The 70,495-nt window shown below is 44.4% G+C and overlaps 1 long non-coding RNA gene across 4 annotated transcripts; it reads left to right on the forward strand.

Moving 5' to 3' along the window:
* Positions 1-1,357: 1,357 nt before the first annotated feature.
* Positions 1,358-50,118, forward strand: LOC125400706 (uncharacterized). 4 transcript variants are annotated; one of them, XR_007232062.3, is made up of 6 exons: positions 1,358-1,504; positions 46,716-46,797; positions 46,898-47,029; positions 47,272-47,343; positions 47,797-47,909; positions 48,156-50,118. It is a non-coding gene; the product is annotated as an uncharacterized LOC125400706 (long non-coding RNA). The 4 variants fall into 4 exon arrangements; XR_007232059.3 differs by having other exon boundaries at positions 47,272-47,909; XR_007232060.3 differs by lacking the exon at positions 47,272-47,343.
* The last annotated feature ends 20,377 nt before the right edge of the window (positions 50,119-70,495 follow it).

A 70,495-nucleotide genomic window follows, 5' to 3' on the forward strand; every position in this document is an offset into this window, starting at 1 on the left:
AGCCCCAGGGAAGGAGAGTTTTAGGTAAATAAGAACTCTTGGCAATGGGGTAATGGAATGTCTGCTTCTTTGGGAGAGGGAGTGGAAATGCTACTCTTGTGGAGTGCCTGTGTGAGAAGAACCAGAGCCTAGGCCCCAGTCTAACCTCCCTTATCCAAAGGACAAGTGGCCAAGAATGGGAGGGGGGGGACAAGGATGGGGTCATTGAGGAGGAATAGAGACCCAGACCTTAGGAACATTGGAATGAAGTTGTTTTCTTTCAGATTCCTTAGGTAAGCTTACAGTGGGCCCTACTGGAGAATAAACTACAGGAAATAGAAGCTACAGGCACAGCGTCTCTGTTACCACATTTTAATTATAGTTCGACCTCAAGAAACAAACAAAAAAGCCCTGATTTACCATTCTTTTTATTGTCACACATATAATGCCATTATTATTTCAAACGACCTTTCGACCATGTGGCTCATGGGGCAGCTGCAGGAGCTACATCCAGGAGGACAGTCGCCATCTGCGCTGTAGCTCGAACTTAACCAAGTTCACACTCTCTTCCCCTCTTGCCTCGCTCTCTTACTTTTTGCCCGGTTAATAAATATTCCTGGGGTTAGGTTTCTTTAAAAAAAAAATTACAAATTTTGTCAATACAGACAATCTTTGCCCCATTGATCTTTAACTATTTTGTGGCGCAAAGAAGCCAGGCTTAGGACTGGCAGTGCACTTCCGAGCCTGCATTGTAACTTAATCGTTAAAACCTTGCCCTAATTTTCAGGCAATAGATCTGGAGTCAGGCAGTCAGGAAGAAACAAACCAATGGCCCAAAGAGCTGGATGTAGGCTTTAGATGGATCGAAAATCAACGGGTCGGAAGAAGGATGGAATTTGTGTGATGCTCCTAAACCCACACATGACCATGAGTTTCTCGTCTAGATCTTTAAGGCCTTAGCTCCCTAGAGCGTGCTGCTGCAGTACTTCTCTTTGCTGAGTCTCTTTGGACTACCGCTTGCCCGGGCTGCCCTTCCCTGTACTGAGGCACGCTACACACCAGGCTTTTCCCAGCCCCCGGGAGGAGGCGCTGGTGGCCGGGTCGCCTCTCATCCCTCCAAGCCAGAGTGCTCGAGGCCCCATTCACAAAGCCCCTCTTGCAAAGGGGACACACACACACTCACGCCGCCCCACACGCACTGCTTGGAGGGCAGTTTGATCTTGTCTCATTGGCGTCTCCGGCCTGAAAAGAAAATCGTTTGGGTAAACAGCCAAGCTTCCAGGCTTAACGCCCCGCTCCTGCCTCCGCCCCTCTGTCCCCTCCCGCCTCCCCCACTCCCCTTCAACCCCACCCGCCACCCACACTCCGCTCCGCTGCCGGGCCTCCAGCGAGCTCCGCGCGTCCGGGTCCGGGAGGGAGCCAAGGGCTCCCTGGTTCAAAGGGCCGCAGCCCAAGGGGATGCCCTCCTCGTGTGCCCTGGGGTGGAGAAGCAGACTGCAGGGCGGTGGGACCAGCCTGGGCCACGGTAGGAACCTCGAAACCTCATGCACCCCCAAATAGCTGGTCCCAAGGGAGGGCACAGGGGAGTTCCGAGGCCGGTGGGGACATTTTGCCAAGATCTAGCACAGGCCGGGCAGGCAACTGCTGGCCGCTGCACCTGCAGGCTGCTCCATAGCCTGGATGGGTCATTCTGGCTCCCACCACTTCACCACAAACGTTTGTCCATTTGTGTGCCCTAATAGGGGAGCGAGGCTTGAGTTTCTCTGGCCGCCCTGCGTTGCATAGACCCCTCGGTTAACGATGACCAGGCCCGCACAGCCTTCAAAGGGCCTGAGGACTGGAGTAGCTTTGAATCTAGTATTAAGCGATTTCTAGTGTTTGATCCTTCCCAAAGGAGAGCTCTTCACGCAACGTAACTGTAAACATAATTGTTATTAATATGGCAAAAAGTGGTGCTTAAAAGGATGCTGGATTCTCTCTGGCTCACACGTTTAAGCAGAGAGAACCTTGAAATCGGAAATACTGATGAGATTATTAGTCCTGACTCGCCCTCACCCGGGTTTTTAATGAAAAATGTCCCTCTCCTGCGTAGTTCTGTCTCTCCCTCCCCTTCTCCCAGTCGCAGGATCGCTCTAGTCCAGGAGTCATTAGCAACACCCTCTGGCTGCATGTTTTGCGTCGGTGAAACATTGTGCCATAGTTGTAACACTAACTCTTGCACCGCATCTTGCGGTAGGAAGGGTAATAGCAAGAAAGTAATTTTTCATCCTCAGGCTTTATTCTGTGCGTGTGGTGGGGTGGGGTGGGGGGATCTTAGAAAATATGAATGGGGGTGGAAGAGAAAGAAACGGAGAGAAAGAGGGAGAAGTAAAGGTCTCCAGGTTAGAACCTCCTCCAAACCGAAGGCCTGAAGCTTGAAGTGTGTTCTGCTCCGGGACTTCCTTCTGTTTTTGTCTCTTCTCCTTACTGCTCCTTACTGCCACCCCTCAGTGAAGCTAGGGTCCTCTCTGGAGTTGTCACTTAGCTCCCAGAATCTGTCAGCAGCCATCTTTTCCACAAGTTGGTATTCTTACCTCAGAGCCCGGAACTCCCAAGAACCTGGCCACCCCTCTGCAGCTGGCCACTTGAGGGACGCTCCCTCAGTTCTGCTAGGAATCTGAGATCTCTCTCTAGTATGGTCTCTCAGGAACCTGTCGGTCTCTCAGGAACCTGTCGTAACCTAGGGAAAAGGGACAAGCCGGCCAGAAAAGTAAACTGGCTATTTTCCTGGCTCAGCCCTATAATTTCTGAGCAGGAGCCCTGAGAGCCCTCTAACCTGCTTTGTGGAGCAGAGAGGCACGGCACTCTCTCCATCTCCTGCCTGACTGCCCAGGGACCTCCCTATCAACTCCGGAGAAGTGCAAAGTTTCCGAAAAGGGTCTCGAAGTTTGCTTTGTTCAAGCAGAAAAATACAGGGGCTTAGATGCCACCACCTTCTTTTTCCTCATGTTCTTCCTCTGCCCACTGCCCCTAGGGTAACCATCATTTTACAAATTTAATCTATTGAATATCCTGAGCACACACACAAAGTGTGTGAGAGAGTGACACACACACACACACACACACACACACACAGAGTGGGGGGGAGGGAGAGAGAAGGGGTTTAAACAAATAAGTAAAAACTATGTTAAATGGAAGTTCCATGTCCTTTTCAAAACAAATGAAACGAACCACACAGCTCTTCACTGGGCCATAAGCAAGATGCTCCACATTCAAAACTATGTTCAAAGTGGAAAATAGGTTGCTACTCATCACACTTGGCTCTGGCATGGAAAGAAAATGAAACAAAGACTGACCAAAGTGTATCAGTGAGTTTGTTTTTTTATATATTTTATAGTCTAATCCAGTGGATATATTTAAGAGTGGATAAAGATCTTAACTGACCAACTGGTTGAAAAGGAGGCAAATAGACAGTTCCACGTCGGAGGAGCAATGTTTGTAACTCATAATTTCTGGCAGCTGCTGCTTTCGTTGGTTGAAAGGTGGACATGCTGAGGATTGCATTTAGAGGCACTTTTTCTTTTCTTTTTTTCTTTCTTTCTTTTTTTTCTTTTTTTGTAAGGCTGAGGAGCTAGGCTCTCCAATGGGGCAGCCAGTGGTCTGGCAAAGGCGCTCTCTCTCTCTCACTCTCTCTCTCTCTCTCTCTCTCTCTCTCTCTCTCTCTCTCTCTCTCTCACTCTCTGATACCCCCACGGGTCACAATGAATGGATTTCTGTGAAAATCATAACTGGGAAGTTCTAACTTCATAGTCACCCGCTTCGTGGGAGACATTTGCATTGGCCACAGCCGAATGACTCAAAAACACAGCGCAGTCCGAACTGGTGGCCTCCTGACAACGTGTGTAATTCATTTTCTCTTTCCTCCGAAAGCAGTTTTCCAGCGTAGGTGACTACCCTTGTTTAGTGAAATGGTGCTTCTGTAGTTTTCTTTCATTGTGCAGTTACTTTGAGCTATGTGGGTCAGGGATGATTTTTTATTATTATTATTTATTTTTGCCAGTGGGGAAGGAGGCCTAGGCGTTTAGGCTTCTTTGGAGATGTTAATAAAGGAAATCGAACGGGTGAAGATCAAGTTAGGTTGCGGTAGAGTGGAAGGCTTAGCCGCGTTATTCCAGTTTCCGAAGCGAGGTGGCGCTCCAGGGCACTGCACAGCGCCCGGGTTTCCGCAGCCGAGCAGCGCAGCCTTCGCTCTGGAAAGCCTCAGTCCCCGAGCGCTGTAAACGCAGAGTTCCTTAACCTTCGTGGCAGAGTCCAAGGGTCCTCAGACTTTCCTAGGCCTAGTGGCTTACAAGGGCAAAAAAAAAAGACCCGAGGTCACTACTTGGGACAAGGTGGTGACAAAAGGGCGGGCAACCGTGCCAGGGCTTGCTCTGCGTTGGGTCTTTCCTGGAATCTGCAAAGTTCCAACTCTTGGTGGGACTCTAGTGGGTTGGAGATGCTGCAGACGGACCTCGGCCTGGTCCCGCCCTGTCACTCTTCCCAACTGAGGCTGACCGCCTAAAACTCACAGAGGTTTCACATATCCTGCTATAGTTAATTCTTTGGCCTCAGCCCCGACCCCGGTCAAAAGAAGAAGAGGAAGAAAGCAGGAGGAGGAGGAATAAGAATAAGGGGAGAGAGATCTGATGCACCCCATTTTGTCTCCCAAACTAGGGTTTTTTTTTTCCTTCTGGTTTCCCCTTTTCTCTTTATTGCCATTTTCTTTCCTTTCCTCTCTCCCCCTTTTTTGTTTTAGTCTTGTATATTTTCTTTCCTTTCCTTCTACTTTTGTTATTTTTGCACCCTCATTGCTGAGGGGGGGGGTGAGAGACAGAGAGAGAGAGAGAGAGAGAGAGAGAGAGAGAGAGAGAGAGAGAGAGAGAGAGAGAGAGAGAAACTGAATATCGAATAAATAGCAGTAAAACTGAAGAAACAATTTCGATTTATTGCATGGATTTCAATCCACACCGTTTCGTTTCCACGTCGCCTTTGCATTTCCCCGGGGGGCTCAGGCTCAAAAGCTCCAAGTTAAAGTTGAGGGAGAGAAAATGTCCCTTAGTCACCTAGACCCTTTTGGAAACTATGCTAGAAATAATAGTGGCGGTAATCTTTCTGAGCAAATGTTCTGTACTATGGGAGCGTCACCGTGGTTTTGCAGCAGGACCAACGCATAGGCAGATTTTGTTCTCTTGGTCTGAGGCCCTCTTTTGACCTTCTGGTTCTACGGGGTCCCCTGCCTCATGAGGTGCCCCTTCTTCCGCGTCCTCCCAGTTCTGTAGCCTTCAGGCCGCTGGGGAAACTTTGCTCTCTCCTTACCGGATTGCAGGCTTGTAGCCTAGCTGTGCTCCGCTCCGGCTAGCCCCCATCTCACCAGTTTCCCTTGAAGTTTATAAGGAAGAAATGGTGGGGTGCTGAAACCAAGTTTAGGAGTCTAAAGAAACTCAGAGGGTCAGGTCATTAGGAATGTTAACCGGCGACCAAGGATTATAAGCATGATCAGAAAGTCTCTTCCAATTCATTCCTTCAAGTATTTATTTGTGCTAAGTGATGAAAGGTGACAGTTGCGAAATAGACAGCTTTTAAAAATAATGAAGTCAGATGAGCCTTTAACCTGTCGATCGCTATAAATCAACTTTGAAAAAGACAAATGGGGAATGTTATTTGGGCACCTACCTCCCAGCATTTGCTGTGCCCGGGGTTGGCTTGTCAGCAACTGGGCTTAGTGAGGTCTGAAAAATGACATTGGGGTGTGTGTGGGGGGGCAAGCACCAGAAAGATCCAAAGGGGGACTTGTTGGTCAGCTTGTGTCTTCTCCTCTCATACTTGCATACCAGTGGTGGATTTCGGCTACTGTGATGTACCCAGGCCAGGCAGATGGTAAACGTTAGGACTGGGGAGAATTCAGAGAGGCCATCACTCAGGGGACTGAATGTCACAGTATAGAGGGGACCTCCCGTCCAACTTTGTCTGCCAGGGTTTGGAAGACACCCTGTGGAAATGGTGGTTGTGGATTGTTGTTTTAGCTTCTCTCTCTCTCTCTCTCTCTCTCTCTCTCTCTCTCTCTGTGCCTGCACACACCCGCTTACAACTAAATTTTCTCAGCCTGAGAGGGGACATCGTGTTCTCTATGACACTGGCTGGTCTTCACGAGAAAAGGGGGGGGGGCTGAGGAAGTATAGGTAGGAGATGACAGGTGTCTGCAGGTTTGAGGCAAGTCGTGAAGGTTCCTGATTCTGACTTCTGTAAATGGCTAAAAAATATGTGATGTTTTACAGTCAAGTTTGCATGAGCACTTAGAGATTGCAGCTCTCCACAACTTCCATTTCAGCCACAGAAAGCCTGGGGTGTTGGGTTGAGCTAAAGGGATGGGGACTGTAGTCTTCTTGCCGCCAGAGACTTCTACCCTATCCACGCTTTCCACCGTGCTGCCCCGGGTTCTAGTTCATCCCTGAGTCAGATGCTAGTTGCCCTAGCTTCTGGCATCTGGGTTTGCTGGTCTTTTCCCCTCCAAATACTTCGGAGGCACAGATATTCTCATGGTCTTGTCCCTCCAGTGCTTCTTGCCGCCGTCCTGAAGAACAGAAGGGCTGCCTGAATGCTAGCAACAGGTCCATGCTGAGATTCCTCTCTGACCTTCACGGTCACTTTCCTCTCCACCTTCATTATTGGGGTCCAATGCGAAAGGGGAGAACTGAGTGCCTGCTTTCTCCTTGGTCACCGGCAGCCTCCCTGGAAGGGCAGCCATCAGACGGAGCTGTGCCTCCGGGTAAATGGGTAAATGCCTGGCTAAGTGGTTCTAGTAGTGGCCTTTCTCTGGACACTCGCTTGGATCGAAGAGAGGATCTCATTGAGGACCTAAAAGAAACAACTCGAAAGCGGAAAGGGATCACGCCCTTCAGGAAGATCCAGACAGACACCCGAGCTTTTGGGTCTGGCTCTCTGCGGGCACCCATTTACTCCTACCGCCTAGAGATCTGATTTGAGCCTCCTGCCACAACTCCAGAGTCTTCACACCTAACGTCCCTTCGTTGGGGACATCAGACAGAGGTTCAACCCAGGCTTGGAAGGCTCAGGCTGTATCTGCTTCCTGCCTACCCTCCCAGGTAGCGTGGAGCTGAAGCCAGCAGCGGCCAACACTTGCTAGGTACGTCTGCAGGGCCACAGTCTCGGTCTTTCCCGCAGAAGCCTAGACGTCCCTGCTCCCTAGGCTAAGGTGGCCAGTGCTAGGGGAGGCTCCCGAAACAGCCAGGTCGTAGCAGTGAAACTGCAACTTCCATTTTTCCCCCCCTGCAGGGAGGAGGGGAATTCGTTGTCGGAGGAGGTCGGTGGAGACTCCTCCTCCGCTCCGCCTGGAGGCAGCCAGAGCTCCGCTAGCGGAGCGTCTCCGCCCGCCCGAGCGTTTCCATAAATCAGGCCGCTGGCAGGCTGCTAATTAGCTCCGGCCGAAAAGAATGAGAGTTCTGTAGCACACGGTGGGTTGGGAGTGGGGGCTCAGTAGGTGGGAGATCAGAATTCCCCAGGATTAACCGAGAGACTCCTTGGGGGCATCTCAGCGTCCCCTGCCCGAGCCACCTCCGATCACCTCCTGCTAGCAAAGGCCTGTAAGCCAGGGCCTCCAGATCCCGCGCCTCCCGCACGGCGCGCACCTCTGCGTTCGACCTGGCCCGCCCACCCACGCCGAGGCTCCCTCTCCCACTCGCTGAGCAAGCCTGGCGTTAATTAACTCCCCCTTCACCCTGTGCAGTATCGGAAGACTTTCAAAACTCATCCCCAAGTGTTTCCTTCTCAAGCCTGAAGGCTGCGTTCGGAACAACCGGCAGAAAAAGAGGGGGGCTGGATCTTGGGGGAAGGGTCGGTTACGTCGGGATTTGAGATAACAAGACTTCCCCAGCGATTGTGTGGGTTGAAAGATGGGCTGCTGTAACCCTACCCCTCCTCCCCCAGTGAAAAGGCGAGACGGTCAGGCAAGATTAAAAATAACATTAAAGTTGGATTATTGATTTCCATGTAAATTGCCAGCCGCAAGAGCTACTTCTGTTTATTTTCTCTTTTCCTCCCCCACGCTTTTCTAAGACCTCTGGGCTCTGTGCCCCTCGGAGCCATTCCCACCCTCCTCAGGGAAGAGACTCCGAGATGACATCACCGAGGAGAAAGGCGGCCTCCGCCACCCCTGGCCCCAGGACCCCTCAGCGGAGATTGACAGGTGTCTCTCGCAAGGACAAAGCCTTCCAGGTGTCCTCGTCCCAGGCTCACCCCTCCCAACCCGTCCTCTTTGCCACTTTTCCAAACTCTTCTTTCCCACCCGCAACGCGCTGCTCTTTGCATCTGGGCACTGGGCTCCAGGTCCCGAGTCGACACCGAGGGACCCGGGTGGCGCTGGTGTTGTTTGTGCCTGCGGCGAGGCCGCGCCAAGATGCCAAGGCTTTCCTGTCTTCACTCTCTGTTCTCCACCCCGCATCCGTAGACACACACACACACACACACACACACACACACACACACACACACACACACACACACACACTTATAACAGACGCGAAGATAATCTCGCCATCTGGCAAGTCCCAAATTTGGCGACCAAGCTGGGAAAGCAACTACGACATTTCATCCCGAGACTGGGTGTCTGGTCTTGCCCCACTCCCCGGAGCTGAGGAAAGGGCACTGGGGCTCTGCCCTCACTAGCTTCCAACCCAGCCGCTTCCGTACCCCGGCCTGGTAAATCTTGGGTGCTTCTCTTGCTCTGAGCAACCACTTTGGGATTCAAACGAGGGGAAATGTGTTTGGAAGCCTCCCACCCGAGTGCTGCATCAATGAACTAAAACCCAAATTCAGCTTTATTATGTATAACCGAATGTAATTCATAGCTGAGCGGCCTGTCGGTGGCGATTTCAATCATTTGGTGATAAAGATCACACTTATTAGATTTCTTCAAAGACATTGGGGGTTTCTTTCTTTCTTTCTTTCTTTTTTAAGGAGGGCATTTGTGCTAAATTGCCCAGTGCTGGTGTGATAACTGTCAAAAGTTTGACATCAAAGCGGCTAATATTATTCAGTTACCGGCGAAGCTGCCTGTCTAAATAAGAATATCTTAATTACAGCATCACAAAGGTAGAAAAGGGGTCGAAACTGAAAGGGGAGAGGTACCCAGACTCTTCTTTGGATGCACTATCTATATTAGATGGATGCACGTACTTAATCAGGCCTTTCCTCTCCCCTTCGGTTCTCTGAACTTTATAACTATGTGTAAACACGGCGTCACTGAAGACATAATCTTCTTGGGTTCTTATTAGAAGAAATTTCCATCCTCTCCCGTTCTAGATTAGGCAGTGGAGTCTGCTCCATCAGTGAAGGGACGAAGGTTTCGTGGACAATAATGTGGCAATTGTTGATGGTTTGTGACCCATAAAATGTGGAGGTGACTGTTCTGGCTTTGGTATGTAATTATGCAAAACACTTTCCATAAAGACTTGCCATTCGATCTAATGGCAGTTCCTCTGGTCTATTTCAAAAAGGGAGGGCCTATGTACAGAGAGAGGAAAGTAACATTTGTTTTAACACAGGTTTTATGGGTGTGTGTGTGTGTGTGGTGTGTAGGGGGGAGATAAATACAAACACGTCCTGTCTCAGCCCAAAGTATTTTTTCCAGTCAAATTAAAATAATTATGAGGAGGTTTAATAAGTTAATCATAGCAACACGGCATCTAAACACGTAGAAGGGGTGTCAGCCCACCTTCGCTGGACCTGGGACGGCTTCATATTGGTGACTCATCCCTAGGGTATGCACCCCTGCAGTCTCACTAGGGTCTCACCTAGGTCTCAACTCATTCACCAGGGCGACCTGTTGATCTCTGAAATGAGGACAAGAGTGGCCAATGTCTCCACCTCCATGTTTTGTGGGTGGAATCTTTATTTGGCAGAGGGCATTTAAATATAACTCTTCTATCTCAGGAAATATGTCCATCACCTCCCCTGTCCCCCTCCCAACCCGCAGTGCCCTCTAACCCCAAAGAATAGCCGGGCAGCAATGAACGCCCAAGGCAGGAGTCAGGGATTTAGACTGAAAAATTTAAGGCAACATACTCAAGGAGGCATTGGCACCAAGCTGGACGTGCTTGCAGCAAGGAAGGTTTTCCCTTCACTTTCTCAAGCCACCTGAGGTTTGGTTTTGTTTTAAATAATAATAAAAGGAATCTAAAAGGCCAGGAGGAAAATAAAGTGGAATGAACTGTAGGTCTACGGCCAGCACTGAGTGTTGGTTAAAAAACAAGCTTTTTTCCCCCTGGTGTGGAAGTGGCCCCCACCCTACTTGGAGATGCAGCTCCCTTCCCAGGGCTAGATGTCAGGCCATGCATCCTGGCTGACCGCAGCACTGTGATGTTGTACAAGCAAGGCAGACACTGGAGACAGAAGACTTTTTTTTTCCAAGGGGAAAATGATGATTAAAAAAGAGAATCATCTAAATATCAAAGTGACACATGGGGAGACCTGGAAAAATATTTAAGCTAATGAAAAGCAAATAAAGAAGCTGGCACTTAGGCTGAGAAATTAAATATTATGTTTTAGATGGTGCTTTTGTACGGGCTTGGAGATTTCCGATTCATGTTCACATAATAAACACTCAGGTTTGTCATCTGGAGGTGCAAATCTGAAAGATATTCCAACAAATGAAGTGCTGGCAGCCGGAGGAATAAAGAGATCGGTGCCTGTCAGGGGTCAGGCAGCCTGAGATTGCTTCTAGAGATCTTTTGAAAATTTCACAGGATTGAAGGCTTAGGGGCTTCACTGCGCTTGCATTTCAAACTCAGATCAGGGGGATCACAGTAAAAAAATAGAGGTCTGGAAAATTTTGATGCAAGGATGGCCATGGCTGTAGGGTTTCTCTCACTAGCATCTTCCCTCCCTCCTCGCCCTCCCTCTCCTTCTCTCTCTCTCTCTCTCTCTCTCTCTCTCTCTCTCTCTCTCTCTCTCTCTTTTTCTAGACAGATATCCTGACATGATTGTGATTTTGTGGATGACAGAGTAGTCAGAAAAGAAAGACAAAACTGCACCCTAGTTGCAGTCCTTTTAGTCAGAAAGAATTTAGGTTCTTATTTCCAATGAGAGAGAGAGAGAGAGAGAGAGAGAGAGAGAGAGAGAGAGAGAGAGAGAGAGCTGATGGTTCATTTCTAGCAAGTGAAGGGAACTCAAAAGAACTTTGTTTGTAATAATTAATGACTAACTCCTAAATGCTTAGGGTTGTTTCTCATTTCCCCACACTGGGATGATTTCTCATTCAGTTTACACTCTAAGACTAATATTCATGTTGATACCAGACAGCTTATCAACATTGTCAACTCCATACATAGTCACATCTGTGAGCATTATTGCATAGATACACACTTAAATACACACACACACACACACACACACTATGCACCCTCAATCCCTAAAAGATTGGCTTGAGTGACTGATTTTTTTTTTCAGGGGGTAAATGCTCACTTGAATTTTACCCCCTCTCCCCAAGCTATCAGCACTTCCTGATTCAAATAAAACAGTTGTCCCCGTGATTGGTCCACCAGAGAGAAAGCAGGAGAAGAATCTGATGAGAAGACTTATAGGAGAAGAGAATAATCTAAGAAACTCTGAAACGAGAGAAGCAAAAGGGCCGGGTAGAGAGTCAGGGGAGCAGTGAGGCATTGCCTTGGAAACAAAAGCGACTGCAGAGAAGCAAAAATGAGAACCAGAAGAAAGAATTGTGTATGATTAAGCAAACTTTTGGAGCCAAAAAAGCGGCCAATTCAACATTGCTTAAAGCGGCCAATTCAACATTGCTTTGATTGTTTTAACTTTCCCTGGCTATCTCAGGGAAATAAACATGGTATTTTTGGAAATGGTGTGAGTTAGAGTTGTCTTTCAAAACCCCAAACCAAGACCATCAGAAGTGAGATTTCTGAGGGTGCCCCTGCAGTGCATATATTAAGTGTTGAGAAGTGTGGAAGAGAACAACCTAAAAGAATAATAAAGATCTCTTGTTTCTCAATTATGGACTCAAGCCATTAATAATGTAATTGTTTCATAGGTAGGCAAAGGAAGAAAAGTGTAGGAATTGCTCTGATTGGCTCTCTAGATTTAATTTGAAGATTCGAATCTTGTCCTGGTCAAGGTAGACTCTTCAGGGTTGGAGTGCAGAGGTTAAACTATACGAGGTGATTGACAAGCTGGTCAACCCAACCCCTCTCTCCCTCTCCCCGTCCCTGTGTGCTAAGCAGAAGAGAACTTGGCCCCTGGCTGCAACACACATCCGGGGCCCACCAGAGGCACCAACCAGAGTTGTCCATTTGAAGCAGGCAACTTCCTATTTTGGAAAATTTGAAGGCTGATGTCAAATAACTGTGGGAGCTGCTGCTACTACTCGGGTCATCAAATCCACAGTAGAGGGACTAAGAGAAGCTCAAGCACTTCGGTAAAACACTTGGGAGAGGCAGAGAACGGGGGAGGGGTGGTGCTGAGAAGGGCAGGCTACCTCTGAGGCTCCCAGCCCTTTCCTCTGTCCCTCTCCCGCTGGGAAAGAGGGATTTTGCGTCCAGAATTTGAAGGGGCTTTTGTCTGAGTGCTAGAGAGAGAAAATGGACCTGAAGCAAGAACTGGAGAGAATTGGGAGAGCAGGAAAGGGGACTCCTGAGCGATCCTGGCCGGTGTCGCTTCCTAGCTAGAGAAGAGACAGTTCCAGCTGAGATTCGCATCGGGTTCCGCAGTTCCAAGCTGGTCCAGAGCCCGAGAGGTCTCCTGAAAGATGCCCGAGAGATTCCAGGCAGAATGAGGAGGTCTTTGGTGGCAACTTCTGCAGTGTTTAAAGCCGACCTGAATCTCCTTAAAAACAACAAAACACCTTAATGTAGAGCTTTGGCAGATTACTAACTTTATTTACAAAAGAGGACGGCTAGGGATGAGATCCTTGGCGACCTGGACCTCGCCAAGGACTGGCGCAGAATGGCCCTTCGGCAACTTCATAACCAAGCTCTCCAGGGGCAAAGACCCTGGAGGGCAGCAACCCCAGATCACAGGCAGCCGGCGACCTCTTCTGATAGTTAACAATTCTTTTTTTAACCACCTCCAGCACGGGGTAACCCTTTCCCCACCGTTTCTCTCTCTCTTAAAAAAAAATTGAACAAACAAACAAACAGGAGTTTAGAGAAGGAATCCTACACAGTGTAGGTCAGAGGCTTCTCTGAGATTAGGATGAAACACTATAGCTAGATTTTAAAGCAAACAAAGCCAGCCGAAAGCAGCTCAAACGCCTTTCGCCTTTCGTAGTGCGTAGTGCGTAGACCTGGGTTCCGTTGTTGCCTTTGGGGCAGAACGAAGGCGGAGCAGAGCTTCGAACTCCAGGCCCTTTACAGACTCAAACTCCCAGACTTTTCCTTGACATTGCTCTGCCCAGTGGCTTCAGATCAAGAGACCCTGATCAGATCCTGCCTACCCTCTCAAAAAGCTGGCTGCCAGAGAAGAGCGCAGCCCACAGCAGGACCCGACTTGACCCAAGTGGAGAACTAAGTAACGCTTTGCGGCCTGGCCTCACCCAAACAGGTGCCCTCCCGAAAGGCAAACACTGAAATCCTTGGCCGGCTACAACAGCGTGTTGCTTGAGAAGAAAATATTCCCACACCATTATGCCCCTCTCAGGAAAGCTTCTGCCACCGCAGGCAGTGGAATGTCCCGATGAGTGGGGGACAACATGCTCGAACCCTCTGAGGGATCATCTTGGCATTTCTAAAACGTTAAATTAAAAAAAAAAGTATAAAGAAACCAAAACTCCAGGCAACCCCTTTCTTTTTGTTCTTTTATTAATTTATTCATTTTATTTATTTATTTATTGGTGGGTGGGTGAGTGGGTATGACGCCCACAAAAATCCTCTTTCAAACTATCATCATTTCAACTTCAAAGGAAAAAACCCTAATTTTACATTTTATTTAAAAGGTTGCTATGGCTGACTCTCTTCCTTCTCCAGCCCCTCTTCCTCTACTTCATTTTTGTTGATACTCATTTCGTGGAGGCTGCTGAAAATTTAGCACGGGCAGCACGAGCCTTGACTCTCGCAAGTGTCCAGGGTGTCTGTAATCTGCAGTGTAATCTGGATCTGGAAACATAGCCGCCTGCAGACCACGCTGGCTGGGCAGAGAACACCGTTTCCTGATAGGAGACTCCATTACTTAAGTTCTCAAACCGCCAGGTGAATGGGTTCAGAGCAGCTCCCGGGAGGCATCACCACGGGGAAACTTTGTCACAGCCGAGGCTAAAAGTTCTTCTGCCCCTCGTAGGCAAGGAAGAAAATGGGGGAAACTTTTGGAAATCTTTCTATTTCCATGTCCAATTTTTAGGACTTCGTGCTAATTTCTCAGCACGTCTTGTCCAGATAGATTAAGTGCTTTGGGGTTAATTAACCTGTGGCCTAGCTGTGTTTGTAATCGCGTGGAAACTAAAAGGACAGAACCGGAGGAATCAGGGGTAGGGTTGGTGCGTGTGTGGGGGAGGGGGGGAAGGTGACGTGTCTAGCAGGATTTAGTCGCAGTTAGTTACTGACTTCCCAGCTGTGCGGACGATGCGCGCCATTTACTGTAATTGAATTGCTGTTATAACACCTTTCAGGGGAACAGCAATACGGTTAAAAAAAAGTTATGTTTGCGGCCTGAGGCTGCCTGTGTCCCTGCCTGTGTCGCAGGCCACACTCCAGGCAGAGCTGCCCCACCGGGCTAGGGCACCGCTTGGCCGACCCAGCATGGAAAATCCGGAAGCTGATCCCAGGAGGATTCATGCTGAGCACCGAGTGTCCCTGCTCTTGTTGATACTTCAGGAGCTCCCCGGAGTGTGGGAGGCCCTTTCGAACTAGGGTCCAACGCTAAACTACGGAAGTGGCAGACATGAGACGTGGAATGGCAGACATCGAGAAAAATTATTATTTTGATAGGAGTTCCTTATCGCCTGGGCTTTTGCCTTCGCATTTCGGTTTAATTAGAATTCCGGAGCTATCTGCTGCAAAGCGCTACCTACACCATCCTTCCCTTTTCATCGGCTGGTGACCCCAGGAAATCAGGTTGACTGCCACTGGTTAGGGGCTAGAGACCCACATACACTCCACCCCTGCCCCACCCCACCCCCAGTTGAGTTATTTGCTCCATCCAGTGCCCTCCACTACTTCCCTTGCTAGATCCGCCTCCTAGACTCCACCTGCCACTTTGCCATCCCTCCTCTTCCACACCCTTCCTCATACCTGCGCTCTCTGCCCTCTGACAGGAAGGACCAGCTCCCCTCCCCCTCCGCTATTCTCACCTTTCATGATACCCCCCCCCCGCAGTGTAGTTTTTGGGGTACAAAGCTCATCTTAGTGTTTTTCCCCCCTTTTGCGGACGGTCAGAATCCTCCAGCCTATAGTGTAGTCTTTGGCTCACTGGCTTCATAGCTGCAGGTACATCGATCTGTCCACCATACTGCCAATTTTGATAGATTCCAAGGAAAAGGCAACAAGTGGATCCTGCGAGGCTATCCTGGGAGAGCTTTCAGACTGTGGTTGGGACTAACCAAAGGACCTAGTAGGATACAAACTGACTTAGTCATCTTTGGTTAGGTGTGGGGGAAGGGCGTCTGTCTTGGAAGTACTGGGGGGAGGCAGGATTGGAGCTGTTATGGGGGAGAAGTATGAGAACCGTGTTTAGTCTCCATTTGACTCTCTTTGCTGGGAGCTCTTCAGGTCCATTGCTCTTGCAGGCATCCCACAAAGTGAGGACGTGCCTTTGAGAATCGATGTGCCCCACCATCCCTCCATCCCTCCTCCCATTCACCCAGGTGCTAGCTTTGTTTGTATCTACCTTCCTCTGCATCTTCCTGTGTGTCCTGGAGGCAGAGTGGGTGAATTGTCACCACTGCTTCAGACTCCAGAGGAGGAGAACTGAATGAGATGGGGGTGGGAACGGCTGGGATGCCTGCAAGACTGGAAAACTAGGGCTCTGACGTTGAGTTGACCAGGGAACTGGGGTAAGGATGACTTTTGATGATAAAGCACCAGGAAACAACACAGGTCCTACTTTCCTTCAGCAGGTGGTTCAAGAATATTTTATTTGACCTTCCTCAGCATCCTCAAGACCAGTGAGTGAGGCACTCAAGGGAGAAAGGGCTCCAGAGCACCCAAGGACCCAGAGAAAATCCTCTTGGCAGGACTCCAAGACACCAGGTTCAAGGATAGTAGGGAGGTTTTGTGCTGGCTCTGGTTTCACTGCCCTGGTCTATGTCTGCCTGGTCACTGATCCTGATAGAAGCCATATCCGTAGGGTTTTGACATCCGCATCTCCAGACTTGGCTGCGGCAGTTCTCAGAGCATTACTCACAGTGGAACTTTCATGATAAAAACCTCGGTGCCCCAAACAGGTTCATGGAAAGACAAATAAGAAAACAGAAAGGAGGAGAGCTGAAAAGAGTTCTGAGAGTTCTGAGTCCCATGCAACTAAGCACCTTCTCTCCATCTCTCTCTCTCTTTCTCCTTCTCCTTCCTCCACCCCTTTTTGTTTTGTGTGAGATAGTGTCTTAAGTAGCCCAGGCTGGTTTGAAACTTGCTATGCAAACTGGTGATAACCTTGAATTTCTAACCTTTGCCTCTACCTCTTGAGTCCTGGGATTACCAGTATGCACCACCAAACCTGATTTTTCACCATGCATCGGCATAGAGGGGATTCAAACCCAAGGCTGTACAGTGGCTAGACAAGCACTCTGTCACCTGAGCTATATGCACAGACCCAAATGATGTTTTCTCCACCCTCCCAGTACTAGGAATCGAACTCAGAGTTTGATGTGTGCATGCCAAGCGTTCTATCTTTAAGCTATATCTCCAGCCTAAATGCACTATTTATTCACAGCCTCACAACATCCAGAAGTCCTAAATTGTCTATTCTCTCTCTCTCTCTCTCTCTCTCTCTCTCTCTCTCTCTCTCTCTCTCTCTCTCTCTCTCTCTCTCTCTCTCTCTCTCTCTCTCATCATTATTGTTAGGAAAATGGGTATAGGGAGCTAAACTATCCTATATCAAGCTAGACCAACTAGAATGAAGCCTACATCAGATACAGCCGTGCTGACCCTGCCAGCAGCCAACTTTACTCTCAGATTAGTTCAGGAGATAATTAGGTCTTCTTAGATGCTATGGCAGTCTCTCTGGGGACAGAGTGGTACCCATATCTAGAGATCTGTGCTATGCTGCAGGGAGCCTAGAAAGGTCTTTGTCATCTTGAAGGCTCAGCTGTAAAGTAGAAGATAGATGGTCGGTGGAGATCCTTCCATGACCAAGCCCACTGTTCCCATGGCTGGACCACAGTGATTCCAGTCTTTTTCATATTTTAGAGATCAGCTAGGGGCTGTAATAGTTTTCAAGGAGTCTATGACTGATTCCTTTGTGAGAGCACATCAGAAGAACCTTACCTTTGTAAGAGAATGGGGAAGAAAGAAGGAAATCTGTGATATGGGCAACTATACAGCGTGTTACCGGTGGCCAAATACTCCAGGCTGGAAGACAGGAAAGCGAGGTTATCCACGACAACAGGACATCTGATCTACCATAGCATGTGCCCAGTGAGGGCAGACACAATGCTCAAGGTAATACAAAGAGAATAATATTTTTCCTAAGTAACTATCGCATTCTGCACAGAGCTGCATACGTGTTCTTAGAGTGGGCCATAGAAATGTCTATTTCTGTTACCAGTTCCTGTGTGCTGGTGAAGGAACAAGGTAGCAAACGGCGTCTCTCCACATCTTGCTCTTAATCTGCCTCCATTATCTGCTCATAGTAATTTCAGGAGGGCCAAAATTTTCAAGAGGTTGATTTTAGCTGTATCCCATCATCTTTACGATCAAGACCTTAAGCATGAACAGAAAAGTTCCAAAGAATAATGTGACATATTCAAGGTCAACGGGTGAGAATCTAGTAGCACGGAAAGAAGGATTATCTTAGGGCTTTTTATGCGAACATGCTCGCTTACATATTTATGTGTTTATTGAATTGGCAAGAGATGTCCATCGTGATGCAAGAAAACATGCACTCTGGTCACTCATGACGAGAACTTTAGAAACTCAAAAGAGAAGTTCCTTTTGCCCAGGACAGCTGTCTGTAGACAAGCGGCGCAATAGAGGTGGCTTTGACATGAGACTCAGAAGTTGTGGATGGAGACCAGGGAGCCAGGAAGAGCTCTGCTTCTGGGAAGGGCAGAGCAAAAGCAGGGGCCAGCCAGGTTCTACGTCCTCTGTCCTCTGAGGGATGCTCAAAATCATTGCTCCTAAGAGCACTGGGATTCGCATAAAGCATCTACAGATTTTCACACAGTTCGGAATCACAATTGCCCTCTCTGTGTCATTTTATGAGTGGGGAGAATTAAAATCATAATCTAGAAGACGAAGTTTCTATTCTAGTCAAATTTCAACAGGATCAATTCAGTTCCTTGTGTCCTGGACATTCATATGTGAGATTAAGGCAGAGGGAACACTTCCAACTAGATACAGTTGTCGAAGCAGCAGAGGAGGTTAGGACAGGAGGAACAGCATCCCCAAACAATCCTGCCAGAATAGTTTGCTAACTTTACGCAGGTGCCAAAAATGTTAGTACCTTTGGCTTCCTCTTCAGAGCCTGTGCCTCCACCAGAACAGATGAAACACACTGTTTTGGTTAGTTCTCAATGGGTCTTTCCCTCAGGGCTGGAAGCTCCTTGGAGGCTGGGAGGCTGGCTGACTTCACTTATGTTTCCAGCTCCTGGCATTGTGCCAGGCTCGTAATTAAAGCTCAGTATATTCTGAATGAATGAATGATGCATGTTGAAGAATATAGGTTTTTAATTTATGTAATGATGGTGGGAGCATCTGAACATCTTTTTATGTTTGCCATTTGGGATGTTTAATTAGGATTGCATAAAATAGTCATTGTCAAATGGTTTATTATTTATGGCGGGGCCGGCATGGGGAAATGGAAGAGTCTGGGTGTAGACATTGAACTGTGCACTCAACCTTGACCTTGGATACTCACTTTCAAGAAACTTAAGTGTAAAAAAACACTGTTCAGGAGTCTTCCAATTAATTATTATTTGTTGCTCGAATCATAGCTCGATGTTAGTGTCCAACCTGTTCCCCACACTGGTATTTCTATAACTCAGAGCCATTGTAAAATCTCTCAGAACTGAAGCCTGACCTTTGCATATATATTTATTACATCATATATAGTATTGGCAACTCTGAAGATACTTTCTTAGTTCAGCTAAAGAATGAGTGAAGGCGAACTCTCTCTCTCTCTCTTGCCACCCAGCTTCCTTATAACTTGGAGTGGCCTAGAAAATGGCAATAACCTGGACTCTTAAAAGCTAAGAATGTCTTATGGCCAGTGTCTTGGGCAGAGAGCAAGATTCATGCAGGGAAAGATCCATGCGCCTAATAGACTTTAATGCCTTCCTTCTATACCACTGCCCTATGTTAACATGTTTCAACACAGCCATCAATTAGAGCTCATAAACAAGCATGGAGAAAAGCATTAAATTAAATCAAAACATGATCAGCTCCCTCTGAATTCTACCTTATGTTTTAGCCACTCTCCTGCCTGGCTGGCTTGGAGTAATTTCAAATTCCCACTGGCTTGGTGGCAAGACATCTTCTTATTCTTTGCTAGACACATTCCTCCTTTAAAAATTCCGGATACTGCCCCATCTCTCATGGGAATTATCTTTTAAGAATTCGGATCTCAAAGGCCCTCATGAGTGTAGAAAAACACATTTTTAGATCGTATGCCTTCTGGTTCCCTCTAGGGAACCATTGAAGTCTTCAATAAAGAAGTTTCTGGCTTTTGTTTGCTTTGCGTTGAGAAGGCTGTGTTAGCCTTAATCATCATCTCTCAGATACTTGCCTGTGTCTTGGTATCTGGACAATTGAGGAAATGGGCAAATGCCTAGCAACTGTCACATGACTCAAAGACAGGCAAAATTGTGAAACTTCCAAGCCCTCACCGGACAGACTCAAACTTGGGCTGTCACCATGACACTGTGGGTCTCTACAGCCTGTTTCAGGAGATTCAAGTGGAGGTAGATGACACAGATATTCAGCCAGAACATCCTGTTTCAACTCTCTCGTATTCTGACTGCTCCGCACAGGTATATAACGTAGGTTTCACTTTTATGATTCTGATGTGAGCTTCCTGTTGCTGTATCTTAACTTTGCTCCAAAGTCCCTCACATCCTGCTGCAATAGTAGAATCGTTAAGAGACAAGATTTAGTAGAAAGCCCGACATCACTGTGGCATACCCAGTAGGGGAATGCTGGCCTCCATCATTCTCCCAGGTGTGTTCCTTTCCAGCTTTGGGATGCTCTGCTGATACGCTCCCACAGTGGTGTACTGCCTTCCATCATAGACCAGAACCTTCAAAACTGTGAACACAATTAACCTTTACTTTTTATAAGCTGATTATCTCAGGTATTTATTATAGTCATGCAAAGCTGGTAACCACAGTAGCCAGCACAGTTTTTTTTTTTTTTTTTTTTTTTTTGCCCCTACCAACTTGCAGAAATCTGCTCTCACGCAAATGCCTACTACTAAGAATCCAAACAATTCTTTTCCAGCAAATTTGTCTCTCTGGTATTCTCAGTGCAAGGACTCCTAACATAATAAACACCAGGGAAGGAAGTGCCATGACTTTGCTATTGAATAATTGCAAATAATATTCTTCGATCTTTGATTATATTTACTGGATGCAAAAAAACTCAGGAGGGAAAATCAAAAGGTGCATTAATCATTGAGTATAAACTATGAATATCTAAAGGCTTGGGATTTTCTGTTTAAATAATGGAGCCTGGTTCCTACTTTGCAAGCATAGGTTTGACCTTGTACATATAGATCCAATCTGTTTTTCATCCAAAGGCAAAACAACGGAGTAGCTGGTACTAATTCCATCTCTTGCTGAGAAAGGCAAAGCTGAGGACAAATAGTTAATATTTACCTGTCAGAAAGCAAGCATTGCAGGGCACCGAGCTATTATCTTGGTATAAATCTGAAATTGAAAAAAAAATACAGAAATAGAGTGAGCTATAGAGAGAAGATTTTTCTTGTATTTACTCTGTCTGGGTAAGATGAAGTCCATCCCTGAGCTAGACGATGTAGAGAAGGCTTGTGCATGAAGTGACAATTGTTAAAAAATGGCATTATCAACTTATGAATTCTAAAGTTAAAAATGGTTTTTCATTTAAAATCTAAGGTGCCAGGCAATTTCCTTATGTGAATAGTATGGCCGTTTGAGCAGTCTTTACTTGCGCAAGGCCGCCTTTAATAATCTTCCGAGGTAGTCAATGAAAAAAAACTCTTCCTATGTTGCCAATTTACCGAGCATAAATTACTGGAAACCTTATATGGAATAAATTATGCTCTTAAGCCTTCTCAGATGTGTAGCCAGTAGAGATTTTAAAGGAAGAAAACGAAATGCAAAATTTAGCTGGAAGGGGCATCGGTTGCATTTGGAGCCCTCTCTGGATTTGTTTCCTCTCCACCCCTATGAGAGGATTTACAGGGCCACATTCCAACCCGCGGCTTCCTTAGCCACATGCAGCTCTTCAGAAACCTGCATGTGGTTTTCCTCTTCGATTTAAACAACGCAACGAGGAGTACTGCAGTGTTGGTGTGGCAGCGGCAATGAGCGGAGAACAGATGAAGAATGGGGGGGTCTGGGTCACAGAGAAGACCAAAAGAGCCAGTGTCGCTGACCCAAAGGGACGTTACCTGACCCCTTTGCGCTTAGGAGAAGCACAGACCACCACCCCCTTTTGTAAACCCATTGTAGGTGCGATTCCCAGGATCTTCTGAATGCAAGGGGAGTTTCACTGATGTGCAGCTTTCCACGTTGCTGATGATGAAGTGGTGCTTCGGCTGTTGAACTTGATTTCAGTTCGGAGACGAGACGCTGTATCCTCTAAAGCGACAGATGGAATTTCTGCTTCAGAATTCATTATAGAAGGTGAAGGACAATGGTGAAAAATTTGAATCTACTAGACAGTTCAGCAGATCACAATAGAGTCAAGCCACTGCAAGTTGAATAAATTGGAGAATTAAAATTCATTGGGAAGTATATTTTTATGGAAGTTCCTAGATTCTCCAACGCTCTTAAATTTCTGTGGGCTGCTGGGGTGGCTCAGAGGATAAAATAGTTGCTTGACAAGCCGAGTTCCATCCCTGGAACCCACATAGCAGAAGGAAAGAACCAACTTCTGTTGATTATCTTCTGACTTACATAGGTGCTGAGCATACTGCATCCCCAGAAAAAATAAATTAAGGTTCTATGTCATCTTATTTTTTCCCTATTATCTTTGATGCACTCAAGTACCCAAACCTCCAAGAATTCTGCATACATACAGCATGCTGCCATATGAACACAAAACAGCATCTCTCGGGGAAAGATCACCAGCATCTTCAAGAAGAACTGATGTTTTCCAATTTTTTCTAAAAGGATTGAGAAAGAGGTCAGGTTTGCCCTTGACACAAGTCTAACTATTTCTCATCCTGTGCCAAACATAGAATGATGTATATTGTCGATTGACGGAAATCAAGTTTCAAAACAACACACGCTGATTATAATTAGCAGAAATATGGAGCATCAATGAAGAAAATGTTAACATTTTATCTTTTTATTCAATATTCCTTCATAGTTTTAAAGTTGTTTCTGTTGATTCACTGATAATCCACCCCTTAAGTGCCGACCACTAATTTCTGGGGGTGGGACTACCCTACTCTGAAGACTAGGTGATAAAAGGTCAACTCTGGCCTGTAGATTCTTTCTGTCTGTCTCTGTCTCTGTCTCTGTCTCTGTCTCCGTGTGTCTCTCTCTTTCATCCCTGGTGTGGGGAGAGCTAAACAGAGAGCTACTCAAGCATCATCTCTGGCTATCGAGGAACCAAGGGCCCACCGACCATGAGAGTTAAACTTTAAAGCGGGACCTCCATTTTAGTTGAGTCTTCAAATCAGGCTAGCTCTACCCACTGGCTTGACGACAGCCTCACAAGAGATCTTAAATAGAAACCATTCAGGAAAACCGACTTCTCTTTTTTGACCCTTCAAAATGACGAAGGAATAAAATGTCCGTTGTTTGAACTTGCTGTGTCATTGGTTAATTTGCGGCAGAAAGCGGCTAGCCAGTAAACCCTTTGGAAGGAACCAATAGGGTACCTGGTACTGATTACAAATGCACTTACAAAACATTTGTTGAAGGTATGAATTAAGATGCACGAGTGCAAGGTCTGATTTACATCCTTCCATAATTTTCTCGGATTTTGAGGGCCGCTCTTAAAGTAGATTCACAAAAGAGTTTTCTGGGGGCAGGATGTCTTTAATTATTAAAAGTTAAGTCAGCCGACACATATTTATTGTTGCTTCTATTTGTCAATGAATCAGTCTCTTCAGCTATGAAATACTTGGGAGCCTAATTGAGCATCTGCCATGCTTTTGTGAAGGGATATTTATGAGTCTCTCACTAGAAGCCTCCCAGACTATAGAGGTTAAAACCCAGATGTTACATTCAGTAAATATAGCTGACCAAGGAAAGAGAAGGGAATGTTATTTTTATAGCTGACATGCCCAAGATATTCTTAGGAATGAAACACTAGAATAGCCATGGCTGACCACAGCACAGGATTGTTCTCAAGCAGAACATGTGTTTATTTTGGGTGTGCAGGGGTGATTCTGACCCACAAACCAGCCCAGGGGTTGAGGTGAAGGAGGTTCAGCCTTCAGTGACTGGGTCATTTCTTATTAACAATGTTCTCTGGGGTCCTAGCAAGGGAAACAAAGCACTGGAGGGTCTCTCTTAGGCCACACCACATGAGCATGTCCTGTCGATTCAACTGCTGTATGGTCAATCATAAACTTGAATGGCCTATGCAAGAGAGTCAGCGTTACCTCTAGATAGGTAGGCCAACTGCGTGTCTACGAGCATCAGAGATGGCTACTGTGTTCCACAGCACATTATGGGATCAGCGTTGGGCAGATAAAGAAACGGAGGCCTAAATAAAACTGGAACACAGGACATGAAGCAAACCTGAGGCAGAACTAGGGGTAGAATCTGGCTCTTTGGCTCTAAAGCATCTTTTCTTTTGCTCATTTGAGTTGGGGCGGGGTCTCACAATGTAGTACCGGCTGACCTGGTACTACAAATATACATAAGACTGTAGTCACCCTCAGGCCTCCCAAGTACATTAGAGGATTCCCAGTGCATGTTATCATGCTTAGCTTCTGAGTGTCAACCTTAGTGGCTTTCTTTCTTTCTTTCTTTCTTTCTTTCTTTCTTTCTTTCTTTCTTTCTTTCTTTCCTTCTCTTTTTTTTTTTTTTTTTTTTTTTTTTACATTTTCAAGAAGATGTTAATGTTTGTTTCTGGTTGATTTACTCCTTAGTGTGTTCAAGTGTGTTTGCCTGGGCCAGTGTATGCAGAACCCAGAGGCCGAGGTCAGATTGCCTTTCTTTGTCAGTCTCCACCCAGCTTACTCACTACTTGGGCTAGATTGGCTGGCCAGCAAATCCTCAGCATCTTCCTGTCTCTGTCCAGCAGCTCGATCTAAACAGAGGTCCTCATACCTATGCAGCAGGCACCCTACCTATCTTTCCAGCCTCTCTCTGTTCTTATGTCAATAAGAGTATAATCCATGCTACTATCTAGAAGGTGTTAGTCGAGGCACAACTAATCTCTCCGGTGTTTGGATTCTCTTGGAAATATAGTAAACATGTTTTTGATGCGATGTAGCTAACAACAATACCCAAAACCAGTCCCTAGAAGAGTTCCTGTCATACACTGAGTGCTTTATGGGGACTTCTGCCATTAATTTCCAACATGACCAAGTAGAGATGGAAAGGGGAATATCTCTTAAAAATTTGCTTGTTTTACTTCCTGCTTTCAGGAAGCCACTAGGAGCCCAACAGATGATGCATGTAATACATGGGGCATTTCCACAACTGGAAAACCTCTTAGAGAGAGAGAGAGAGAGAGAGAGAGAGAGAGAGAGAGAGAGAGAGAGAAGAAGAAGAAGAAGAAGAAAAAGAAGAAGAAGAAGAGGAAGAAGAAGAAGAAGAGGAAGAGGAAGAGGAAGAGGAAGAGGAAGCGGAAGCGGAAGCGGAAGCGGAAGCGGAAGCGGAAGCGGAAGCAGAAGCAGAAGCAGAAGCAGAAGCAGAAGCAGAAGCAGAAGCAGAAGCAGAAGAAGAAGAAGAAGAAGAAGAAGAAGAAGAAGAAGAAGAAGAAGAAGAAGAAGAAGAGAGTTAGTTATGCAATACGCAATACAATGGGCTAGGACCAGGAAATCCCTTTCCTAGTCACCTGTCTCTGCTGAGCTTATGTGCTGTCAAATAGGTCCTTTTGAGCTCTCAGCCGAGATGTCCACCAGTATCCGGAGCCTTCTGCCTTCCTTGTCTATTATCTTTTTCAGTAACTGCTTTGGACAGTCCACTGTTTGCATCTGTGGATCCTGATTGCATCACATTCTCAGACCTGGGGGAAAAAAACCAACAACTATCTTTTGCTTTGTTGGACTTAGGTCACCTGCCCACAGCTGGGGACAGTAGAATCAAATTCTTTTAAGCCTTAAGAATGGAGACTAGGGAAGGAGGAAAAGTTTAAGGGAAAAACCAAGGCGATAGTATTACAAATGGGGGAGGGGCAGATGCTGGACATAGAAAGATTACAGATGTGTATTCTAGTTGTCAACTGTGAATGTGCTTGGCTACAAAACGAAGGCAGAAGTGAAAGCAAATTCTTGTAGTCAGGAGCTCTCCTTTACGTCATCAAAGGCAGTGAGAGTTTGGATGCTATAGACACGTAGAAAAATCTGGTAATTGACATTTCTTCAAGTTACCTCATGACACGACGTTTCCCTAGAGCTTTGAACATGTAATAACAGTAGGTAAAACCTTTTTGTGCTTTAACTTTAGATAGAAAAGAAATAAGTGTATAGACTATAGACTGTAAAACATAACTCTGTAGAATTGTAAATGATCCGTCTTTATTTTATTTTATTTTATGTTGATTTTCCGAGACAGGGTTTCTCTATGAAATAGCCCTGGCTGTCCTGGAACAAACACTGTAAACCAGTCTGGCTTTGAACTCACAGAGATCCGCCTGCCTCTGCCTCTGAAGTGCTGGGATTAAAGGCGTGCGCCACCACTGCCTGGCATGAGCGGAACTTTTAAACAAGCAAACATTCAACTGTTGGCCCATTCTTTACATGAAGGCATTTTTCTCCCTGTGTTCTTTTTTGTCTTTTTATTTATTTATTTACTTACTTTTGTTGTTTTGGTCTTGAATTTGTCGAGTAGCTGAGGATGATGCTGGAGTCTAGATACTCTAGCCTCTGTCTCTCGAGTGCTAGGATTACAGGTATGTGCTACGGTATGTGAGATGACATTTTTTTTTTCATATTCCGGAAATATCTGACACTTCTTCCGGCCTCATCTGCAAGCAGAAATGACTGTCACAGCAACTAGGTTTGGGAAGGAAACTTTAGCATGTGTTACATTTCTTTGTTGCTGCTGATGGAAAGACTACATGGTTATAGGACAGCCAGCAGTGTCCTCCACAGCAGGCCCGTTCGCCTCTGCGGACAAAGTCCACCTGTTCTATCTCCCAGACACGCTGGTTTGGAACTAGTCTTAAATTGTCATACGAAAGTGCTCTGTAAATAACAACTAAATTCATATAGCGCCATCAAGAAGCTGTTCATCTAAACAAATCTTATCATCTATTGTTTGTATAGCACATTCCTATTTCCTAACTTCTCACGTGTGAGCTATCTGCCTGGTTATCTTGGAGACTTTGGAAGGGTGGGTAATATTATCGTCTCACATGACAGATGACAGAATAGAGATTCGGAGAGGAGGCGACTTACTCAAGCTGGTGTGAGCAATCACCAAAGCAGGTCTCTCGATTCAGATCTCGAATTTTCCTCACTGCTCATCTGTGTCTGACTTTGGCTGAGGGCAGGATGGGCGATTTGAAGCTAACAAAAAGACTTTGCAATCAAATCACCAAGCAAGGGTTGGGAGCCAGGCACTGTTAATTGTTAGCTATGCAACCTTGGCCGGGTTTCTTAGTCCTTTAACCTCAAATTACTGCTGTGGACTGTTAGAGCATTTCATAGCTCATAAAATTCTAGCTTGGTTAAATGAAATAATGCTGGACTAGCCCTCACCGGGGGCTCTGAACACTGCTCTTGTTTTACATAGGCCAGTTATTGCTGTTCTGTCATCATGTATCCGGAAACGCAGACTCAACTTGCACTGACATAGAGAAAGAAAGATCTGGATCCCTGGTGTGGATTGCGTGATGCTTCTGTTTCTGAGCCTCACGTCTTTCAAGTATGGGTACCATAGGAGGGCAGATTACTTCAAGTTGATGCTTACTTTGCTACCTCATCTTCTAATTGTGTTTTGCCTCATTCTGAGCATCCATCACGGAGCCAAGGATATATTAGACTTTATGTTGATCTTCAGCACCCACGCGAAAGCTGAGGGTGGTAACATGTGTCTGTAAACCCAGTGCTTGGGGAGGTGGATTTCAGGGGTTCATTTGCAATCCTATCAAGCTGCAATGGTGGGCTCCAAAGTTCGTGACAGAATAAGATGGAGAAATAGCCAAGAAAGGCATCTAATACTGGTCTCTGGCTTGTAGACATGCCTGCTAGAACAAGCTATTTAGCACACACCAGTACACACCACACATGCACCCTATACCACACACAATAGACAGACGCCACACCACATACATATACATACCACACACACACCATGCACACACAGGCGCAGACACACACACTCACACCACACCTCATACACACACCATACACACATACACCATACACACACATTCACATCATACACACACATACCACACACTCATACACATACACACCGCACACACCATACATATATGCACCATACACACACATTCACACCATACACACAATACACCACACACACCACACATACACACACACACCATACACATATATACCATATACACACAGATACACACATCTCACACACACACATATACACATCTCACACACACACACACCATACACATATATACCATATACACACAGATACACACATCACACACACACATACACACATCTCACACACACATACATACACACACACACATATCTATCAGTATCAATTTCTTTTTAGTGGAGATTACTGAGACAATGTTTAAATAAGGTTTACAAGACGAGAATTTATTTGAGTTTTAAAACAGTCTTGTTTTGTAGCCCTGGCTGATTGGGTACTTGGCAATGGAACACAGGCTGGCTTCAAACTTGTGACAATCCTCTTGCCTCACCCTTCTGAGTGATGAGATTACAGGCATATGCCATAAGTCCAGAGAAAAAAAATGTTTGTAAGCTCCAAATTTTAACTTTTCGAGTCCAGTTTGCTTTGAGGCACTTTCAGATACCGTCTAACCTTTCTTTGACATTCTCTTTAGCATCCATAATAAAACTGAACAGATCATTGTCCCTTACAGCCAGCAACACTTTCTGAGTCTTAAAAGCTGACAACTTTGCCTTTTCAGAACTATCATGCTTTTTGGATTTTATTCAAAGACTAGATTTTGCCATGACATATTCAGGACTTTATTTTATTGCATTGTAATTCTTAGAGCAAATTTTTCTCTTCTTGGTATACTATACACCGTGTTTTACCCCGAATGGAAGTGCAGGCTTTGCTTCTGCCTCAGAGGCATGTGCTCTCTCAGAAGTTCTTTGGAAGTGTGCCTAAGACACAATACTGCTTCTCACCGTCTGTAATCATAGGCAGTGAAGCTCTACAAAACGTGTCCTGTTTTCAAGAAAGGGGACAGAGAGAGAGAGAGAGAGAGAGAGAGAGAGAGAGAGAGAGAGAGAGAAACAGGTGAGAGAAGATAACAGCTTTTCAAAAAAGACTATATCCAAACCTTGCTAAATTTATCGAAGGGCATTCTTACTGACGTTCAGCATGACAACCTCAAAATTAACGTCACCTTACTAATAACATCCGCATTGCACTTGGAGCTTCAGCCAGAATCTACTCTCCCTCAGGAGAAAAATGTCATACATATTAACTGTTTTCATGTTTGTCAGGAATACTTCAAGAATGCTGGCTAGAGAATCAGATTTGAGAAATGTAAATCAGGGCTTGGGATGAGGCTCAGCGGGAAAGGGCTTGTCTTGTATGCACAAGACCCCAGGCTCCATCCTGAACTCCAACACCGCATGGCAAAACATGAAACACGGCAAAATATCACATTTTATCTAAATTACCAGAGGATGTTTATGCTACAAAAATGACTTTAAGAAGATCGTTAATTCCTAGGATTGATTTTTTTTGGCATTGTTCATTTTTTTTTGTTTGTTTCTGTCAATTAATATTTGGAATCTCAGATCTAGTCATTTGGTCTTCATATCCTCTGTTCTTCTAGTTTTGTAAGCATGGATCAACAGTCTTTAATTATCCTGATCAAGTATGGGGTACATCCTTTTCTGACCTACTTATAATCAACTGTGATCTCCTAGAGGCAAGCGAATTGATTGACTCTCTCCTCTCCAATTAGCCACAGGAGTGGATCATACATTATCCTACCCCGTCTGAAAAATCCAACTTAGTGATTTATTTTACAGCTGCCTGCGCCTGAAAATTCCTCAGCGTGGATTCCAGCAGGTGAAGAGGTATCTCCTTTAGCTTGTTTTAAATTTCCTTAGCAGCGGTGTCTCAGAGTGGCCTGGTCTCTTATGGGAACGTGGAACAAGGATCTGCCAGTTTTATTGCCTAGTACAAATCTTTAATGCCTAAGTAAATCTCTGCTATGGTTTCATCTGGACTTAGTCATTCTAACTTTTGAAAAGTCCTGTCATGATCTTATCTCTGTACCATTTGTGTCCTTGTCCTGTTCTGAAACAAGCCATCCCTGTACTGCATTGGATGTTTTTTCTTTTAATTTTACATTTTTCCTTATTGTTCTTATCATGTCTGTGTGTGCATGATCTGTCTGTTTTGGTCAGGGACAACTTTACACAGTCAGTTCTGGCCTTCTGCATTTATCTGGGTTCTGGTGATTGAATCCAGGCCATTTTGTTTGCAAAGCAGGCACCTTTACCTGTGCAGCTATCTCCGTGGGTCATCCCAAACAGCATTTCCTAAGGGAAGAATCTGAAGAACCAAGACAGCCATCCAAACGAACATGCATTGTTTTCCTCTGAGAACCCTGGTGTGCTAACACTCTTTCTTATTTTTATTCTTTTCATTGAAAACAGAGGAAAGCATCTCTTTACAAAATTGAGGACAGTCATTGAAGGCAAAGGAAGATTTCTTTGAAAGTATTTAAAATAAATCCACCTCGTCCTCAGCCAAGTGTGGTGGTACACACCTTCAATCCTGGCACTTTTGAGGTGGAGGCAGGCAGATCCCTGGATTCGAGGCCACTCTGGTCTACAGAATAAGTTCCAGGACGGTCAGGATTACACAGAGAAACCCTATCTCAAAAACAGAATGAAACAAAACCAAACAGAAACTAAATCTACTTCATCCTCATGTGCGGTGCGATGCGACTCATTATAGCACTGCATGCTTTTGAGTTTGGATGTGCGTGGTGTTGTGAGCACAGAAGCCAAGGATTGGGTCCTGTCAGGCAACGGCTCTAAGGCTGAGCTGTGTTTGCTACATCTTCCAGGAAATGCGTGTGGGAAATATGCCCAGGGATCTTGGGATTATCTTAGTTTTAATTTCTGCATTCCGTGAGGAGAGTAATAAACCTTCTTTTTAATTAAATAAAATGTTTTTCTGTCTTATGAAATCGATGCCTCGGGCGTTGCTACTAATGAAGCAACAGAGAAATAAAACATGTCGCCATCTGAAGACCACATTTTCTTCAGTCTTTCCCCAAATAAGCTTTTTCTCTCTTCACCCTTGAATGGTGTAATTTCTACTGGCTTTCTTTCATTGGTGTTACAATGTCAGTATCAAGATGAACTCATTATTCACTACAGAAAATATATTTTTGTAATATTTTAAACCTTTAATAAAAATTACGTTTTGACGAAGTCTGTTTCACCACTTATTTGCGATGCGTGTGATAGAATCCTGATTCCTTTTCTTCTTTTCTTGTTGAGACTTGGAAGTCCCTGGGATCATGGAGTCAGGTATAGAAACACAATCCACGCACACATCCTCACACAATCAACAAGAACAGAAATGCGGGGGAAACTGAGGGTGTCCACTAAGGCAGGGTTGATTTTTAGCTTTGCTAATTTTGGAGTTTCTGTGAAGAAAATGGGCAAGAAAGAGAAGGAAGACACTGTGTTTAGGGGACAGACAGCTAGGGCATGGCTCCGTAGTGGCTCTTCCTCTTTTCCTCCTCCATTTCCCTTTCCTTTTCTTCTTTCTTCTCATCTGCTTTCTTTTCATCTTCCATGAACTATGATACAGCAGATTTGACGTATACGCATTGGGTCAGGCACCGGGACACACAGACAAGGCAAAGTCGCTTGAAGCATAGCACCAGGCAAACTGAACGGAATTGTACGGTGTTGAGCTAGAAAAATGGAAAGAACAGAGAAGGGTTCCCATGAGAAATAATGTAAGGGGTGTGTGGAAATGAGCCAGGGCCACGAGGAGAAGAAAAACAGCAAAAGGAATCCTTGCAGAGGAGCTGAAGGAGAACCAGGAGGTCTGGACGGCAGGGTTGAAGGTGGAGAGTTCCCCTACAAGAAGTAGTTTATGCTTCCAGAAAAGAGACGAAAATGCCAGCACTCAGAAAGCAGTGAAGGGCTGAGATGCTTGATCATAATAGGGTATTTGCCCTGCATGTATGAGGTTTGATGCCCATCACAGGAAATGGGGAGGCAGGGACAAAGAGAGTGTACTTGTTCCTAAATATAGTGATTAGTGAGAGTGGAAATTATTTTTTCAATTTTTTTTAAGTAGCTTTAGAATAGAACCTCAAAGAGCATGTTTAAAATTCAGAAACTAAGCTGGGGTATGGTTCAGTTGCTAGACTTCTTCTGTAGTCTGTACAGAACCCTGAGTTCTGTCACTAAGGCTACAAAAGATAAGCATGGGATGGGCAGTGATGGCGCACACCTTTAATCCCTTGGGAGTCAGAGGCAGGTGGATCTCATGAGTTCAAGGCCAACCTGGTCTACAAAGTGAGTTCTAGGACAGCCAGAACTGTTACACAGAGAAACCCTTTCTCTAAAGAAAAAAAGAAAGAAAGAAAAGAAAGAAAGAAGGAAGGAAGGAAGGAAGGAAGGAAGGAAGGAAGGAAGGAAGGAAGGAAGGAGGGAAGGAAGGAAGAGGAAAAATCCAGGCATGGTCTCTCACATACCTCTAATGTATGAGAGGTAGAGGCCAAGTTGAGGAGATGAAGGTCATCCTTTGTTACTAAATGAGTTTGAGGTAATCTTGGGCTATATATGACCCTGTTTCAATAATTAATTCACTCAGAATGATTTGAAATGTCTCCATCTGTCTCCTCCTTCCTCAACAAGGACCTAAAGATGTGGAAAGGCAGCCACTGAAAGCTGGGGCTGTGTGCAGCAGAGGCCACTGCGCCTGTGGATGGGCAGAGCCGACCCCAGGGGCATGCAGGAATTGCTCACCAAGGCACCTTCTCTCCAGCACCAACATTCATAACTTTGAGATATTACAGAAAGCACATTCCAGATATGCAACATTTTTGTTTTTAGTACTGGGAGTTGAGTCCAGTGCCTGTGCATGCGAAGCAAGAGCTGAACCACAGAGATTAGATCTGTAGTTCTTGGTCTCCACTGTAGCACAGGCTGGTCTTGAACTGGCACTCCCTCTGCACGCCTCACCCAAGGCTATAGTCATGTGCATGTGACACAGGGCCTGACTCAGACACTTGACACTTTTAACGTCAGCACTCAAAAGAAACTCGTTTCTTCCCTTTCTGTCTCTTTCTTTCCCACTTTCTGGTAGTGGGGGTCACGAAATTCATACAAATAAAATATTAGGCAATTTGAGATCCCACACCCTACAGGGTCATTCTTTAGACAGTAAGAGGGATTTAAAGGTTGGGCTCTTATTTCCTCTGCCTGGCTTCATATTTGAATGAGAATGTTAGTTTCAAGCTCCTATTTATTATATTGGAGGTACAAGCCCTACTCTTCCTCCTCCTGTGAGTGCACACACATACACACACACACACACGCACACACACACACACACACACACACACACACACACACACACTGCAGTGCTGAGAGCTACAGCAACTGGGTCTCCAGTAGGAAACTGCTATTGAGAAATGCCTCTGAGGAGTCAGGCACCCTGTGCTTGGCAGAGGTCTGACTCACTGTCAATAAAATATGCAGTGTGGGCCACGCCTTCCTCCCTAAGCATCCTAAATCTTACAGTATTAATTCAACTACTCACCTTCACACTCTCATAGATTTATCTGCTGAGGGGATTATCCATGTTGGCTGAACTTTGGTGTATTTTTTGAGGGGGAGCTTGGCCTAACAGAGGAATGGTTAGGAGAGCTACTGAAACATATACAGTGTCCTTTTTCAAATGTTAGAGTTTATTCTGTTACCCTGGCATCACAATACTGGCCTGTAATCCTAAGGCACAGAAGGTAAGGACTGCTGGTTCAAGGCCAGTCAGTTATAGTAGTGGTACCCTTTCGAAGGGGGCGGGGCCGAGCCAGGCGGATGTCTGGAGCTCCTTGAGCAGACAATCTAGCCAACGGTAGGTTTAGTGAGAGACCCTGTCTCCAAAATAAATGTGGATTGACGATGACATCTGGCGCTGACCCTCACCTTCACAGACATGTGAACATGTGTGCATATGCTATATAAATATGCGCATAAACACAATATAAATTTTTTAAAATGGGAAGCATAAAAAAGAAAAAAAGCATGCATTCTAAAACTAGATAGGGAAAATCAGTGTAAGATCCTGGGTTTTTATGCAGACTTATAAATCTTTTAGTTTAAATTAATCTATTGAGTTTGAATGCTCTACAGCCAGTCCACATCTTTTTTATTAGCTCAGGAATTCAGTCAGAAGCTCAGGAAACAGATGATTTGTGCCAAGCTATGAAGTAGTTTTAGCTCAGTCATGTTCACATGGTGGTAGACACACACTCTGGATGTGGACTGATTGAATGTCGTCCAGCCACGCCCTCGTGCTTCAGGGCGATGGGAGACCTGAACTTTTGGAACAATGTTTTATTCAAGGGGGAATATAAATGCTTAGACATCTCAATGAAGCTTTCAGAGATAAAATGATATTATTATTATTTTAACTTGTATTTATTCTTTGTGGTTTGCACATCTTGCATTCTGATCCAATTTATCTCCCCATCTCCTTACCTCTGCCCTCAGCCCTTGTCCTCCTCCCTATCCAAGTCAAAGCCAAAAGAAAAGTCAAAACCAAGCAAAAGCAAAGAAACGAAAAGAATGAAAAAAGAGGAATCTTGTCATGGAAGCTGCTGTGTGGTCAGTTGAGACACACAGTTTACCCTTACGTCTGTTCGTCTTTACTCACAAGCGTTCATTGCCACGAGGCAGTGCTCATGGGTCTGGCTCAAGGTCTGGGCTCTGCTGCACCTCCACTGTGGCCTCTTGCTGGCACTGCACTTGGGTATCCTGGTTTTGCTTTGTGTCATGGAGATTCTGCTGTTTTGGATCTAGAGGTCCATCCTTTTCGTGTGCTCCAACAGTTCATAGAGGAAGTGAATGTAGGGGTGGGCCAACTCTTGGCCCTACTTCTGGGACTAGGCAGTAGCTGGGTTGGTGAGCATGACAGCTTTCCCTCATCTTCACTACCCGGACAAGCTCTCCAGCACTGCCTTGCCCAGGTTAGTTCACCCAATGCAGCTTACAAGGAGAAGGGGCCAGTTCTCCTCATCTTAGGTCCTCAGATCCGGGTCTTCTGTGTATCATCAACGCCAGCTTTATTGATACTGCTATTATTTTGACTAAACTAAGACACTATATTTTAGGGAGCATAAGGCTTTGAAAAAAGTGAACATTCTTTTCTGTTTTAAGAAGCTGCTCTGGGCTGGTGAGATGGCTCATTGGGTAAAGGCATGTGTCAAGCTTGGAGGCTTGAGTTTGAACCCCAGAACTCACAAGGTAGGGACATTGACACCATCAAGTGTCCTCTCACCTTACAAGAGGACCCCAGCTCTCACTGCCCCCCTCAACCAACAGATAGATGTAAAGAGAAGCTAATATTCTGTGCTGAGAGGGTGTTTTATTTGCAAGGGCATTTTATAGGACAGCCAATTTAACTGGCTGCTTCTGTTTGGAGACTTTCCCTGCACACTTCATGTGATTGTTGGGCAGGCACATCCTTCTGAACCTATGTACTGACATATTCCCCAGAATTTCTCATGGAGTCACCTATGAAGTGTTCCCCAACACATAATTAAATGAATGCTCCAGTATATTTGGTGACATCAAAGGATGCAGAAGTACCCAGTTACAGCATCTGTACCTGTACTTTGTTCTTGACCTCTTTTCTGCCTATTTCCTGTTTAGAGATAGAGCAATATTCCATAATGGGATAGTCAACTTAGAATAGTAATGAAGACAAGAACCTTCTATAACAAGCAAGACTGAGCATTTACTATACGCAGGAGACTCTGCTAAGCACTGTTCTGAAATCAATACAACAGGCATGAGGCATATTTCAAATAAGAAAAGTGTGGCTCAGAGGAACAGAGATCAGAGGGGAAGAGCTCAAGTCAAGGGTCTGATTCTGGATTTTGTGTTCAAACTCATTATGCTGGATCAGACAGTAGAAAAATATTTTAGAAAAACAGAGATGTTTCCCTAGGCCTTTGTGCACCCAAAGCAAATTTCAAATTTAGAATATGAAACTTACTTATCTTTCCATCATTTCTTTTGTTCTTCATTTTTTCCAACCCCTTTTGCTTTTCCTTCCTTCCTTCTTTCTTTCTTTCTTTCTTTCTTTCTTTCTTTCTTTCTTTCTTCTCTTTTTTCTCTCTTTCTTTCTTCCTTTCTCTTTTCGTAAATTATGGTCTCACTGCATAGCCCAGGCTGCCTCGGAGCTCACCATGATGCTCAGGTTGTCCTCAAACTTGCATGAAATCTCCTGTCTCAGATTCCTAAGAGTTGGGATGACAGGCATAGGCTACCATGCCCAGCCTCAGAACACTTTATATACCAGGAACTCTCGTGGATACAGCAGTGGGGCAAGGGAGATGAGCAAAAAAGATGAGCAAGGAAAAAACAGTTCATTTTAGTTCCCCGCCTTCTATTCTCCTCCACAGATGACACGGTAAGACAGTTTTGAAACCTAGCTGTCCTTTTGGAAGAGTCACATCTCCCGTGGTTTAGCTTTCACATTCCATTTGTCTAGAATCCTGAGTCAGGATGCTGAGCTCTGCTGGCGGATTTCAGTCTTATAGCTGCTCAAAAATATTTCAATTTAAATATGACCTTAGCCTTGTGTTTTGGTAATGTGGAGCGGATTCTGATAGTGAGTGCTTGCTTTGCAGCCTTTGCCCCACCTAAGCTATTGGGTTCCATTGTTTACTCTTGGCTAAAAACAATTCCATATGTTCTGACCTCAGGACACTTAGACTCCGCTCATGTCGCTAAAGCAAGAAGACTAGTTATTCGATACCATGATGGCAAATCAGCTGGCACACACTGGAACAGCTTTGCTCCCACTTGGACATTAGCACGGCAGAGAGAACCATGGATTATTAATTAGGAATGCACAGGAGAGAATGTCTTTCGTTTGTTAATTTCCAATACAAACCAAATCCCAAGAAGCTATAGTCCCGGTGTATTTATTTTTCACTGTTGGCATCTTTTGTTCTATCATCATATGAGAACCGCCCAACGAATACTTAAAAACAATTACCACACAGATTGCTTAATATGGCTCCCCTCCCACCTTTTTGCAGAGGTGTCTGAGGAGAGAAAAGGCACCGGAGTTACTCAGGCCCTGAGGGTGAGGAGTTTGCTCACATGTGGGAATGCCAGTCAGTCTGGGTGCTCGCAGAGCAGGCTTTGGCAGGTCACCAGGGAGAGGGTATTTTGTAATTCCGGCTTTGGCCCAAAGGATACCGAGCCAAGAAACAAGTAAGAACCAGGGCTGAGAGTACAAGAAGGAAGTTTATTTCATGGACCAAAACCTAGAAGGAGGAAGCAGTTTCACTTGACTTCCATTCCCAGGTCCGTTTTCCTTTCTTTTTCTTTTCTTTCCTTTTAACCTGCCTTGTACTTTGATTTTCCTCATCAGACTTCATCAGCACATTTAATTATTCTATGTTTGGTGTTTCTCAGTGCACTGCCAAGCAAATTTATCCCAAAGGGATGTGATGGCTATTTGGTAGGAGAAGGTTATTAGGTAATAGGACAATAGAATGACTAATGTTTATTGAGAACTTATTTATCCCTAGTATGTTGCTAAGCTGTATGTGGGACTCCTTAGGTAATGTTTGGGATCCTAGTATTTGGATGCTATGGCTGAGCCTAATTAGAGTTGAGAAAACCTAACATGAAAAGGTTTATAACTGGGGCTGGAGAGATGGCTCAGAGGTTAAGAGTACTGACTGCTCTTCCAGAGGTCCTGAGTTCAATTCCCAGCAACCATATGGTGGCTCATAGCTATCTATTGGCATACAAGCATACATGGAAGGAATGTTGTATACATAATAAATCAATACATCTTTAAAAAAAAAAGAAAAGAAAAGGTTTATAATTCTCCAGAGATCACAGAGTAAGTAGGTCTCAAAGCTAAAAGTGGATAGTCAAGTCACTCTCTTAAGTGATCCTGTGTTCCTCCACCTGCAGGCAGCTCTTGCCTCAGTGTGTTCGTGAGTGTGGGGGGTGTTGTTGTCAGGATCTGGTTCTCCACCTTTTGGAAATGCCTGTGTTGCATGGGCTAGAAAGATGGCTCAGAGGTTAAGCGCACTGGCTGCTCTTCCAAAGGTCCTGAGTTCAATTCCAGGCAACCACATGTGGTTCACAACCATCTGTCATGAGATCTGAAAACCAAAATACAAAACAAAAAATCCTGAGTGTTCAAACCATTTACAGTAGCTGTCATGGTCTACGTCTGAAATGTCTCCCACAGGCTTCTACCTGTTTGAAATATTTGTCCCCCAGCTAGTGGGCTGGAGGGAATGGGACTTTAAGAGGTGGGATCTAACTGGTGGAAGCAGGTTACTAAAGGGTGGTCTTGGAAAGTTTTACCCACCCTCAGCTCCTAAACCCCTGCTTCCTGGCCCACTGTGGTGGGAAAGGCCTCCAGCACAGGATGGCAAGCTTGGACTGACCCATCCTTTCCTCATCACAATGGACTGAGTGCTCCAAAACCCTGAACCAGAATACACCTTGCCTCCACGTAGTTTCTGTCACATACTTTGCCACACTGATGAGTACTATACCATAATGCTCTTCTTAATCGTCAAAAGATGGATGCAGCTAAAATGTGTTTAAGCAGGTGAGTGAACATGCTATGTCCATCAGACAAAGGGATGTACATCAATCAAAAGAAAAGAGTCATCAAGCCACGAGTAGACAACGTAAATTTAAAGGCATGATGCCAAGGGAAAGAAACAGATCAGAGAAGGCTGCAACAATGAGGCACAAAAAGACAACGACTACAGGGGCAGGAAAACCATCAGTTATTTCCTTGGGTTGGGGGATTGAACGACAGATAAACATGCAGAGAACACAGGACATTGAGAAGGATTGAACAACTCTGCATGTAGTAGTAAGGGCGCATACATGTCATTGCAGTCTTGTGAAAACCTATAGATCATACCAAACCAACAGTGAACCCAAATATAAGTAAAGACATTTCTCACTGCAGTTGGAGTAGTGCACACTTTAATCCCAGCACTTGGGAGGCAGAGGCAGGTAGATCTCTGTGAGTTTGAAGCCAGTCTGATCTACAAAGTGAGTTCCAGTAATGTCAGGGCTACAAAACAAAGCAAAACACCTTTTTCAAAATGTTTTTCTCAGCAACAATATATAATGCCACACAGAAATATTTGAAATGTACTTTCCAACACTTTAGGACTTGGAATTCAAATAACTGTAAATTGTTGTGTGTTGTTGGAGCCTGTTTATTCATTCCTGGCTGCTCAGCCCTGAAATAGTTCCTCAGAAACTGTATTAATTAAATCACTGCTTGGCCAATCACTATAGCATATTCCTAGCAAGCTCTTACATATTAAATTAACCATTTCTATTATTGTATGTTTTACCACTAGTCTCGTGGCCTACTGCAAGGTTCTGACTGGTGGCTTGCACCTTTCTCCTCTGGTGGCTCCATGGCAGGCATCCCCCTGACTCTGCCTTGCATTCTCCCAGCATTCATTCTCTGTTCTGCCTTGCGAAGGTGTAACATGAGGGGGCCTACGATGCCATTCTGTAACATGAGGTCCTGCTAGTTTGTGTTTTCTGTCCTGCCCAGTTCCCACAGCTGTTTAAGTCCCAAAGAAAATCACACAAAGATCTCTATTAGTTATAAAGCTGATTGGCTCATTAGGTCAGGCTTCTTATTAGCTCTTGTAACTTATATTAACCCATTGTTCTTATCTACATTAGCCACACGTGGCTCAGTACCCTTTCCAGCTGGCAGATCACATCCTGCTGCTTTGGTGATCTGGGCAGGAGTGGGAGGAATCAGCTTCCTCCTTCCCAGAATTCTCCTGCTCTCATTGCATCACCTCTACTTCCTGTCTGGTTTTTCCACCCATACTTTCTGCTTGGCCAAGCAGCATTTATTTAAAACATGATTGACAGAATACAGACAATTCTCCTGCACCACACAGGCCCAAGACAGTTTCCTTATTCATTAACCAATAAAAGCAACACATATACAGAAGGACTTCCTACATCAGTTGGGCATACAGTAATATTGTTTATGTATGTAAAAATGAACTTACATAAATATGATTTACAGTTACACTGAATTATAATGTATATATTTGCTATAATAACCTTGAAATAATATTTACATTTTGCAACAAATACATGTTTGCCATTATGAAAATGTGTTATACCAAAGCAAAATATACATAATAAGAGAAGTTGGCAGAGGATGTATGTGACCTCTCTATATGTAGCATTCAAACTTCCTATCTACCTAAAACTCTACACACACACACACACACACACACACACACACACACACACACACACTGTGATGAAGTCTAAGAGCCTATGGTTTCTAACATATTAAGTACACACTTTCAGTTTCAGTTGATTTTTTGAAATGAAACATTGGTAAGCATGGGGTGGGAAGGGGTGAAGAGGCAGGACCAGCAGAATATTTTCCTCTCCTTTTTACCTTTTCCATGTTTCTATTGTTATTCAAAACAAACTAATTTTGAAAACTAAGTATCTCTATTACATATTCATAGTACACTAAAAATATTGAAGCCATGTGGCTGGGGGTGTGCTTCAGTGGTAGAATACACGCTTAGACTGTGTAAGGTCCTGAGTTCAATATCCAGAATCCAAACAAAACAAAGGAAACCACTACAAAAGGAAGAACCCCCCAACTTGAGGGATGACCCTGAAGCTATCGTCTCATGTGGGACCCATTTTTAATGGTAAACTCTCGGTGTCCTGTGTTCCTGTTACATTAGGAACCCCTTTCATAGGAGCGGCCCACTTGGTTAGGAAGTGGAGGATGTGTTCAAATACATCAGGCTTCCCTGCCAAGCTGTGTCCCCCCACTTCCCTTCAGAGCAACACACATTTCCTTTTGTCCCTCACTCTGAAGTGCAAGCTCTGTTTGTCTAGTTTGCATCCAGAGGTCACTGAGTTGAAACAGTGCTTGAGAAAAGGAGCAGAAATGAAGGACACATCATCTCACAAAGCAAGGGAGAGGGGTAGGAACAAAGGAAGAAAGGAAAAGAGGAGGGAGAGAGGGCAAAAACAACCATGAAGGATCAGGCAGGAAGCTGGTACAGCTTCCGGTGGAAAGCCGGATCTTGAGAAAGAAAGGTAGGTTGCAATCAGACTTTCCAGCCAAGGACAGAGCTGGATTTTTTCCTCGATCTTCTCCATGTGAGCCTTGGATGGAGCACTACACAAAGAAACTAGTTCATATCTGCCACCATTTTCTGCGTTCCCCTCTACCAGGTCTGGTAGGCACATTAATCATTCAGGGTGTCCATCTGTGTTTCTGTCATGCGGCTGCTCCCTATGGTCAGCAAAGCAGCTGAAAGGCAAATGCCAGACACTTGGCTCTTTGGGTCGTGAGCGGAAAAAGGAGTTGCTTCTCTTTGCGCAGATTTTAATGTTCCCTGAATCCAGTTTGCTCTCAGAGAACGCGACACGCTCAGAAAGAATGGAGCAAAGTCAATTCCATTTGGCTTTCTTGTTGAACTAATATAGCAAGTGTTTTAAATATTACTGGGCAATAATCACACATACATATACATGCACACATACATTCATTTGATTCAATTGGGTAGTTATTGGAACAATTTGGTTTTCATCGAATCAATTATTGGATATTTGGTTTTAAACACAGAACTGAGGAGTCTGCATCATCTGAGTTCCTCCTGGGCCCCAGCACCTCTCAACTTCTTAATAAACTGCCACCAAACCTTGAGTACGAGAGTGTTTGAAAGGCCAATATCCAAACCATAGCAGAGTACAACTGTGAACTTTGTTATAAGAGGAAGTTTACTAAGATATGGAGTATTATCATCAATGTGAAATTTTATGTAGGGTACACGGAACTTCCCAGACATTTCCCCACTGAATTACTGGTTCCACATGAAGTTCTCAAAGAACTAGCAGTGCTGAGATCTTTCTGGATGATGCAAACATCTTTAGGCACTGGAGTCTGCTGGCTTCAGCATCCCTTCGGCGTCTGTGTCTGTAGATGATGCTACCATTGATCTTTAGAAGTGCACCTAGAAAGTTTTGGTCCCATTTCTACAAATGAATCATCAATATCTGAGAGTAAATAATATATTTCAATGCTCTACATTCTTCTTCAGATTTTAAGACATATCTTTGCATCAGCATAACATGTGAAGTTTGTGTGTACATGTGTGTCCAGTGCATGGGTGTGGTATGTGCCTGTGGCGGCTAAAGGAAGGTCTTGGGTGTTCTCTGTATTACTCTCTTCCTTATTCTTTTGACATAGATCTCTCACTGAATCTGGGGCTAGGCCAGCAAGTTCCACTGTCCTCACCATGCTGGATACTTTATACACTTTATCTGACTTTGGGAATCAGGAATTCCATTTCACAGGGAAGATAATGACATTTAAGGAGGTCCTAGCTTCATTGTTTTGTTGTGACTGTCATGAGTAGCAGCAATAACTATACTTGACTCTGAGAAATTGCTCTGATTTTGAAAAACATGACTTCAAGAATCTTTGAATAATTTATAAATTAAAAACTACCAATACTCTTAGGCTAGAGAGTTAAATTTTCTACTCAAGGCTAATGAGAAGTCCTTATGAAGAATACAGATTAGCTTTATCAAAGCCTTTTAATATAGGAGATGACCTATATTCTACTTGTGACTAGAAAATGAATGGTTTTAAATTTCAAACATCTTTACCTTTGCTGTTTGATATAAGGTCTCACTGTGTAGCTCTGGCTGGCCTGGAGCTCAGTACTTAGACCAGGTTGACTTTGAACTCACAGAGATCCACCTGCCTATTCCTCCCAACTGCTGGGATTAAAGGTGTAATTAGAAGCTAGACATTCTTAATAACTATAGTTAGGTGCTGGCAAGATGGTTCAGTGGATTAAGAAACTGGTGACCAAGTTTGAAAAGCTGTTTGATCCCTGGAAACCTATATGGTGAAAGAACAGGACCAAGTTCCATAAGCTGCTCTCTGGCCTGCCCATGTTTATTGTGACTGTGAACATGTGCGTGCACACACATGCACAGATAAATGTAATAAAGAGACTGTAGGCATCCAGAAAAAAAGTGTCCACAATTATACATCTATATTTTCAGTGTCAACACATGGCTGCGTTGGTTCTTTAGTCAATCAAAGGTGTTTCTAGTATTGTTACCAACACGTTTCAAGTTAGAACAGCCTTAATTTATGTGACAGGAGAAGTGTGACAGTAAGCGTATATCCGGGGACTGGAGAGATTGCTCAGCAGCTAGCTCTTGCAGAGGACCTGCGTTTGGTTCTCACTACTCAGCTCACAACTGTATGGACTCCAGTTCCAGGGGATCTGATGCCCCCTTCTGGTCTCTATGGGCTCCTGCACACATGCAGGGCATACACACTATACTCATACAATAAGACAAATCAATAATTTCAAAAGGATACCAGGTTAACTGGGAGTGGTGATGCATACCTTGAATCTTAGTACTCAGCTGGTGGAGGCAGGAAGACCAGGAGTTCAAGGCCCGACTCAGCTGTACAGTGAGTTTGAAACTAGCCAGGGCTACATGAGATCCTCTCCTAAACAGCATAGCAAAACAAAACAAAAATAAAAATGGTGACAAAACTTGGGTTCCCAAGTTACCATAGTATTGTTTTCTTTATACACAACCATCATACTGTATAGTGTGCTAACCCCAGAAGCAAAATTCAGCACAGTCGTCTGGATCTCAAGAGTTATGAGCACAAATGATAGGAGACATGGAAGCTTCCACAAATCCAGAAGTCACCCTGAGGTAGTATTTGATAACGTATGATGATATCCACCAATAACAAAGGAGAACTTCTTCTTCGAATTCCGTATGCCCAGGCATGGGCCTCAGTTGCCATGTTCTCACACTCAATATTTAAACACATCCAGTTCACTCGAGGGGATTAAAAACAAGGACTCTTTGCACAAGAAAAGATGTGTGGAAATGCGGCTCATTTAACAGAGTCTGCACAAACGTACGGCTCGATTAATTGTTCTTGTTGAGATTGATATGTGCTTCCTATGGAAGGTGAAGTGACTTTCATCCATGCATTTAGCGCCCAGCGAGCTCCAGAAGTGCCATTGCATATGGCGCCTCTTGGACTCAGGGGGCTGCAGTCCCTTTCTGTTTCGTGGGCCTGTATCAATCTTTCTGCCCCAGCATCTCCACATCTCCTTCCTACCTATCACCAGTGCTCACATATGCACTGTCATCATGGGAGGGATGGACGTTTATTCTGCATCAACAATTTGTCCGTTCGCCGCTCTCTGAGTCTGCCAACCAGGTTGCCAATTCTGATGTCGACACCTGTCCATTTGGAACAGGAATGAAAACAGCCACTCATTTCCTAGAAACCATCAAACACCCTGTCTGTGAACAACAGTTCTCCCTTAACTGCAATATGGGCAAGACATGAAGGGGTCACGCAGACAGATACTTGCTGATCAGATCCTCCACGTCTTTCAATGTCCTTGAAATTGATAGTTTCATATCCCTCCAGTACAGTGCAGTTTGGGGAGTGCCGCCATGTTAGGCATGTGTTGTAAGCCCCGGAGACTTCACCTTTGTTATGGAATTAAATTTCATTATCAAAAGTCGCCAGAGTTGCTAATGAGATGCTAAAGTCAATGGGTGTTTTCAGGTGGCTTTCAAAATGATGTTCTCCTTGTGGAGATAGCAGCAGATAATATGTCCAATCACATTTCAGTTGAATTCTGGAAAGTATGCATATTTTCAGACAGGGTCAAGGGTATCTCGACTGTATGTATGTGTGTGTGTGCACATATGTGTATACGTGTGTGTGTGTGTTCTAACATTTGAGTGCTGGAGACCCATTTGGCACTTCACCCTGTGCTCTGCTCTCTCTCTGTCTTACAGAGCACCGTCCTGGTCTTTGTAATGGGACATCCTCACAAATCTTACGTGGCAAATATTCCAGTCACTGCTGCCAATGGCTCGCAGATGACATGTCACCACCGAAGTGAACTTTCAGAGCCGCCTGGGCCCTGCCTTTGGGAGCCTCTGCCTGGCAGAGGCTGGGGACTAATGTGGGTTTAATATTGTTATGAGCCAGGCAGCTGAGCCGGGTAACAATACGAGTCTGTTGGACATGTCTTCTGGGTTGTCACGTTCAATTTGCACATGACCTCCTGGCCAAAAAATGGGAAAGAAGTGGTAGAATGCGGGACTGAAAGCTCATATTATTGCTTTGACAGCTTCACTCATCTAGAAGTAATGCAAAATGCAATTTATATTTATACACTCTGACCTCCCGCACAGAGAGGGAAAGTATCTAATGATGGGCCGAGGTAGCGGAGGAAGAAACAGATCTCAATACAGCTGGAATTTGTCTACGTTTCTGCTCTTCAACCATTCAATTACAGTCAAAAGACAAATGAAGCAGGGGCAGTGTGCTGGTGAGGTAGTGACACAATTATTTTATAGGGACTGGCTTCTGGCTCGGAGTCTTGGCAAAGGAGACTACCGCACGCCTTATTTCACTGGAGACAGATAATCTGCTTGCTCCCAGTGGACAAAGGCCCTCGGCTTGTAGGTGTGTCATTATGCCCATCAGAGAGGAGAGAAGACACCAGCCAGTCAGTGACACCCCGGGTTTGCACTTGGAAGTTCTTGAGAAAGGCTGACACATTAATCCTATTAACCAAGATAAATCAAGTCAGGTCTGGTGGTAACTGGGGCATCATTCACTTTGGAGTGGAAATAGGCAGAAGGCAGGAAGAATCATTTCCTTTGTGCATCAGGAAATTTACTGGCTTTTACGTGTCCCCAGATAGCTTCATTTTGAATAGAAGCCACCAGCTAACTGGGAGAATAAGGGTATTATTGTCCAAATCTTCAGATATGACCTGAGTATCCCAACCAGTGCTTTAAATGAACAATGGTTCCTGTAAAAGTTGGCCTCCTGGGGCGCGGGAGAGAATTCTAACTTTTCCTAAGGATCGGAAAGGACAGTTTCGGTCACGTACACAAAGCTGGTGGTGCTGGCGGAAGAACGTCAAGCGACCACTTTGGGTCGGCATTAAGAGCCTTGCTAGAGATCCAGAGATCAAACTTGAGAGATAAACACAGAACTGAAGACGACAGCAGACAAGGAGGCAGTGTACTGGAAAGTACTGTAATGTGTTTCCCCATGCTGCTGTTTCCCCCTTCTTTAGGGGATTTAAAGGCTTCTCTTGCTTAAGTTTTCCCCGAGATAGCACACTTTCCCCTACTGCAGCTCTGCATTGCCTCTAATGTGGAATGCTCAAACCTCTCTCTCTCTCTCTCTCTCTCTCTCTCTCTCTCTCTCTCTCTCTCTCTCTCTGTTTCTCTCAGGCTAAGCACAATAGACTCTCTGTTGAGGAATATTGTATAACTTCTACTCTCAACAGAATCCTTTTGGTTTCTTGGTGTTATCAGTTTAGGACACAGGCTTTCCCATCCTCTAGAAGAAAATCATCGGCGGAGGTCAGCTGGTCAATTTCTCAGCTTTCCTGGGTTTTGACACTATTGATTTCAAGGTCTTAGTATCTTCACAGAGTTAGGAGAAGGTAGTGTGCAGTAGGTATGAAGATAGGTACGGGGCGGGGGGATAGACATGCATGTTTATCTCCTTGGGGACAGCCAAAAGAGATGTACTTATGCACACTGTATGTACATCGTGTGCAAGACATACACCGTGTGTAAGGGATGTACTTTTGGACACTGTACATGAGAAGGTATGAGGACCAGCCGGCAAGCCAGAGGGAGGACGGGCTGTTTTCCTGAATGGAGACAGTCTCACACTCTCTCCCTCCCTTTGGGACTCGAAAAAGGAGTTCTAGAACTGGAGTGAGAACCTAGAAGTGGGAAAGAACACCTGTGACATGGCCAGCACATCCTTTGCACATCCCAAAGGTAAAATGGTAAAGTAGTTTGAGAAACTCTTGTTTGCCTCCCCTCTCCCAGTCTGAACTGTCCTCACTGACCAGAGCTCCCAATTCTCCTCCCCCACCAGGTGGTATCACACCCATCGACTTCCTAAACTCTTCAGGTGTTGAAGACACACGCACAATGTCTGGGGGACTCTGGCACCCACCAACACCCTCCCTTAGAGTACTCTACAGTGACTTCTGAGGGGGTTGGCCAGGTAAGAAGTGGCTTGGTTTCCTAAATGCATCTGATTAATGGTGGCCAGGCATCTGTGAATGCAGAAGACAGCCTGGGACCACACCAGGTACCTTGTGGAACACACTGCCAACTGAGAGATGCAGGCTAAAGGCTGGGCACTTCCCAAGCAGATGAGATTTAAAGCACTTGTCCACAGGTATCTTTTCAGGTACCAGGTGGGCCACAAAACTCATGCATAAATCTTCCTTTTTTTGTTCCCAGGGATATGGAAATAATTTTTGGACAGTTTGACTCACTGAAGAAATAGATGAAGCAGTTTGATAACTAAGCCAGGTGAAAGTTCCCTGGATCCTGACCTAAGATTCACTTAACATTTTTCTTTCCTTGCTTCCTTGTCCCCGCACTATTTTTCTTTCTCAAGTCCACTCCGCCCAAAGAGTAAAATAGGGGTCCTTTATTTGAGGACTGCTTCTCAACAGAGTGTAGTATGCAGCTTTGTAGGTCCAGAACTTTCCCACAACCGAGCTCCTTATTCAGGGTGGGGCATAGGCCAGGCACGACCTCTGCTCCGGGCTCTCTAGGGAGGCTAGTCCCCTACCTGAGGCCCTCTCAAGGGCTCGGGGCTGCCTGTGGAGCCGCTAGTTCTCTGTAGCCGGCCCTGCAGGAGTTAAAGCCCCAGACAGACAAAAGCGAGGCTGCCGCAGCTCCTTTTCTTGGCTGTCAGTTGCAAATAGAACCGCTGCCCTCTGTACTTTAACTCCCGACAGAAAGGGCATTTTATTACAGGCTATGACAAGTTGCAGGGAGACCGCGGAGAACTCAATAAGAAGGAGCGGCGAGTGGAATCAAAAACCCTCGGAATGTTTGGAAGACTGACCGAAGATGGCTCCAAATGATAGGTGTGAGCAGGACTGGAGGTCGTGGCTGCGGGCTGGGCGGGGTGGGAGCGGCGCGGCGCGGCGACACTGCCCGCTGTGGAGGCACGGGATGCACCCCTGGCCTTCGGTGGCCACGCAGCCGGCGCCCAGAGCTGGTGGGCTGCCCCAGCACTCTCTTAGTAGCCGGCGGCTGCAGCTGATTGCCCCAGAAAAGGGGGGCCCTACCCCCTCCTCAAATTTGCAACTTTGTGTGTTTTTCATTGGCAGGCGGGAAACGGACGCTTCCCTCTCCCGAGTTGGTTTCTTCCCGGTCCTCTGCGAGAAGCTGTCTTCCTACGAAGAGCCTTTTGCAAACTTCTACTAGACTTTATTCGAGTTTTCCCCGACCCTCTCTTCCTCTGAGTTCCCCTCTTCTCACGAAGTTAGCATGGGAGGAGAGAAGTGATACCAGGGAAAGGAAGAGACATATTTTCTGCCCCCACCCCGCTTGTTGCTTAGTAAAGGGGCCTCAGTCTGAGCTACCCAGGGTCTTTCTAGGAACTGCTGTCTGAGAGCCGAGAGCGTGTCCTCCTCCCTACCCGCCCCCAGCAGTTCTGTACGCGCTTTTAATAACCTATCTCCCAGTGAAAAACAGTGCTGCGTGGAAACTGTGCAAACCGGTAGAACTGCTCTTCCCTAAAGTGCGATAGTGGGGACCCCCACTATAAAATAAGCACGCTAGCTAGAGGCGGACCTTGTAGGATTCAGGTTAACTTGAGGATGCCAGCTCAGTTGGAGAGTGCTGAAGAAGGGACTTCCGAGGAAACTTGTAATACAAAAGGTGAAATATGTTTATCCCAACTCCACGCACAGACTCCTTGCCAAGAAAGGCAGAGTTGGTAGTTGTCAAAGCTAGCAGTGCCTGCTGCCCCTCTCCCCCAAGCTCATTTGCTTGCTGGGTCCAGCTCAGCCGAAGCCCCAAATAAGAAAGATTACAAACAGTAATACTCAGGGCACTGTGCAAATGGTTATAAAAAACTGCACTCCCTTTCCCTTTTTTTTTAAAAACCTATAGAAGTAAAAGCATGAACAATCTTACATAATTCCATAATCGAGACAGAAAAAGCAGATACACTGTAAATTCATAGCTTATGGCCAATTGTTTTCTCGCTTCCTGTGTCCTGCTCGGTAAAAAACAAGCAAAACTAAAGTTAGCTGAAGCTTTTGGGTTCTTCTTTAACTGGAGAAATTGTAAGAATCTAAGGTTTTAAAAGTTTGGGGTTTCAACAAGACCATTTCTTGGATACATTTTGCCAGGTCCCCTGCCCATGCAAACAAAACAGTGCCTTCTAACTTTGTTTTCTCAACTTTCTCAACCTCACCCCAAGTTTTTTGTTTTTTGTTTTTCTTCTTCACAGAACTTGATGCGTTTTCCTCCGTTTCTGCCAAAGTGTTTCTGACTTTGATAAATATTAATTATCCTTCCTCTCTCTGGAGTTTTGCTACACTCTCCACTCACTTGCATCAGCATAGAACAGATCCTCACCTCTCAGATCTGACTAAGAAGGTTCACGTGGTTAGGAGTGAGTCTGAAACAATGCCCTGGGTACCCATTGTGTGCTGAATAACCACCACAGAAATGGATATTAAAATTAAATAGCCACAAAACTAAGAGGGTGGGGTAAACATACCACAAAACATGATTTTTTACTAACAAGGAAGTTATAAGGTGAACGAATGTAATGGGTTCTGCTTCTTCCTCTGTCATGATATACGACTAGCAATAACTGGACAACGAAGAGAAAACTCTGCTTCTCTATTATTTTGTTAGAAATCTTTCAGAACTGAACAAATGCAGAATGTTTGTTCCTCGAAAAACCATGTGCTTACTACTGCCGAATAAATCTTTAAAAGGCTGTAGTCCTCATTAAATAAGTAGCATATGAAATAATTTAATAAACTCTGTCAAAAGAGTTCCTTCAATATTTTGGTTTTGAAATGGTTGTGAGGGGGACACTGGAAACGAAATTACTTCCTCGGCATGGTCCGTGTGAATGTGAATCCTGAAATAGCAGAGAGGGCAACAGTGGCCATAGAGCAATGTGAGCCAGGCTGGGGTGGCACTCCCTGACCCTGTGTGCATCTGGGAAAGGCAAAGGTGCACCTCAGTCTTCATATTTTTCCTTCCCTCTTTCAATATGGAATCTTGTTTCAATTTATGCTCCAGAATAAAACTCCAGTGCACTTTAAAGTCCCTCGACTTTTTATTTTCCCCATCTCTGTCTATGCGTTGCGTCCTTCTCTCTTCCTGCAAAGGACACACTGTTGAAAGAAAGAGGCATGCACCTGAGATTTCCCCCAGATCCTTCTAGAAAGAAAAGGAACGGGTGGTGGTGGTAAGCCCGAGACTGTGGAAGCTTGTAGACAGTTATGCCTCTGGGAGGAAAAATAGTCACTCCATGAAGAAGGGTCACCCACAGAAAGTCAAAGTAGGAGCCATCGTTGAAAATGGCTCTCGCTGAGGAGGTCTTACCGTGGGAATTAGATGAGCTGAAGCCTTTGGGAATTGTATGATGGAAGCAGAAAGTGGGGGTGACTTTGTAAACTTGAATCAATGAGTATGAGAAAACTTCCAGGATCCCCCTTCACCCCAACCTTTGCAAACATTTCAAACATCTTGCTGAGGTCCTGAAAAATGGTCAGCAAGGGAAGACCAGCCCCTCTAGAAAAGTGTAGTTGGTAAAGGAGTTGGGGGGCCACTGGTTTTTGCAGTTCTCTTCTCTTCTGAGACTCAGAATAACAAACTCAAGTGGTTGCCCTCACCTTGTCTATCTTCCTTAGCAAACTTGACATCATGGAAGAAACATGACTTGTGAATTATTAAAGAGGAGCTGGTTGACTTTTAACCCTGGGTGCATTGCTCAGACCCCATTACCTGCGCATTTATCGGGGAATGTGTTACAAGAATTACAGGGTATGTAAGCCATAAAGAGGAGAGGAGAAAGCAGAGGTAAGAGGTTGTAAAAATACCAGGGAAAGCTGGGTGTATATCTAACCATTCCCGACACTCAAATGGATGAGTAATATGTTTCAAACTAAAAGAAGTGTGTGTGTGTGTGTGTGTGTGTGTGTGTGTGTGTGAGAGAGAGAGAGAGAGAGAGAGAGAGAGAGAATTTCTATGTTCAAGGGAAAGAGATGAGTTCAATGAAAGTTTAGCCTCTTTACTGCGATTTCCATATCTTCAGAGTTTTTTTTTATGATTTTAAAACTCCAATTACTTTAATAGATTCTTAGCTTTATGAACAAAAAACATATCAAGGGTTCTTCGTACTTTTTCCCCCCATCTCAGATACAACTTCTACCATCATTCAACATAAGCACTTCTGAAACGGTGAGAAACATTGTTTGTGCACTATAAAACATGGTCTATAGACAGACATTTCCTACTGCAACATGGTAGAGAATTCAGAAAGTATCTCATTTGCCCAACTGATAAAATGATACAAATCAGTAGAAATCATCCAGGCTTTCAAAAGTGTGTGTGTGTTGTATACTAATTAAGCGACCATTATCCTGTGGGGTTGTGCTTCTGGGCAACTGTTGATGGAATAAAAGAGGAAAGGATTCAACAGATATCTAGGATGCTCTTTCAAAAATTAAGAAGAAAGGGATGCACAGTAAGCTAATAATAAGAACTACTAATAAAAACTATCACCATTACTGTTTGGTCCTCTGGGTACCAATTTGTGAATCCTGTTGCCAAGGCGAAGGTAATAATTGAATCTATCCTAAATCTGAGTGATGGAGTAGTCAGAAATGACGCCACCTGACAGAAGAGCCAGGAGGCAAGTGATGGATACTATTGTCCAGACGTGACCCTCCATTAACACTACCTATCAGCATCTGGATCCTGTCACTGGTCCCCATGCTAGAGCCAAGAGGGCTGCCTGGCAGAGTCCAAGCACTTCCAGGGTTTCTAGGCTGTGCTGAACCCCTCACCATTTGAATGGTGTAGAGACTAAACCCTGTTCCCTCCATCTCCATCTGCCTTATTGCCCCTCTCCAAACCCATTGTTTGGCAGGTGATGGCAATTTCCTCCTTATCTTGCCTGTTTGCGAGGGATTTTTAAAATTAATAACAAAGGGAGAAGTGGTATTAATATTAATTAACACCATAAAATGAAACAGTTTTGGGATTTCACCCAGTGAATCCTCTCTGTCTGTAATTGGAGCTTCGGAGGAAGGGGAGGAGGAGGAGAGGGGAAGGGGGAGGGAGGGAAAATGTGTGTGTGTGTGTGAGAGAGAGAGATGACCTACTGGGTGACAGGCACAGGTTGGAAGGGTGACATTTTATTGTAAGCCTCCCAATGAAAGGAAGAAAAGGAAGGGACCAGTCAATTTAATGCAGGGACCAAGAGTGCAAGACTGTTGCTAAGAGACAGAGATGCTGGTGAAGTTCTACCACAAGCCCTACTCTGACCTTATGCAAATAGAGACGGCCAACTCTTTGTGGAATGGGCTGAAAATTCCACCCCCTGTGTCACCAATACCTGGCATCGAGCCTTTCATTCAAATGTTCTCTAAAAACACACACACACACACACACACACACACACACACACACAGAGGATGTGACAAAGTGGGACACATTCAGGGGCTTTAACACTCGCATACACACACAACTCACAAGAATATGGGGGGGGAGAGTAATGGCAGTAATACTTTTTAAAAGGGAGCGGTGGTGTCTCCAGCAGATCATCCTGAAGAATTGTTACCCACCGCTACCTTCTGTCACCGTCATCTTCCTTTAGCTGTAAAGTAACCTGAAGTTTCAGGCATTGCCCTTTCCCTTGCAGAAATAGAAGCCTATTAAGAATTGCAGAAGTGCTGAAAGTACTGCCATTAATTCACACCCGGAGGAGTGAGGAGGGATGGTACGAGGGTGGGTGGATAGAGCGAGGAAGCTTAGTGCAGACAGTTTATCCCCCCTCCCAACCAAATGCGGGGGGGGGGGAGAAACTTCCTTTCCACTTGGTCTGCCCACTCTGCAGGACCAGATGATATTTTAAAAGAAGCTTGGGGTGTTTTGGAAAGTTGAACTGTTGGAGAGTTCACATGGAGAGGCTGACAGGATACCTCCCAGGGAGCTGGTGACACCGGCTAGCAGCTGCACAAAGGTCTTGGTCATCTTGACAAAGCAGGGAAAGGTAACTTTGAGAACTGACCCATTTGCCTAGTTCGGAGCCCTTCAGAAGAGGGGTGTGCTCTGCCACCTGCTCCTAGGTGAGCTACCAATTGACCCAGGGAAGCAGCCCTCGGGAGGCTGAAAGGGGGGGGGGATCCTAACCTGAGCTGCAGGCTCTAGATTCCCCACTTTCTGCCTCACTTTCTTGGGTAGCCTCATCACTCCTTTTCACCCCAAGTTGGCCTTCCCTTGGGGTGTAGTAAAGGAAGCCATTCAACAGCCTAGTGTAGCTCCTAAGATATCAATCCGGAAAGGTAGAACACCACGCAGAGAAATAGGTTATTTCCAGGACTCTTAGCCAAGTTTATTCCCTTGGAACTACAGGCAGGATATCAGTTTTGGGACCCCGAGGACCCTGGGGGCTGGCAGGAAGGGGACAGAATCTGAGGAAGGCAGACCTGCCCTTGCCCAGCCCCAGTGACTACCAGGAACTGCTGGAACTCAAGCCAACCCGGACATCTTCTGTCTTGTCTCTCGCAAACCTCATACAAAGCATGAGAACAGAATCGTTTTCTCTAAGTGAGGGCAAAGCCCGGCACACACAACTTGGAAAACTCAATTTAGTCAGCCCGCATTTTTACATTCCACTTCCTCCCTCTCTTTGGATTTCAATACTGATAACAAGCCCACTGCATCTTTATGATAACAGGTGCAAATGAGTATGACTCCCCCAAACCCCCGCCTTGGGAGCGTTTCCAGCGTTCAGTGGCAAGTAACTTCTCAGGGTAACTTCTCCCTGCGATCCCTCCTCCCCTTTTAATGGCGGGACTTTTCATAACGTGCACAATACTATTAAAATTTCATATTAGCACTGTGTATGGTGAACTTTGTAATGGGAAATTCAATAGCTGCTGTAAATATTAATGGAATATGAAATGAAGGCACAGCCTCGACCAGCCCTGACAGTAAAACGGAGTGAGCATGTGGCGGCCCCGGGGCGAGAGAGGCCTTTCCTCTTGTCGCTCTCGTTTTATTACATTAGTGCTGGTCTCCCCACGCCAGAGTGAGCTCAGAAGCCAAGGCGCAGGGTCACCCATGACAAATGTCCCGGTGTCTCGCCAACAGGCCCCGCCTGGCCTTGCCACTCCATCTGCCCAACAGGCCCCCGGGGAGTGCTTACGGGTGTCAGTTTCGGGCACAGAGCTCTTGAGAGCGCCAGGTTTCCAAAAAGGTTGCAGCGGTTTCGGTGCCTCCTCATGTCAACGCTCCCTGGACCTGGGGGAGGGGGAGAACTCCAACCGTGCGTGTTAACGAATCTCAAGTGGCTTTCTGGGGTTGGAAGAGGTACTGGGAAAACCTGGCTCCCACTCTCATCTAGACCCATAGACCCTTCCCCCAAGCCCCAACTCAGTCCCAGTCCTAGGCGTCAGGACTGATCTCAGAATCACCTTAGGCTCTTTTTGGAGACAGCTGCCTTCACCTCCAGAGTCGAGGAGCAGTTCTGGGATCGTAAACTGACCCGTGGGCTCCCATTCCCTCTGCTCCCAGCCTAAGTCCCCGGACAGTCCATTTGCAGCGCTGCGTGAACTCTCTGAGTTTAGGCCTTGGAGCCAGCAGCTCAGCCTTTTTCCAGTCTGGAATATTCCAGAAACCACTAGGGAGGGTGCAGATAGACTGAGGGAGTCGCGGCACTTCGTACAGGCGGGCGGAGGAACAGACTCAGCCTTTTTGGGAGCCGGGTTCACTGACAGGGAGAACTACACACAGGCAAACGTGGCCATCAACACCTTGGGCTGTGAGCTTTTTCTCCAGGACCCGCACGATCCAGATTTGAGTGGCAGGCGACGCGTCTGCCTGCTACCCGTATTTATGTTGTACCAACAGCACTTTGGAGACCTTAGTTTTTAGATGGGACATTAATCTTCACTTGCTAGGAGATCAGCTGTCAGCATTGAACAAGAGCCTTTCCGCTTCTGAAGGCCGCTGGGGTCCCGAGCTCCACAGTTAGCTACCTGGACTGTGGGGGACGTGCAGAGCGGCGGGCGACACCAGAGAGCGAAGCGGGGACACGGCTGGCCTTGCTGCCGGCCGTGCAGAAGAGAGCAAAGTTGAGGGAGTTCAGGACCATAGTGGAGTCTTCCCCTTTTATTTTTGCCTCTTTGAAGGGGCGAAAAAGGGGGCGCTTTCACATTGTAAGGGGGTTTTCAAGGCAGGAAGCTCAACCCCGAAGCGCAGCACGCTCCGCGGCCCTTGGGTCGTGAGTCCTCCCATTTCTCGGCCACCGATTGAAGAGTCAGTCCCCACCTCCCTCTTACCACCGGCTCGGCTGGGGACTCTTCTATTCCAACTATCCTCTCCGGCTTTAAATTGTTTCCTGCCCTGTTTTTCTTCTCCCCCGGAATCAATCGAGAGTAGCGCTGCTGCTGTTACCTCATTTGTTCACCAGGTACCCAAACATTCAGGGCTCAAAGGAAGGGAAATAAAAATGGGATTGAAATGCACCAGGGGTTTCCAGGCAGGGACTGATTCAACAAGCTAACCCTGTATTACAGGACGCTGGCACTGTTTCAGGTATGGTTTGCAGGTCAGGATCCCTTGGCCAGTGCATCTCTCCTCCTTAAACGAGCAAAGTCTCAATGTGTCTTGGAGACACATTAGACGCACCCCCCACCCTCGCCATTTTTCGCCTTGCCCCTATAAAAGAGTTACACTTTCGAAGAAGACTTTTTTTTTTTTAAAAAAACCCACAAGAATAATGGATATAGGTTTTGTAACCGTTAAATAACTTTCCCAGCATGTATTAAAGGAAGATTGTATTTTATCAACAGCTGATTGATACCCGTGTGATCCTGTCGGTTTGTCTATAGTATCATATTTATTTAACCTGCTGGGGGACTGTGTTCAGGGGCAGCCTGTTCATGCTGACAAGAGCGTGCACATTACACACTACCCCAGGTATTTTGATTGATTGTTCCCACCCCAAAGCCTTTGGTTCATAATTTAGCACAGCGGGTTCTGCATCACAGTCTAGGCTAGAAGAGAAAAAAATCCTGTAAGAGTTTTCAATGAACAACTACTGGCAACAAACCTTTCTCTACCTGCAACCCCAAAATATTTTAAAAGCCTCTCCAAACGTTTCAGTTTATATAATTAACAACCACAGGACATTCAACTGTTTTTTACCCCGTATCCCCGAAGTGGTAGCAGAGAATTCATTTTGAGTCTGTGGCTGAACCAGCATTTCTTGAACTGGGACTGGGGGTGAGGTAGTGGGGACAGGGTTACATAGCCTAGAATTCTTTTTTTTTTTCCTCCTTTTCTTTCTCTTGCATTTACAGGCTTGGGGTATAGAAGACATAGATAGAAAGGAATTTTTTTTTTCCCACAGATGCTCCTCTTGTGTGGCTTTGGAATGTAGTTCATAAGGTCTTTTGCTGGAATTACTACCATTATTTAACTCCATGAAGGAGAAAAGACTCCCCCCTCCTGCCCCGTTCTAGGAGACAAACTCTTCAGTGTACCTAAGAAGCATTCAAAATATTTGTGTACTTAAAAAAAAAAGAAAACCATCTCAGCTGTCTGTGTTCATTATCGCAAAAATGTAACTCGAAGTTGGTAATACCTAGTATAGGACCAATAAATAGTTTCTCTCAAGTGATTTCTAGGAGGAAGGAAGTTTATTGGGAAAAATCATTTTTGTTTGCACCAGCAAGGGCACATGCTTTAACTCACGTGCATTTTTACGGTTGCTTTGTTGGGATAAAATGGGACACATATTTCTTCGTGTATTACTACTATTCTGGCTAGAAATATTTTTTAAGGGATGCAAACAACCAAGTTTGAAGTATGCTGCGACCAGTGACAAAATCATGCGTACTGTGCCTTGTGAGTTTTGCATTTGTGATTTTAGAGATTTTCGAACCCTGAAAGGTCATCTTGGCAGCATTGTACATCTAACACCCCTCTCCAGAGTTTGTTTTGGGTTTCTAGGTCAGATGGTAGGGCCATTATCAAAATGGTCAACTGTATGAATAGCCAGGGTGTAGATATGTAGACCCTAAAGAAAGATGTCACGGGCATGATTAACCCCGCATAGGTCAACATAGCCAAAGTAGTCCCCTGCTTCACTTCTGAGGTTATTATTGGGAGAAAAAGATTTTTTATAATCTTTCTAGTGATAGTAGATAGAAGCAATAACAATTATTAAGCCTCCCTTCTTCATTTCTTCTTTATTCTTGAGCAATATTCACAGAGGCTCTCTTTGGACTTGATGTGTGCCTTTAAATAAGGACAAAGACATTAACCGAAGTTCCTACGCCCCTCCCATTTTTAATCAATATTTATTTTATTAAATGTCCCTTAATTTTAGTGCTGTCACCAAAGCCTTCCTTCTATTATCTCATACTTAGGGCAGGTTTGGGAGATACCAATGGCACATTTTCTTGGCCAATAATATATATCATGTTCAACAACTCTTTTTATCTCTAGATGTTGCTATTTATCCTTAGATGATGCTCAATGTAAAAAAAAATACTCAGAACATTTGAGAATTCCAGCAAAGGCATCTCTTTGCTGAGAAAGCAGCCGTGACAAAATATAAGCACAGACACCATATCCAGAGAGAAAGAAAGAGAAGCTGGCAAAGGAAATATTTGTCCATACCTCCATGGCAGCCAGGTGCACTAAGGCAGACCCAGTGATGTGAAGCAGAGGGTGATTTATTGGCAGTGAAGAAATTCTATGCATTTTAGTCACATATATTCAGAAAATATTGAGATGTCATGTGGATCCATTGATGGCCATTTCCCAAAATGTTTAGAAATCACTGGTTTCCTTTGAGAGTGAATATTTCCCCCTTCCCTCCCTCCCTCCCTCCCTCCCTCCCTCCCTTCTTTCTTTCTTTCTTTCTTTCTTTCTTTCTTCCCTTCCTTCCTTCTACAAGGTTTCATGTAGCCTGTCTGAACTCTAACTTGCTATGTAGTTGGAGGCTGACTTTGAGCTTCTGGTACCTGCCTCTGCCTTGTGACATGTGTGAGGTGACAGACATGTACCATCATACCTGATTTAAGTGGTACTGGGATTGAACTCAGGGAAAGGTGTATACTCTGTAAGTGCTCTAGCAACCAAGCCATATCCCAGGCCTGAAAGTGAACTTTTTGAAAAACCATTTGATACCTGTTTTCTTTCCTTTTCTTTTCTTTTTTTTGTTAAAATTATTTATTCTTATTTTATGTGCATTGATGTTTTGCCTGCATGTATATCTGTGTGACGGTGTCAGGTCTTGGAGTTACAGTTTTAAGCTGCGATGTGGGTGCTGGGAATTGAACCCAGGTCCTCTGGAAGAGCAGTCAATGCTCTTAACCGTTAAGTCATCTCTCCAGCCTCCCCAGTTTTCTTTAATAGACCACTATGTTCCATTATCCACAAAAACTAAATACAATCATTATATATGTTGTTTTCTGGGGAAATCAAATCCAGCAAAGTCCCAACAATTTTGAGGGAATATTTTGATTAGTTAGAATACATGCTGATTCACATACAAATTAACCTCTTTGAAGTTTGGCTACTTCTTAATTGCATAGCTCTGGGCAGGTTACTCCATTTCTCTGTCCCCAAGTTTCTTTATGTAGAGCAATAATAATCATACCTGTTACGAGGGCTTATGGGAAGGGTTATGTGAACTAATTCCTGAGAGGCTCTTAAAGCAGAGCCGGGCAGGTGTCACTTCTAGCCATCCAGCAACTTTATTCTTTGTTCAAGAATAAAGATGAAATGAAGAAGGAAAGTTTATTAATTGCTAGTGTAACTATTATCACTAGACAGATTTAAAAAATCTGTTATAGCCCATGGCATGCGCTGTTTTAATGTCACTATTGAAAATGATGTTTTCCCCTGGTTATCTATAATTTGATGGCCATACCCCAAAGCTCAAACTAAGGTTGACTTTGTTCTAATAAGACTGCTAAAAAAAAAAAAAAAAACCTCTATTGTAGTCGAGTGTCAGCAGAGTGCAACAGCCCCAAAGAAGCAAAGCAATCTTTGTTTTCATTGTGTCCCTGTGCTCAAAGCACACTAAAAAGTCCTAATGTGTAAAGTCTAACCAAACCTGCAGCTTCAGAAAGTGGTGAGAACGTCACCAAAATGTCTGCACACCAAATCAGAAGAACCTGGCTGGGAGAGTCAAAGAGCCATGTTCTCAGTTTCCAGCCCCTGACTCCATAAGGACACCAGCATGCTTCTTTCTCATGTTTGCTGGGTGCTAGGTATATTATCCTTCATAGTGCATTTCAGCTCCCTCTGTTAACATTTAACATGGTAGGGGCGTTTCCACTTTCTCTGTTAAGCATCCTTTTGCAATATGCGCTTTATGTGTGTACTATTGGGTTTCCCGAATTCTAGGAGAAAGTGATATGTTCTGGTAACATGTAAGACAGGTGATTAAAAACTAGGACATCAATGTGAAAAATATATAGGTTGAAATAATAAAAAAAAATTGAGATTCTGATCGTTTCCTGATCCATGTTGAGTTTGGGGTTATAACAACACCGCCCTCAACTTGAAACTGTGGCAGCAGTGCCTGACTCTGGAGCCTCTTTGTTTGTGAACTGGTCTATTGTCACCTCCAGTGGTAACTTGAGAGGAGGGTTCAAGTGAAAGTAGAGCACCTGTGAGGTGGCAGATAGAGGCCTCCCCTCCTCTGCAAGTCACCTCTTGTGGGCACAGAACAAGGCTTGCTGTTGTTGCAGTGAGATCCCAGCACTTCAAATCTGAGTGGTTTTCTTTTTCTTTTTCTTTTGTTCCTCCTCCAAGGAAGGCCTGGATCAAGCCAGGGCAGGAGCTGGTGTTCTCAGAAGTGTCAACATCACCCTTAGAACCACACCCTTCTTCTCTTTCAGTCAGTATCCAATGCCCTACTCACGGCTTTTCTTTACAGTGCCTTCATAGTCAGAAGGCAGCCCTCTTCTCTTCTGTATGTACACCAGAAACACAGAGACTCTGAACTTTGTGGACAGTTAACTGATTCAAACCGGGGATGGACTTTGTGCATGAGATAAAATACTTTTTTCCAAATGCCATTCTTATGGCTTCACTTGACCTAAAAATGAATTTTCGGTGTTTAAACTCAGCTTCAGTGTTACAGTTTTTTTTTTAAACTTTTCTCTAATTAGTCAAAGATGAGGATGAAAAAAATTACTGAAATATGTAATCGTTCTTCTCACAGTTTTCACTGTTGTTCCAAAAGCCTGAAATAAATCTTGGACTTTCTCATCACTAAGCAAATAGCAGTACTGAAATTGCCTTTAAACCACCGAACAGATAACAGGATAACCCTACGATCTCTTGTTTCCTGTATGCAGAAAGTGAGGTTGAAGGAAGTACCGTAGCGCGTCTCTAATTTGTAAATAAATTCCTTTTTAAACCTTGCTCCCTTTGAGATTTGGCAAATAGTTACACTAGTTACACATTTTTTTTTTCTCTCCCCTTCCTTTTAAGTACAGCTCATAAGAAGCAGACACCCTCACCGGCTTTCATAGTAGACAGCTTTCTCTTTATTACCTTTCCATAGCAGAGCTATCAAAAATAAGATAATGCCCGAAGATCTGGAGCCTAATCAGCTTTCTTGCTGAGTTTACAGAGTGCTGAGGTTGTTTAAGTTAGCCCTGGTTATGCATGCGGGTGGCTGCGGTGTTTGCTCTGCCCCATTTTGATGGAGAGGGTAATGTGTTTGCCAGATAAGGGGAAAAGGACCAGCCACAAATGCAAGGTTCTGTTTGATAAACCCTGACATGGTCAGCCATTTTTCACACACATAAAAGGAAGCTTTCAAACCTGAAGGAAAATAGAGGTGTCCATTCAAGCTTACTCATGTTTATCAAGACCAAAAAGATAAATAAAGAAAATTGGCATCCTATAGTCTATTTTATTAATTAGCTCCAGAGCTTATCATGAAATTGAAAAGTTGGATAGTGTTCAAGTCTGTTTTTTCTAGTAGTGATTTGGTGAGAGAGGTAAGTTTCTTTGGTTTGCGTAGATTGAAAAGACTGATTTTGTTGGCCCCATGTTGCCCCTTTGCAAAGTTTCGGCTCTATGGGAAGGAGTTCTTGAATTGAAGTTAAGCCTTTACAAGGCTGCCCCGTGTACTCTTGGAATAAGAACACCATTGACATTAGTGTGAAAATACATGCCATCAGGTGTCATACACTGTGAAGAGGACTGTAGCCTGAACGAGACTGATAAAACTGGCAACAAAAATATTCTGCTGGGAGTACACTAAATAACGTGAGGTTGGTCTGCTCTAGAACTCCAAGTAATATAAGTGCATGCATAAAGGTATTTTAAAATAAAATCACTAGTTTGGGGTTGCAGTTTAGTTGGTAGAAAACTGCCTAGCATAAATGAGGCTGCGGGGTCAATTCTTAGTGCTGTGTGAAGCAGGCTCAGTGGTGCATGCCTGTAATCTCAGCACTCAGAGGGCAGAGGCAGGTGTCTGTGTGTGTGCCGGAGGTTCAAGGTTGTCTTCAGTTTCATATTGAGTTTGAGAGCAGCCTAACTTACGTGAGACCATGTCTCAATAAGACAAATGACTTTATAATTTACAAAGATTTTTAAAATGTTGGGGATTGGGACTGGAGAGATGGCTCAGAGGGTAAGAACACCTGTTGCTCTTTCAGAGGACCCGAGTTCAGTTTCTAGCACCCACATTGGGTGGCTTACAACTACCTGTAACTCCAAGTCCAGGGGACCCAATGCCCTCTTCTGGCCTCTAAGGGCATACACACACATACACATACACATACACATACACACACAAACACACATGCATCAATTATTTAAAAAATAAAATGTTTAAATGTAAATGTTGGGGATAAACTATGTTTTGCTTTATACAAATCTTTATTTTCTGGAAAAAGAATGAAATTAAATGTATCACAAGGTAAAGCCATTTCTTGAAATAAAAATTTCGTTATTTTTTATTATTAACACTGTAATTTGGGGCTCAGCTTTAATAGTTTAATGACTCACGGCTAATTTGTAAGGTAATAGAAACTCTAAATTAATGCCTTAGAAAAATTTTCCAATTTTCTTCTTAGAACTACTACTTTTCTGGTCTCCTCTAAGTTAAAGGTGTTTAATAAACTAAATAAATGACCTTCAATGATTAGTTCATCTATAGAATACTTAAGAATGTGATCGCATGAATTTCTCAAACTGTGCTTTTTCCATATATGAATCAGTTTAAACATTTGTGTGCTTTGGTGTTAATAATCTATATGAATGTAGAGTTTTAGATGAATTTAATGTCAACCAGGGATTAATGTGCATTAATTAAATTGACAGTATCTTCTTTAATGAGAAAAAAGGATTTAGTTCTAATACTAACGACTTTAATAAAGCTTCCCTCTACTAGTCTGTATTTTCTCGACATTAGGAATTATTTTTATTAGAAGGTGAAGTAATTTAGCGCTGACTGGGTTGCAAAACTCAAATAAATCAAGTGATTGAGAACTGACTTTGTTTTGTTATCAAGGCTGTATAACCAAGCCCTGCAACTTTCAATTAAAAAGGAATCAATTTGTATCAGCTATTTCAAAATAAAAACACAAACTAAACTCCACATCTCATTTTCCTTTAGTATTATGTAAGATGGCTAAGCGTTGGGAGGGATTAGACGCAGGCAGTCTCTACCACATAGTGTTCAACATGCTTTTTCCAATCTTCTTATGATAGTGTAAGAGCCATATTTTCCCCAAAGCTTTCCAAATAAAATCCTTGTCACAGAAGGTACCATGGCTTGTAATAAAATCCTTCCACAAACCTGTGAAGTCTCTGGAATTTATTTTATCATCATTTTGAGAAACTGCCACACTACCCCAAACACATGTGGAAAGCAGAGGCGTCTTGACGGGTTCCCTCCTAGCACAGTATCCATGGAATAGAATAACTAATGTGCCTTAGTTACACACCGGACAACCTCTCTCTCTCTCTCTCTCTCTCTCTCTCTCTCTCTCTCTCTCTCTCTCGATAGGGTCTTATTGTGAAGTTCAGTCCAGGCAGGTTTCAAATTCACAATCCTTCTTCATCTTTATTTCTCCAAGTGCCGTCATTCCTGGCCCAACTGTTTTCTAAATTACAGATTCATTTTTATTTTAAATGGAAAATGGAAGAGGAAACGCAGAGAAAGGAGGAGCTACCAAAAATAAAATTCTACTCATGATATACATTAATTTCACTCCATAAACATACTACTATATGTCAGTGTGTGTGTATACACTCACATACACCTTTTTGGGGGATTTCCTGGAACTTACTTTGTAGACAGGTTGGCTGGCCTTGAACTCACAGAGATCATCTTTCCTCCTAAGTACTGGAATTAAAGGCATATACCACCACCACCACAACCACCACCGATCTTTCTCTTTTTTTAAAGACAAGATCTCACTATGTATCCCTGGCTGACCTGTAACTTAAGTCTTAGATCAAACTGACCCTGACTGGTCATGCCTGTCTTAGTCTCACAAGGGCTGGAATCAAAGGTGTGCCCCACCACGCACTGCAAACCTTTCATGTGTACATACATGGCTGGCAAGGTAGCTTTGCAGGTAAAAGTTTTGGCCACCAAGCCTGATGATCAGAGTTCGATTGCTGGAACTCACAAGGTGGAAGGAGAGAACTGAGTTCTGCAAGTTCTTCCCTGACCCCCATATTCACATCATGACATGGATACGCTCCTTCACTCAAACACATGCATGTATTTACATGCACTCACACATATTCACACACTAAAATATAAGGTGTATATATGTGTTTGTGTGTGTGTAAAGGAAAAGTTAAAAAAAATTAACATTTTAGACTTGTTCCCCGCCTTTCACATTTCTATATGGGGTCCACACTTTATTCATCCATTTGTTAGTCTTTTTACTTACTTACCTAGTTATATGTGTCTGGCGATTAACCCCATGGCCTTGATCACACTAATCAAGCGCTCTGCTACTGAAGCAATTCTCTAGTCCCAACCCAGTTTCTCCCCTCCCAACAATATTCAAACTCATATTGAGTTCCTTCACTCAGACCTTCTGTGGCCTCCTAATAGTGAATTTCCACTTGTCTGCACCTGCAGCTACTACCTTGCTTGTCACGGCTCTTGTTTTATACTTCAGGGACCAACAATCTTTTCCCTTAATCCAGCACAATTCTGGGGATGCATGCTACAGGATAAGGAAGAGTCTAAGGCAAATGAAGTAAAGATTTATTTATTAATTGTAAGCCTGGAACCAGAGTGATCTGATGGAAGAACTTGACTCTAAAATGGTTATTGTGCTCATATTCAGCTACCCAATGTGCTTGCCTAGCAAAAATGTTTTTAAATAGCTTTAACTTAAATTTATTATTTTCTGTGTATGGGTGTTTTCTCTGCATGTATGTCTGTGCACCATTTGTGTGCCTGGTGCTCTTGAAGGCCTGGAGAGAGCCCCAGATTCCCTGGAACTGGATTTATGGACGGTTGTGAGCTGCCATGTAGGGTCTTGGAATTGAACCCAGGTCCTTTGGGAGAATAGCCAAGGCTCTAACCATTAGGCAATCTCTCCAGCACACACAGCTTTTATTAAAAGGACTACTTCTGTCCTCATTCTTCGTCAGCTAAAGTATAAAATCTGCTTCTCTGCCAAGAAAAGACCCAAAGTTCCAGGCTCTATATTTGGCACAGGATACAATTGCAAAAACAAAGCAAAACAAAACCAAAATCAAACCCAACAACAATGACAAAAGAAAAAAAAACCCTGTCTCCTGAGCATGGTGAGTACAATATATATCAGTGTACAATATATCGCTTTAATACTGAAAGAATAGTTAACCGGAGAACAACTCAGTTCAAGGAGGATTCTCTTTTCATGTTTGCTTTTAGACTATATTGCCTTGGTTGGCCTGGAGTTTGCTATGCAGACCAAGCTGGCCTTGAGCTCACAGAGATCTGCTTGCCTCTGCCTGCAGATTTCTGGGATTAAAGGTGTGCCCTGCCACACCTGGCCGAGAGGACTTTCTTATAATGCAGCTTGGTGACAGCAGTATGTAAGACCAAGCTGCTCTTGGTTAGGACGGCAGAGAAAGGACACTTAGATTGTACCCGTGTTACTAAACAGTGATTGCACAAAATGGAACCACCTGAGAAACTTTTTAACTCTTCGTATTATAATCATCCAGGAAATGCCTTCCTTCATAGACCCAAATATGCCATTGACAATAATAGTTTCTGGTATTTATTAGAAATGAGACATCTTAGCCATTTATACTGAAATGAGAGTGGTCACTGGGAGAGAGAAATCATTTGCGTTTGATTGTGCCTTTGAAACGCAGCAAACCACCATCTCCCTTCTCTAAGCAACATCCTAACATACATTCTAACCTGTGGGGATAAAATGAGCACCAGGAACAGTAGAACCTTGGTACAGAAGTAGTACAAAGCTTACACACATGTCCAAAGTATTTTCCTTTTTAGCACATGATCTTATTATGCCAGGTTCTATTTATACAGCAGACTATTAATTTCCTACTTCCTTACTGATTTTTCCCAAATTCTCTGTTTTTAGTGTGTGTGTGTGTGTGTGTGTGTGTGTGTGTGTGTGTGTGTGTGTGTGCATGTGTACAGATAATGGTGATGCACGTATGAAGGACAGAAAACATTTTGTGTGAGTCCATCGCTTCTTACCACCATGAGAGTCTTAGAGATCCAACTCAGTTCATCAATGTCGGGGGCAGGAAGTGACTTTACCATTGAGCCATCTCACCTTTCCATTTTTGATATTACAAGATATTCAAAATGTAAAGCAGTCATTTGGAAAATTATTTGGTTGATCCAGTTGGGTCAATGTTGGGAGCTAGATCTGGCCTGTGGGCCAAAGTTTTATTTCATCTGGAGGGACGATGACAAGAGAAGATACTTTCTAGGATCACACTCTCTAGTGGATCTTTTCTGACTCTGGCTCCCATGCAAATCACCAGGCGATGTGGCATATGGTTCAGTAGCAAAGCTCTTGGAGTTCTTGTTGAGAACCCAGGCTTTTTCTGGAATATTCTGATTTATACTTTGCTGATGCTCACTTGAGCTGAGGATGACCAGCTAGTGAGCCTACGGGCAGGCAGCTGCCATGCTACTCCTGCTGGCTTGTCAATCACAGGTATGCTCTGGAGGATTCAAGGGTCTTTCCTTCATCCCTGTATTAGTACCATCTCTGGTTGACAATTAGACTGTTCACACTTGCACTGGGAAGTAGTGGGGGAGATCACATTGTTGGACAAGGCTTCCTGGATTTGATGCAATAATCTCCATTTTATTGGCAAGATGGACTCATCCCTAAATACTTTGAAGATAGCCCGGGTGACTGATTACTTGTTTTAGGTGGATCAAATCTCATTCCTAACTCACAGATGAAGGGACCAACTCTCTTACAGTCAAAATGGCTCATACTAGGTTTACAAGGACTAAGATGGAGAAGAGAGATTTGAAGCAACACAGAAAGCTGGGTGAGTGACTTGCACTGAGAATCTCAGCATCAGGAGACAGTCTGGAAGATCATTACAAGCTCAAAGCTAACATGGGCTGCATAGTGAGTTTCATGTGAGGTAGGGATATGCAACAAGAGATTCTGTCACTACCTACCTACCTACCTACCTACCTACCTACCTACCTACCTACTTACCTACCTACCTACCTAAATAAATAAATAAATAAATAAATAAATAAATAAATAAATAAAGCAAGAAGGAACTGGATGTAGCAGTGAATACATGGCATCCAGGACTCAAACAGTTAAGTCTCAACCTCAAGTTTACAGCTAGCCTGTACATTTTGGAACACTCCTTTCTTAAAAGCCTTTAAAAAAGTGAAGCATGGTGATAATATGACTCCTAAGCCCATTCTCTTTCTGTAACACACACACACGCACACGTGCACACACACTCATGTACGTACACACACACAAGCACTCATTTATGCACACACACACACTATATTCACGGACAAAATATATGTCACACATTGCAGTATGAAAGATTTAAAATGAGCAGAGCAGTGATGTCACACGCCTTTAATCCCAGCCCTCAGGAGGCAGGGAAGTAGGCAGATCTCTGTGAGTTTGAGCCCAACCTGGTCTACAGAGTGAGTTCCAGGACACCCAGGGCTGTCACACAGAGAAACCCTGTCTTGAAAAAGCAAACAAATGAGAAAAAATAGAATTCAAAATGGTCAACAAAAATTCAGATTATGTTGGCAAATAAACTAGAGGCAAATGAAATATGATAAAGAAAGGAAGACTGAGTACAAATTGTGTCCATCAAGTTCTGTTTCTTGCCTGCCATAATGAACTTGACTCTGAACTTCTGCAGAACAGGCAGGCTTTAGGGGCTCTATGCTACATGCTGTTGGCAAGGCCAGTGAAGGGCAGAGAAGATGCAAACGCGAATGGGGCTGTCTTCCATGTCCAAAGGGCATCATCCAGATGTCCAGGTTTTTCATGCATCTTGGGCTTGGGACTATCTAGGATGGCTAGGATGGTGCTCACAGACCTACCTGCATCCTTGAGATGGTGAAAACGGGGTGCCAATGAGGAACGCTCACTGCTCTAAGGCACCATACCTGCGTTGTAAATCTGGCCTTAGGGTTCTCTATTATTTAATTCCTTCTGACACTCTTTGTCATAGCAGCAAAGGCAAACAGGTTAGGTTTTTCATTAAAACAATTCTAATAAGCTGATCATAAGACATCGGAGAGATTTATATTTTGGTACTTATTTTTTATTTGTTTTTACATAATGACCACAATTCCCCCCTCTCTTATCCCATCCCAGTCCCTCCACCATGACCTTCTATCTTCTATCCCGCATCCACTCTTCCTCCCCCAGTTCTCTTTAGAAAATGGCAGACCTCCCATGGATATCAGGCAACCATGGTATATCAAGTTATAGTGAGACTAGGCATCTTCTCTCCTATTAAAGCTCAACGAGACAACCCAGTAGGACATGATAGGTGAGATAGAGACCATTATATCCTTCAAACACTTGATGTCATTCTTTGCTCTTCCAATTCTGCTTAGAGGTCATTGCATTTGCTTGGTTGAAATAGAACATGAGTTGGGACACATGGTTTCAGAAGAACAAACAGTCTTGGGGAGCTGTGGGTATAGTTTGGGGGTAGAACTTAGCTTGTGAGGGATCATGGGCTCAACCCCCAGCAAGTAGGAGGAAGTAAACAAAGTCATTGAGGTAAGACAAACACAAAACAAGTTTTCTTGGTAAAGGGCAAAGAAATGTCTTTCACTTAGGTTTTCTTCTTCTTCTTCTTCTTCTTCTTCTTCTTCTTCTTCTTCTTCTTCTTCTTCTTCTTCTTCTTCTTCTCCTTCTCCTTCTCCTTCTCCTCCTCCTCCTCCTCCTCCTCTTCTTTCTGTCTCTGTCTCTGTCTCTGTCTCTGTCTCTGTCTCTCTCTCTCTCTCTCTCAGAGAGCTAAGAACATAAGTTTTCCTGAAAATGAGCAGGTTGGTTCGGGCTCTACCAATCTCTATCATCCTTTCTGGCTTGAATGCTTGCACCAGCATTAGTCAGTCAGCATTTTGATGGACTCGGAGATGGGAAAAAGAGAAACAGGGGTAATCCTCAGAACATCAAGCCAAGCATCCATTTGAGATGTGGCCAAGCAGCTTCTGAAACAGCCCCAGGAGATGGAGTCACATGCTGTGGAAATCGGCTCACCAGCTCCAAGCAGAGCCTCAGCCCAGGCTGGAAGGCACTTGCAAAGAATGCAGATCCTCTGCCAGCAGGATCACTTGAGTCATCTTTCAACATCACATTCCAAACACAGTGTTCATGCGGAGTCCTCAGGCATTCGTGGGGAGACTAGCCTGGCTTTGACTCTCTGCAGATCCATTGCTTCAGAACTTTACCCAGACTTCCAGAAAATGTTAGGTGCTTGTCAACCACCAATTATCTCTCTGGACAAAACTACTCATGGTCTGAAAAACATTTCCTCTCCTCTTTTTGCTTAGGTGTGTTGTTTGACTGGTGTGAAAGATAAACCAGCCCACTCCCCAGCACAATCCACAAAGGCAAACCAGGGCCTGGTTATGTAGAAGACTCTCTGCTGAGTCCTTGCAGCAAACCAAGCTCTGAGGTCTCTGAACCACTTTCTCTTTGTGTATGTCACTCTGGGTACCACTGTCTGTATTTCAGAACCTATACACGCTACATAGCTAGAGACACGTTTCTGAGCCAACGATTTTTTTTCTCCAAAATCAGACAGTATCAACACAAACGAATCAAGGCATGTACAATCTTAAATCAGTTTAATTTTAGAGCTACGTTGAGGAGCAGGGATGTGTTGTCTTCCAGACCCACTTCTCTCTCTCTTTCTCTCTCTCTCTCTCTTTCTCTCCTCTCTCCACTGACCTTCTGCTCCATAAATGTGTACGTTTGTGGATGCGCATGCGTGTGAACACATGTGAATGTGGATGTCTTCCACAGCTGCTCCCCAGTTGAGGTTTTTGAGGAAAGGTCCCTCACCACAGTCACCACAATCAGCTCTTACAGCCATTTCCTCATGCCTACCTGGTCACAGCGATTGTTTTAAGGCTTGGTTGGGTGTTCACTAAAGGATTAAAAATGGAACTGGACTAAAAAGAAATATATTTAATTTGTCCCCCAACAGCTGTGGGCTGTTTAGGGCTTACACAGTAAGTACGCCCTATTTTACTTTAAACAAACAGATGTCCTGATTATGAGATATATTTTACTTTATTTATTTATTTATTTATTTATTTTTCTGTTTTGAGGCAGGGTTTCTCTGTGTAGTCCTGGCTGTCCTTAAACTCCCTCCATGCGCCAGGCTGGTCTCGAATTCAGAGCTCTACTTGCCTCTGCCTCCCGTGTGCTGGGATTAAAGATGTGAGCCACCACCATCTGACATAAAATATATTTTAACATGTACAGACTAGAACAGAAAAAGTTAGACAAATAAAACCAGATGAATAAACCACTGGAACCAACAGATTATATAAACAGACCCATCTATGTATGCCCAGTTAATTTCCAACAAGGACAGAGACTTATTTTATGAAAAGAAGGAAAAATTTTCTCCATAAATGGTCTATGACAATTGTGTATGCAAGAAAAAAAATGTATCCTTTAGAGTATACCATATCTGAATGATAATTACACATTGATCATAGAAAAATAATATATTTCCAGAAATAAAGAACACATGGTAAGCAAAGAGTTCTCAGGAAGAAGTACCTAAAAAGGAAATAGTAAATATGAAAAATATATATTAGACATTGTGAAGAAAATGACTAAGGCTTGATTTCCTGCATTCCTATGAAAATTAGTACCATTTGGAATCTAATATCCAGCAAGATGCATCAAATTTTACAATCTTCCCTGGGAAGGTAAGGTCTAACTTA

Source organism: Myodes glareolus, chromosome 24 (assembly GCF_982192425.1).
Source record: "Myodes glareolus chromosome 24, mMyoGla1.1, whole genome shotgun sequence".
Classification (NCBI taxonomy): Eukaryota; Metazoa; Chordata; class Mammalia; order Rodentia; family Cricetidae; genus Myodes; species Myodes glareolus.